This window comes from Acipenser ruthenus, chromosome 2 (genome assembly GCF_902713425.1).
Source record: "Acipenser ruthenus chromosome 2, fAciRut3.2 maternal haplotype, whole genome shotgun sequence".
NCBI classification, from domain to species: Eukaryota; Metazoa; Chordata; class Actinopteri; order Acipenseriformes; family Acipenseridae; genus Acipenser; species Acipenser ruthenus.
Genome location: NC_081190.1, coordinates 99,946,324 through 100,018,412, shown reverse-complemented (window position 1 = coordinate 100,018,412; position 72,089 = coordinate 99,946,324).

The window sequence follows — 72,089 nt, the reverse complement described above, 5'->3', positions numbered from 1 at the left end:
TTTGCAAACCTCAATCTTAAATCGTGAGCTTATAGGTGTAGTCAATTAAAGTAAGCACTGTGAACAACAGGAGAGTCAAGCTCATTAAAGTGAAATGGGGAATTTTCAGTTTACTCTAATTCATGGTGCATCAAATGGACAAAAAAAGACACTCGCTGTTGCTTTTCTCTGGTTTCCTAGCATTTACTTTAAGACGAACCTGAAACACATAACCATGTTATTTAGTCGGGTAAACAGTGCCTTCCTCATAAATTATAGCATCAGTCATCCAATCAAGGACTTGGTTGTGCTGAGTTGTTTATTTTAGCTGGGGGCCCACAAGGAACTCTGCATTGGCCTTTACGTGGGTTGTAGAGGAAAATTGGCTTGGGGATTTCCGTTACACGAGAGTAGATGTTGCTATTACTTGTATTGTAACGCTTGAAATGTTTTTGCTTACGATTGTAAGTTGATTTGAACTCGGCTCTCGCCAAGATAAGCACCAACTAAGAGGTAGCTTTACAGTAAACTAATGTGATCCATATGTGTCTCCATCCATTTACGTTTCCTTCCATATGATGATGTTGATATCCTTCTGTCTGTTGTTAATGGCTGAAGTGTAAATGCTGGTGTAACTGGTATATAGTGCACTATTAATCCTACACCAAAGATCCTGATCCAGTGCCGCGTTTTCACTGCAGCCACTATTGTTTAGAGTGTGCGAATATGTAATCTTATATTGGAATGCGCGCCAATTCTGAGTTAATACATTACTGGACTCTAGAGGGGAGATGAATGGTGAACCGAGCCATCTTTTACTTATTTTCTTTTATTTTCTGTTATGCAGAGAGAAATAAACGTCGCTGTCTTCCAGCATTTGATCTCCAGTGGTATACTTCTTAACAAAACATCCAGTAACACCAACACAACGCAGATATAGGATAGCCGGAGTGTGAGCGCAGGCAGGGAAACAGAGATGCAGGTTTCAGCGCTTGCTAGCCAAGGAGAGACACACATAGACTGGTTACACTGGCTCCAGGGATCGGCTTATTTTGCCTCCCTGGCGCATCAGCACACACAACGTCTGCGATGCTGGCTCCGGGGATCAACCACAGTGCGGCCTCCCCAGCGCATCAGCATGACAACCGTCTGGATTGAGCGAAGTAGGGTACATCTCTGGGGTCTTCAAGTGGGCGCCTTCCATCCTCAGTGTTTCGTCGACTAGCCCACGACACCTCAAGAGGGCTCGACGGCGATTCTGGCATCCCAGCATCACCCCCTCCATCCCCCACTCAACTCAGCCCAGCTTACTTACCTGTACATCAGCATTTCTTTATTGTGCTTGAGATCCCCAGCCAGAATCTTTCCGTCTCAACCACAGCCAATTGCTGCTCCTCTCTGCTGCTTCAGATAAGTTCTTCACTGTTCGACGCAACTCTTGGCCACTGAATCCGACGTCTGAGAAACCGGGTTGTAGATTGTGCCACAAATCCTCGACAACCCACTTCCACTGGGTAAACCCGGACTCTCCATCCTCGCTGTTCCGCTTCAGTGGCTAGTTGAGCATACTGCAGTTTCTTCCTCTCATACGCCTCATCTACAGCATCCTCCCATGGCACTGTTAACCCTACCAGGTGAACAAGGCGTGCTGATCCAGACCACAAGACAATATCTGGTCGAAGGTTAGTGGTGGCAATCTCAGGTGGAAAAATAAGCCGTTGACCAACAGCTTCCAGTTGTCCTGGGCGAGGCTTGGTTTTAACACCTTTTCTTGGCGGTTGCTCTCCTGGGTGGAGGAATGTTGTCTTTTGTGTGTAATGTTTTGATGGAACTCGTGGCAACTTATTGGTCATGTTACGCTTGTCTTCCAATGCTAAGGCCAAACAATGCAGCACCTGGTCATGATGCCAAGTAAACAGTCCTTGGCTAAGAGTCACCTTACATCCTGTCAAAATGTGTCTTCACGTTGCAGGTGATGAACACAAAGGACATAAGGGATCCTCTTCTACCTAGAGGTTTAGGTTCTGTGGTGATGGGAGAACATCATATGTTGACCTGATGAGGAAACTGATCCTGCTCTGTTCCATTGACCATAGGTCTTGCCAGCCAATCTTGCGTTGTTCCACACTCTCCCATCTCATCCATTCTCCCTGCTTGGCCTGGGAAATGGCCTATAAACACCTCATCCTCTCCTCCTGCTTTTGCACCTCTTTGACTACCAGCTTCCTCCTTTGAGCTGTGGCTGCTTTGTGCCATGTAGGAGGAGCTGAACTGAGACCAAGACCCCCTCTTCCATGCTGAACTTGCCCCATGATATCACCAATTCGAAGGGCAGCCTTTGCATCTTCCACAGCTTTCTTTGCCGCCCACTTTCTTCCAGTTTTCAACACAGGTGCTGCCTCCCTTACGCATTTGTCGCGTGACTCTACTAATGTCATTTCCAGTCTGACCTTGGTGCACTTAAACTCCTCAGTTGGAGCGGAGACTGGTAGCTGCAGTATTCCTTTACCATAAAGTCCCACTCTGCTGAGGCAGCGTGGAACTCCCAACCATTTCCTGATGTATGAACTGATTAAAGCTTCCAGCTTCTCTACTGTTGTCAAAGAAACCTCGTACACAGTCAGTGGCCACAGCAACCTCGGCAGTAGACCAAACTGAAAGCACCAGAGTTTTAGTTTACCTGGTAGAGCGCAGCTGTCTATGCTCTTCAACCCTTCCACTGCTTGTTGTCTAACTTCTCCCACACAAACTGTGTCCTTTAGATCCCCATCGTACCATCTCCCAAGACTCTTCACTCGCTTCTCAGACACTGTTGGTATTGCCTCACCATTAATGAAGAATGTTTTATCTACTACTTTGCCTTTAATTATAGAGATGCTCCTTGATTTAGTGGGCTTGAATTGCATTCGTGCCCATTCAATGTTATTGGTTAATTTGCCCAATAACAGATTAGTGCAGGCTACTGTTGTAGTCATGGTTGTCATGTCATCCATGTTTGCTCGAATTGGTGGTAGTCCAGAAGCCAAGCGCTCTCCTCCTACTACCCATTTTGATGCCCTAATGATTACTTCCATTGCCATGGTAAAAGCCAGTGGAGAAATGGTGCATCCTGCCATTATTCCAACCTCTAGGCATTGCCATGTAGTGCTGAATTCTGAAGTTGAAAAACTAAATTGCAAATCTCCAAAGTAGGCTTTCACTAAATTTGTTATTGTCATCGGTACACTGAAAAAATCAAATGCTGCCCAAAGTAGTTCATGTGGCACTGAACCATATGCATTAGCCAAATCCAGGATAATTCACTTCATTGTACTTCAGTGACCCCTATGTGTCACATTCCCCATGAGTCAAGGCAGAGATTTTCCAGTCTGGACCCTTGCCTCCAGGGTTCAAAAGCTTGGTTACATCCATTCTGTAGGTTTGGCAGGTGAAAAGAGGTTTGGCTTGACAGGTTGCCCATTGATCATAGGTTAATGTTTCAACTGGTGTCTTGTCCATACAAGTTGTCGAGTCTGTGTTTGAGAGTGGACAAGCCCAGGATCTCCTGGTTCACACACTTAGTCCAGCCACTTGACCAAACCAACTCTCTCCTTGGGTACTCTCAGAAGTTTCCATTGGTCAGACTGCTAATAAATACAGATATTTTGAAGGTTATTTTTCAGTCGTAACTTTATAGAGGCTTAGAGATACCTGAATTCAAAGTCAAACGGCTTGGAAAGAGCACTTGTCACTGGTCCTTAACCCTTTGCGGTCCATTTATTCAGCGCGTCACAGGCGCGCCAGGTCCAATTTATTTTCACATGCGCAGTTTATTTTAGACGCGCTGTTTAAAAGTTTTTTTTTCACAGTAAAACTGGTTTAAAAGGCACTGCATATCAACAGGACACTCAGTACTGCATCTCCAGCCCCGCCCCACCCCACCCCTTGTTCGCTGTATTTTTCACATACCTCTTCATAGTCATGCATACCGATAAATCATCTCCTGATCACTCGTTTTATCACCAAACTCCACAATAATGCGATCCAAGTCATTATTTTATTACTATAACATCTCAAAAAGCTCTGCAAATGTCTGTGATATTCTTCGAGTGCTAGATGCAGAAGCAGCTATCTTGTTTGTTTATGTCCGTGTTATCTCTGTGGTGCCGGGGCTATGTGTATTGCTCAGATGTCGGACAGGGTCTGACATCGGACCGGAAAGGGAAAATTGTAATGTTGGACCTGGTCTAACATAGGACCGCAAAAGTTTAAAGGATTAATATAACAAAAGAGCAAAGTGACATTACAGTTTATGCAAAAATGCTATGCATATTCAACTGTTTATTATTCAATTGTATAGAAATGCATAATTAGGGTTACCATGTGACTCCAGATTAACCGGACGCTGTGAGACAAAACGGGATTTCAAACTTGCCCCTAAATTGAAATGAATGAATGTGTAAATGAACCATCCTTAGCTACAATTAATAATGGTGCTTAAATACTCGCATGTGTGTCAAATAATTGTATTATACTAAGAATGAATTGCAGCCAGTCGCTATTTTTTTCTGTTTGTTAAAATTCAATCGCCCATATTATTCTGCAAATACAATCAAAGCATCATCATCTCGTTGCTCTATCGATAGATTAGCTATTCGTTCATTAAGATCTGATCAGAAGCAGCTGATCAGTGTGACTTGTTTGCTGCGCCCAAGCAATTCCACCACAGCAGGATTAATCTCAGCAAAGGTGGAGCTCATTTATACGTGAATTACTTTGTTTAGGGGGAATTTTGAAATCCCGGTCTGTCTCAAAGCGTCCGGTTAATCTGGAGCCATATGGTAACCCTAGCATAATATGGCAGGCCTTAGATCTTTCATTTTGGTTCTCCAAATGAGTTTACACTACGGTACCTCTGATTGTTTTATTTTAGTGTACCACATCAGGATTAAAATATGCACTATTTTGTTTAATAAAGCTCAATCAACTGACTGCTACAATTATGAATAAATAATGAGTTACTTTGAAGATATAGAGGGACTGGATGCTTTTTTTGTCTGTAAATAAATTAATCTATTCTTCCTACTAATTTAATTTTCACAGCTTGTGGGTAAACCTTTTGCAACGCTGTATTTACCAGACTATTTCAACAGGGTCTAACAGTTTTAGGATTAATAAATTACACACAATTGTCATTCTCCGACCTTCAAATTAATGATGAGACAGCAGATAATAAACATGTGGATGCCTGCCTCAATATTTTCTATTAAAAGGAAAATAAAGGCCTGTCACCAGGCTGAGTGACTGGGTCTGACTTGCCAAAAGGATGATAAACACACCAGAACTAAAAAGTTCAAAAGAAAGATTTATAGGAAACAAAAGAAAAACAAAGCAAAAAAGGCTACAGAAAGAATATGCCTGTGATAGAGAGAGAAAGGATCAATATTGTAAATTGCCCTCCCAATTAGAAAGGGCGCTGTGTAAGGGGGAAGGTAAGCTGCCTCCTAGATCTGCCACCTCGGTGGTAGGTGGAAACCGGAAGGTGACCATATTAGGAGGGGCGCGTAGCTGCAGATACTCAGGACGATTCCATTGCAGTCAGCTGCGGGGCAGCCCTCTATTGGAGAAACCATGGCGACACGTTGACTGCAGGGAGGAGTTTGCTGGGTACAAAGGGGAAACAGCTACGTCAGTTTCTTAACTTGTGCTGAGAAACTGAGCCACCAGCCGGAGCTCTGTGTTTTTTGGATTACGTGTTGTTTGTTGTGTGTTTTCAGAGGCGGAGTAGGAGCGCGGGACTGCAGCCACGGAGCCAGTTCCAGACCACAGAGCACTACCTTCCCTTCACCAACATCAGCACACCCCGTGTGGATTACAGAGCACTTTCATGCACAGGACACTCGGGATTTCATTGTGGACACTTTCTGTTTGTTTTTCATATTTTTGTTTGTCAGCCAGCTGTGTTCCCCCCAATACCCTCGCTGGTAAAGGGGAGGTTTATTTTAATAAACACAGTCATTTTTGGGAGAAATACTGTTTCGGACTGTTATTTATTCAACACACCACTCGCATCTGTCACAATGCCATATGAGTCTCTCCAGCACCCACCTTCAAGGTTAGCGTTCAGCTCAACCCTGAGCATTTTCAGGCCCTTATATATAGAATATATTTCCCAAAGGCAACTCTCATTTAAAGATACAACTCTCATTTAAAAAAAAAAAAGAAAAATAAACACATATAGCATCAAAAAATATTTTGGCAAGATTCACACATTTAAGGTTTACCATATAGATATGTATATATAATACAACATACAAGTCCACAAAATAAAGAAAAGTGCACTTTTAAATATCAGATATGACCTTTAACCTGTGATGTCAGCAACCATTTTGTTTCTGCTGATGTGGTACTATCAGCAATCTTTATATGCTGAGGTGTCACTGGCGGCCATCTTTTATACACAGCTGACCAGCTACTACTAATAACAAGGAGAAACAAACTTGTACTTTGCGTTATTGTTTCTCTTTGCTTTATATTGTTCTCCAAGAATGGTCATACATTGCAGTGATTTAGGAAAATTGGGGAAAAGGTAAGAATTTATTCCTCATGCATATCACACACACACACACATTCATACATGAAGGAAGTGGGAAAGGTTTTTGGAGTAAATAAAGTAAATACAGGCCACCCTGTCACATACCCCTCCCCTTAAGAGGGAACCATAGTTTCCGACATTCCTTTTCCCTGACCCATCTCAAAGCCATACCTTGAGAGGTGGTCTGCATTCTGATGCTTACTTCCCGCTCTGTGGTTCACTTGGAAGTGATATGGCTGTAGTACTAGATACCACCTAGCTATGCGGGCATTTTTGTCTTTCATCCTATTGATCCAGGTAAGTGGATGGTGATCAGTAACCAATGTGAATGTGCTGCCTAAGAGGTAGTACCTTAAAGTCTCTAAGGCCCATTTAATGGCCAGGCACTCCTTCTCAATGGTACTGTATCAGGTTTCTCTGGGGAACAGTTTCCGACTAATGTAAAGGATTGGATGTTCCTCCCCTCCAGTTCCTTGACATAGTACTGCTCCTAAACCCACCTCAGATGCATCTGTTTGCACAATGAAGAGTTTGGTAAAATCAAGACTAGTTAACACGGGTTCAGAACATAGTGACTTTTTCAGTGTCTCAAACCTCACTTGTCATTCATATGTCCAATTTAACTGGTTCTTTCTGGGCCTCTTGATTAACTCAGTAAAAGGTGCTGCAATTTGTGAAAAATTGGGGACGAATCTACGGTAGTAGCCAGCTAACCCAAGGAAAGACCTCTGCTACTGATTCCACCATTGACACCTCCAGCTCCACCTGTCCATTCCCCACTATGTATCCCACGTACTTTGTCTCATAGCTGCCCAATACACACTTTTAGAACATAAGAAAGGTTTAAAACTAGAGGAGGTCATTCAGCCCATCTTGCTCATTTGGTTGTTAGTAGCTTATTGATCCCAGAATCTCCTCAAGTAGCTTCTTGAAGGATTCCAGAGTGTCAGCTTCAACAACATTATTGGACAGTTGGTTCCAGACTCCCACAATTCTCTGTGTAAAAAAGTGCCTCCTATTTTCTGTTCTGAATGCCCCTTTATCTTTACTTGCTCGGTTTCACTTTCAAATTAGCACTTCCTAGCTTGACCAACACCTCTTCCAGCCAGGAGAGGTGTTCTTCAAAAGTCTGGCCAAAGACAACGATGTCGTCAAGATACACCAGACAGGTAGTCCACACTAGGTCGACCAACACCAGCTCCATCAAACGCTGGAAGGTCCCTGGGGCGTTGCAGAGCCCAAATGGCAATACATTAAACTCGAATAAGCCCTGCCTGGTCATAAAAGCAGTCTTATCTCTGTCATCAGAGTGGACCTCCACCTGCCAGTACCCACTAGCCAGGTCAAGCATAGAAAATCAGATCACTGTGAAGGATGCATCTTCCCTTCCTCGATGCGAGGGAGGGAATACACATCCTTCACAGTGATCTCATTCAGTCTCCGGTAATCTATACAAAATCGCAAGCTTCCATCCTTCTTACAGACCAGCACGACAGGGGCAGCCCAAGGACTGTGGGACGGTTGAACAACACCACCCTCCAGCATTTCATTGAGCTGTGTATCCTTTTGACCTTGATAGTGGACAGGAACTCGTCGCGGAGCCACCTTAATGGGCCGGGAAGATCCAACATCTATAGAATGATAACACAGGTGAGTTCTCCCCAGATCACTACTGCCAAAGCTAAACACAGAGAGATTTTTAAAAAGAACATCTTTGACTGACCTCAGCTCCTCACATGTCAGACCCTGGTTATGTAAATCAAGTTCTTCAAAAAGCTGTTCAGCCAGCTGGCCATTTCCAGTCATAAAGTTAGCTCGAGACCTTGGGCTTGGGCTCACCCCTTGAGAGATCTCTTGAACTACAGCTACTGTACTACTCCCAATACAAATCCCCCTATTACCACGCCCTTCTTAAGTAATTGGGATTCAACAGTCATATTGATAGCTCGAACTGCCACCTGTCCTTGTTCTACCCTGCATATAGACCGGGCTACTAAAAGGGCATGGTTTTCCATGAAACTTGCATTGGTTTCCATCACTCCCTCTATTTCTATAGCCTGGCACCCTTCTACCTTGCCTCTAATTAAAATCTCAGTGCGTGGGGCTACAACAATATCTTCCCCCACTCGGACTTTCCTCATCTCAGTCTCATCAAGGACACCAACCAGGGAAAACTTTCTCCCTATTAAAACACAGGACCGTTCCTTTACATCAATGATTGACCCAAACTTGGTTAAAAAATCCAACCCTAAAAGTGCCATCTGTGTTTCATTTGTCGCAATTAAAAACTAATGTTGCAGCTTAAATCCATTGAAATCACATGTAGCTTTCCAAACACCCTGTATCTCTAGGAGGCTACCATTAGCCGTGCGCACACTGCCCAAACAAGGCTGCAATGAAACCTCACCATCCTTTCTAATATCTAGAAAAAGCTTTTCACTAAAAAGAGAAACTTGAGCACCAGTATCAACTAGAAGTTGGCAAGGACTGTCATAACACTACCATCTAAATAAAGACCCACTGCAGGGGGTACCGTGCAGTGTACCAACAGTGGCCAATTAACAGACTCAGAGAGGACGGTAGTGTGGAATTCCATTTCCGCCCACTCTAGTTTTCCGACAGCCGCTGTCTACAATGTCTGTATGTGTTCCCAACTACCACAGTTCTAACACTGTCTATCCAAACCACTATTGCTAACGGGATCTCCATCTAGGTCTTTGCCTGTCCTGATATAGAGGGGGGTGAACAGATTGCCTTCCTTCAGATCCCTGAAAGGAAGAATCTTTAAGCTGTTTCATTTCTTTCTGTAAATTCTCTACCACTCTCAGAATCTTATCAAGAGCACCATTTTCTGACACAGAAACACTAGCTGGTCTATCAACTACCCTTACCCAAGCAGTCAATGCCGGGGCAGACTCCTTCTCCAGATCCCTAATCATCTCCAGCTCAACAGCCAAACCAATAGACTCCTCCAAGCCTGTCGGTTTTGCACTGTGGAGCTGCATTCTTAAATCCCCACTCCCCACATTCATAATGAAATGATCTCTAGCAAGCATGTCCTGGGTTTTTAAGTCTACATTGGGGTACGCCTCATTAACCAAACACCTGATTACATTACCAAACTCCCTCAACTTTTCCTTTTCCTGTCTCCTCCTACTATTAAAACTCACTCTGTTCCATTCCTCACTGGCTTCGGGGGTCAAATACTTTTTCATAGCTAGTTTTAAGGAGATTATAATCACCCTGAGCACTCTTAGGTAGCCCTTCATAAACCTCACGAGCCTGCCCAGTAAACAGCATTTTCATAAACTAATTTAATTTCCTCATCCCAGTTATTAATTTCAGCTGCAGATTCACACTGCTCTGACCAATCTGACCACTTTCGCCCTGCCCCATTAAAGGAGTCAGGCATAAACACTGGATGTGGAATACAGCCCCCACTGCCATTAGAACTAGTGGAACTTTCACCCCTTCCCTCCATATCTATACTACCAACAGAAACAATATTTAGCCAAGGTCAATCTCCAATAATAACTGCACAAGCACACATGCAAATGCAATAACCAAATTGAGGTGTAATCCCACCGCCGGCCACCAGTGTAACAAACCCACCTAAGTCAGTGTGAATGCCACGTTGGGGTCCGAGTAGTGTGACTGCTGCCACCACCTTTTTTATCCGGTAAGGTCCGAAATAAAGTTAGGTGCGCTTGTGCAACTATTAACAATCAATAGTGTCCTGTGGCTAAAATGAACAGCAGTCTGGGAGCAGAAGTAATAGTTCAAAGCTTTTATTAAATTACAATAAATAGTTAAAAACCCAATAAATAAGGAAAATACCACAGGCTAAATTCCATCAAGAAATGTTATCACGACCTGCCGACAGGAATGGACGCTTAAGTCTGCTACTCCCTCCCGCCCGACAGTTTTTTTTTTCCTTTAAAACTTTATCCGGGCATTTTTCAGCCACTTAATTCGATAAAAGTTATAAAATATTGGAGATGGCAACGAAACGTGATAAAGACATGAGTTCCTCACCATCAAAGAAAAAGTTAAAGGATTTGACTACTGACCTCCCCGAGTCACAGCTGCGTGCTACCGTTGCGGAGTTGCTGAAACAACAGCTCAGGGATTTGCAGCCCCTAATGAGACAAGTGATTCGGGAAGAACTTCACGGTTTAACGGAGAGGCTTGGTTCCTTGGAAAAGGATTTGAAAGCATTTACTTCTAAGTTTGACAATATGCAGGTAACTGTTCGGGCGGTCAAGCAGGAGTCGGCCGAAACCAGGCTCTCTGTTGATAAATTACAGGAGAAGCTGATCCAGTACGAGGACAAACAGCGCCAAAATAATCTAAGGCTTGTGGGGTTAGACGAGGGCGAAGAGAGGGATGATACTATCAAATTCCTCCAACGTAATCTTCCTAAATGGATTCCGGCTTTAGAGGGCAGATCTATTGAGATCGAAAGAGCCCACCGCATTTACAGCGGAAAGGAAGGCCATAGAAATAGGCCGCGCACCCTGATTTTCTAGCTGCTGCTTTACAACGACCGCCAGGCCATTCTCGCTGGAGCTCGGACCAGCTCCACTCTGCAACACGGTGGCTGTTCACTTCGCTTTTTCCCAGATTACAGCAATATCACAGCTCAGAAGAGACGGGACATGTCGCAAGCCAGGAAACATCTGACTCAGAAGGGGATCAAGTCTTTCCTGATTTATCCAGCTCTGGTTAAGGTGCTTCATGGGGGGAAACACTGGTTATTTAAAACACCTATGGAAGTTGAAGATTTCGCGGTCTCTTTGGAGCCTGCGGGTTCTATTTTGGCAATGGACGCAACTCAGCAAGGGATCTGAACTGTTAAATGATGTCCGAAGTTAACCGGGACTTAAGGTTTGACAACACTGTCATTACAGTTTGCTCAGTTTATTGACAAATTTGTTATTGTAGCTGCATTTCTGCGGGGTTAGGTTATAAGGTTAAAAAATAATAAGCCGATATACATACATATTTTGTCTTGTGGTTGACTTGGAGTCGGGGCGGGGGGTTTAGAGATCAGAGCGTTACCTTGCTGTGTTGGGCGGTCACGGATCAGTGAAGTTTTATGTTTTTGGCAGATAGAGTTATTTTTACCTCTCTGCTGACTGCCTTGTGCTTATTGTTAATATGTCTCAGTGAGGTCTTTCTACGGATCGGTTCTTTATTGTTGTTCTATTTGCCAATGCTTGCCTACAATTATATTGTACTGTTTTGCATACCATATATGTCCGATTTCTATTTTAACTGGTATGTTATCTTTTCACACAATGTGCTGGCTGCTGCAACTAGTAGAATGTACCCTGTATCTGTCTTTATTATGTTTGTTTTCTTGAGAGAGAGGTCTTCGTTTGTTTACTTTGATCCACCATGATGGCTGATATTAATGTTGTATCTTGGAACGTCCGTGGCTTAAACAATCCTGTTAAACGCACAAAGTGTCTAGATTTTTTGCACCGTAAAAGGATATCGATTGCACTAATACAGGAATCTCATCTTAAATCTGATGACATTCACCGCTTTCAAAATAAACACTTTTGTGTTGCAGCATACTCTTCTGCAAATAATAAAACAAAGGGGGTTCTTATATTGGTAAATAGGAAACTAAAACTTTCTGCTGAAGGATCTGGGGGTGACAACTCAGGGCGTTTTGTTTACTTACTAGGTTCCTTGAACAATGTTAAATTTGCTTTTGTTTCAATTTACGCCCCTAATGTCTACGATATTAACTTTCTTCCTGGTATAGCGAATGCTTTTCTAGATTTCTCCGAGTACCAGTTAATAATAGGAGGAGATTTCAATGCAGTAAGTAATCCGGTTCTAGATCGATCTACTCCCAATTCAGCTGATAACTGTTTGAATTCGTCAGTGGTTTTTAATAATTTTATTAGAGATACTAACTCGTGGGATATTTGGCGTTTGAAGAATGAAAATGCAAGGGACTACACATTCTTTTCTGCTCGATACAAAACCTATCGGATTGACTATATTCTTACCTCATCTACACTTATTGAATATGTGACAAAAATTGACATACTGCCAATATTAATTTCGGATCATTCCCCTGTACTGTGTAATATATTACCTACAATACGCCCTCCACGTGCAAAGAGATGGCGCTTTAATACTTCTCTTTTACAAAATTCAGAGTTTATTACGCAACTTAATAATAAACTACAAGAATTTATTAAATTTAATCTCAGTTCTGCTAAGAATCCTCAGGTTCTTTGGGAAGTTACTAAGTGTTTTCTGAGAGGTAACTGCACTGCATTTTCTTCCCATATACACACTTCTAGAAACAAACAAATTATTAACCTTGAAACCCAAATTCAAATTTTAGAGAAAGGACAGAAGCAGGCTTTTTCTGATGATAGAGCAAAACAATTAAATATTCTCAAAACCGAATTTAAAGCCCTGACGTTGTCGCGAGCAGAATTCCTCATTCATCGCACCAAGCAAAATTATTATTATCACGGGGAAAGACCGAGTAGATTACTAGCTCTGAGACTAAAGCATAATGAATGTTTGGCAGCAATTAGTGCAATTAAAACTGTAAATAATGTATTGGTTACAAAACCTAAAGAAATTAATAAAATATTTCAAAAATACTATTCCAAACTATATACTTCAGAGACCACTACAGATCACACTGCTTGTACAAAATTTCTAAGCGAACTAAATTTACCTAAATTGGATCCTGATCAAAGTAAACATCTTGATGCACCTATTACGTTAGAAGAATTAAAACAGGGAATCAAATCTATGCAAAAGAATAAGTCTCCAGGCTTAGACGGCCTCCCCCCTGAGTTCTTGCTAGCAATATGGGATATAGCTGGTCCTCTAATATTGAACTCTATAAACTACGCTATTGAAACAGGCTCTTTTCATAGGGACCAAAATACAGCTTTAATCTCACTATTATTGAAAAAAAATAAAGATCCAAATGAATGTTCCAGTTATCGTCCAATTTCCCTTATATGCACGGATGCAAAGCTTTATGCTAAGGTCATGGCTTCTAGATTAGAACTATATATTGGTAGTTTGATTCACTTTGATCAAACAGGCTTCATGAGAGGGCGTCTAGCTTCTAACAATATTTGTCGACTACTACATGTCATTTGTGATGCTGACTCCCACTCTGAATCTTGTGCAGTTTTTTCCCTGGACGCGGAAAAGGCATTCAATCGAATGGAGTGGCACTATCTCTGGTTGGTCTTGGAAAGCTTTGGATTTGGTCCAGGTTTTATTCATATGGTGCAAGTACTATATAATAATTCCTTGGCGTCTGTGATGACTGGTAGCTGTCAATCTCCCCCTTTTAAACTTCAACGGGGAACGCGTCAAGGGTGTCCTCTCTCTCCATTGCTATTTGCTCCATCGTTGGAACCGCCAGCTCAAGCTGTTAGACAAAGTACAGATATTTCTCCAATAACAACCGCAGGTTCAAAACATTACATTTCTCTTTACGCAGATGACATTCTGTTATATCTTTCAAATATTTCAGAATCAACTCCTCGTTGGCTAGCACTATTTACTAAATTTGGCAGTATGTCTGGTTATAAAATTAATTGGGCTAAATCAATTTTAATGCCTCTGAATCTACCTGCAAAGAATGCACAAAATTAAACAAGACCTGCAGAGATGGTCTCCCTTGCATTTATCTTTACAAGGTAGGATAGCTACGATTAAAATGAACATATTACCAAGATTCAGCTTTTTATTTTCTATGTTACCCCTATCCCCATATCCTACTTTTTTTAAGGAAGCCAACTCTATTATATCTAAATTTATTTGGAATGGAAAACGTCCCCGCATTCGCTTAACAGTACTACAACGCACAAAGGTCAATGGTGGATTGTCTCTTCCTGATCTTAAACATGGACCAATATAGACTCAAAAGTTGCCTGGCGCAATTTGGAAGCAGTTATAGTTCGCCCACATAGACTACAGGACTTATTATTTACTGGCATCCCCAAGAAAAACTTAAATTTTAAATTTGGCCCTATTGTTGCAAATTCTTTGAAAACTTGGCACGATGTGGAAAAATTTATGGGAGGTCCATTTAAGTTTTCTCATTCGTCTCCTATTTGGAATAATAATCATTTACTGACAGGAGGTAAGCCTTTTATATACCCTCCCTTGTCAAATAGCGGTGTGTATAGTTTTAAAGATATTTTTAACAATAAAGGCCTTCGAACGTTCCAAGAACTCAAGGAAGACTTCTCTCTCCCAGGGTTTTCTTATTTTCTATATTTAACCCTAAGGTCTGCTTTACGTGCCATGGGGTTCCTTGGGACTCAGATGTATATCCTCATCCTTTGATAGACTGGTTGGTCACAGACACCTGTTCACGAGGGACAGTCTCAACTATCTATGGACACTTGCTAAAACAAGCATGTAATACTCTACCAGTTACAAAAATTTGGGAGCGTGAAATGGAAAAGCTGTTTTTTTCTCCTGATTGGGACAATGTATAGAACAATACATTTTTAGCTTCCAAGAACCCAGCTCACCAATTAATACACTTTAAACTTATCCATAAAGCATATGCTACTCCATACATGCTTTTTAAAATGAAAAGGTCCCCTAGTCCGCTCTGTACAGTTTGTCAGGCTGGTGCAGTGGGCTCATACCTACATATGTTTTGGGAATGTCCGATTGTGGCTGCGTTCTGGGACAGTGTAGCTCAAACTATTACTGAGCTGATGGAGGTTCAGATCATAAAAAATCTGGTTGTATTTCTATTGAATGATGACTCCTCCCTGGGCCTTTCTCAACACCAGAGCAGGATACTTCTTGCAGGGTTAACTGCAGCCAAGAAATCCATTTTACGGCTTTGGATAGACCCTACTCCTCCTATGATTGCTACCTGGCTCTCGGACTTTAGAAGCATTGTTTTTTTGGAATGCTCCACAGCCAGGATTAATAAGGCACGTCTGACAACCATACAGGCATGGAATGCAACTGCTGCCGATTTGGCTACGCTGATGTCTAAATGATTTGGGCCTCCTTTCCATTACCTTCATACTAGCTTCTATTTTTGGTATGTAATTTTATTTTTAGATAACATTGTAGTAACTTTTTCTTATTTATTTTTTGTTATTATTTTAATGTGCAAGCATTGGTAATATTGTAAATAGTTTATATTATTTTAGTTTTTTTTTATGCATTGTCTCTGTTATTAAAAAAAAAAAAAAAAACAATTGATCACAAAAAAAAGAAATGTTATCACAATTACAGTCAGTAGAGGGGTGGGCACTCGAGCTCAGCCAGACTTCCCTACAGTAGGCGTTTTCACTGGGGTGATTAAAGTGACTAGTGCATAAAAGAAAATAAGCGTGACAACAAAACTCATCAAAAAATAACTCAACAAACAAAACTCAATTAAATCAAAGGCAAAAATCAAACATGGCAAATCAGCAATCAAATAGTAAAGCATAAAGCCTCCCACTGAAACACGTAGTGTAGGGTTATACTGCAGTACAGGTTATCCCTCCCCCAGTCAGAAAGCATGCAATAATATAGAACAGGATACAGTATACAAGATATTGCAAAACGGTTGTTTAAGGACACTGCTGGTAGAGTGATAAGGAAGTTCAACGTTTCCAATCCGGTGTATAGAACATAAAGAAATTCAGCAAGCTTTCAGTTTAGCAGCAATAGAGTTCATCAAATCAGAGTCGGCATACCACGATTTCAACTCCAGCAGAGATTCCCCTTTCAGACTTCCTTGCGTTACAATCACACAACTTCTCAGTCCACTTCAAATGCAATATTCCGTGGTTTCATAAAGTTCAGACATCAGTTCTTTCATTACACGCATAGCACATATACAGCACCCGTCCTGCATCTCCCCTCAACCATTGTCAGTCCCTTTTTATCTACCCCGACAGTCCATTAACAGTTATTAGCAGCAGGTACTGTTAATCAAATGAAAGGGTGCAATTGACAGCATCCATTAACAAAGTCATACTGATGTCAGATGAAGGTGGTCAATTGAGACACCAATTGATACACCCATTAGTAAAGTCACTACAAGTCTTTCATCACCAAAGATATCTGTGAAATTTGATTTCCAATGTTTATAATTTTACTGTGGAAATAGTCAATGAAGTCGTTGCAAGAGACTGTGGCAGCAGAAGGATTACACGGAGGATGAACTACTTTATTCAGAATAAAAAAAAAAATATCTAGGGTTGTCTTTGTTAGTTTCAATTAAGTTTGAGTAGTATGTTGATCTGGCTACTACCAAAGTCTCTCTATGCTTTACTTGATGGTCCTTCCATATAAGATCATTCACATGTAGTTTAGTACCTCTCCATTTACATTCTAATTTTCGACCATCCCGTTTACGTTTTCGAGTGGCGTCAGTGAACCATGGCAAGTGTTTTTTTAGCGAAACATTTCGAACCTTAGCTGGAGCAATAGCATCAAGGTTACTAGATAGAAAGCCAAGTGCCTCTGAAAACTTTAAATTAGTTGAAGGGTTAAATTCCCGAGTTGTAAAAGTGTGTATCACTTTATTTGTAAGTACTGGCACATTAACCTCAAAAATAACAGCAAAATTATCTGAAATGGTAAGATCAGTACCAGGGCTTTGGTGCACGATATACAGTACAATACCAATGTACACAGAAACTTCATTATGTAAAATTAATGATAATAGTTCAAACGATGAATAATCATCCATAGTTCCTTGTTTAATATTAAGATCAGAGTTTTAAATTGTAGCAAGTCCACCTCATCTCTCACTGGTACGAGCCTTCTGGATAAAGGAGTAGTCTGGAGGGAAAGCCTCAATCAATGAGACATTATCATCTACCCTAAGCCAGGTTTCAGTGAGAGCCAACATATTAAGATTTTGATCTATAATAAAATCATGAATTAAAAGGTGCTTTATTGGACAGTGATTAACTTAGATTAAATAATGCCAAACGAAGATTATTAGACTGATGTAGTTTTATTTGCCCAGTAATAATTGGGATATTTATAAGGTTATTATAACAAACTCCACAGGGTATATTAAAAGGTAATACTGTGATATGAGAAGCTGACACAACTTCAATGGGGTGAGCCTTTTTTAGGTTTTCTGGAGATTAATTAATTGGGATTGTCTTTGCTGAATAATGTTTCTCACTAGTACCTTGCCCTTCCCTAGATCTTAATCTAAAAAATCTTTTAGGTAGTTTTCAAAATGTGCAGCAAGCCTACTTGTCCCAGTATTGTTCAAATGAAGCCCATCTTTACGATATAGTTTTTTTTTTTTTTTTTAAATAGTCCCAGTTGTTAATGTGTCCTATCTGTTGTTGAACACACCACCCATGCTAACCAATTATTTATTGACGAAATTCTACCATATTGTTCATCACCTCTGCCAAAAACAGACAGTAGGCGAGAAAGAATGGCTTTGCAATTTAGCTCTTTCAGTTTCTTAGAGATTTACATATTTGTTTCATCACTTCTGATTTTCTATCTTTTATGTCTTTAGTATCTACATTCATAATTACTACCTGCCTCTTTTGTGTTTTATTGGAACCATTTACCAGTTTGTGTATTCTAATATCAATGTCCTGAATGTTTGCTCTTGGAAGGTAGGTTACAGGCCTGTTAAATGGATCTTTACGAGTGAAATCACGATCAACATAGCGAATTATAGAGTCACCTACCAATAAAACATCCACATTGCTTTCTGTATTGTCACATTTTTTGGTACTTAAGACTTGATATTTGTTAGATAATACAATATCCTCCAGTTGTTTATTTTTAGGTGTTCTATGGCTTTTCCTAGCTGTCACCCATGGTCTATTCAAGTTAACATCCATTCTATGTAACCCTTCCATAATAGGACATGCAGTGTTCGATAATGAGTTTGGTTCCTCATGAGCATTTGAGACCAATAAGTTAGAGGTCTCACCTACAATATCTGAAGTTAACCAGGTGTTGTTTATCTCATGAACACTGTTTTCTATAAACTGCTTACTTGTATATATCTCTCTGAGTGTTCAAATTTGATTTTCAAGTTCAGCGACTTTCTGCATTAATGTATTTATAAGAGAACATTTCTGACAATAAAAGACTTCCAAAAATTGTGATGCATCAACAACTATATACATTTCACATGAGTTGCACTCCATAGCATGCATTGCAGATTCCATATTTATTATAATACTTGCCTGATAATCATAAAATTTTAGTTCTCTCCTCAGTTGATCCCCAAATCTGGGCGTCTTCTGAATGCTTCCAAGTCGCGGACAAGCACAGACAAGCTCTACACTTGTCGCGCCGCGGATGCGCACAATAGTTGTTATGAAGCCGTCAATCCCCAACTTTCCCGCGAGGTCTCCGCTGTCACCAGAGGTTGCAAGTAGTGTAGAGAGATGGAGTTGATTCTAGCTGTATTTTCAGCGAGCAGTATAGATGAATAAAAAGTGTGTGAGGTACACAGGTACACTAAACACAACACCTAATTTGAATTAGTCCAGCACAGGAGTACACACAACAGTCAAGTCCAGCACAGAATCGAAAAGAAAGAACAACTGATTGACTTTAGAAGTGCATATGTCTACATTTTCTTTAGTTTTCATATGAGACACTTAGTATTTTTAGAACAAATTAGCAGTGTGGCCACCAGTAAGTGTGGTGGTGGCCAAAATCTGAGGCCACCATAAAATGTCTTTGAGAACCACCACACTAAGGGAAGAGTGTTGCAGGGGAACAAGTTAAAGGTTGCTCTCTGGTATACAAGCTGTGCCTAGAGACTAGACATGCTTGAGGCCATGAGGGGATTTAAACCTGGATGTGATGACTGAAACAGAGGCTGCTATGCCTTTTATTGTAAATCTCCTACATTTTGGAAGGGAAACTGGGACTGTTTTTAAATGAAAAAAAATAGCTTTTTCTATCCTTTTTTGTCCTTTTATAATTCCAATGATATTCTTGTTCTTTTAGATGGTTTACAATCTTAGTTTTTCCAATTGTACATTTAAACACACAAACACACACGCACATATATATATATATATATATATATATATATATATATATATATATATATATTCCAATTTTATAGAATTTTTGCTTTAGAATTTTTAATTGCTCCATTTTTACAAACTAGCTTTTTAAAATATTTTTTTGTCTCTTTTTAATTTCAATTTTATTACATTTTGTATTAGACTGGTTTTTAATTTAATGGCTCATTTTTTGTGTGAAGCGTTTGGGCTTCTTGTGATGAAGGTGCAATAGAAATGTGAATTGTATTGTATTGTGTTGTACAGAGTGAATCTAAAGAGGAAGAATACATTTGGTAAAATAACTGATTAATTACTACTCAGAATGATTGCTAACATTGTAAAAAGGAAAGGGAACAGTATGTACTTTAATTAAAAAGCTGGTTCAAATATAAAATATTATATATCTTAGGACCCCAACCCGAAATACGACCCCATCTAGATCGGGTCGACCACATCGGGGTTAATTAAAATTTTTAGAACCCTGAAATATTTTCTTGGTCGGGGTGGGGTTGTCTTGTAACTGACCCATACCATATTAGTTGCACAACAGAGTGTCATCATTGTTGCTGTATTCAGAATAAAATAACACATCAAATAGCAACCTAAATATTCTACATTTGTTTAATTCTAACAAATAATATCATTATTAACTAAATAAACATGATCTATGGGTAGAATTGTACCAAAGATTTAAAACTGAGTATTTAAAGTTGTGGGTGAACATTTTCTAAATACAATCGAGTGCATTCCTTTCTTAAAGTAAATTAGTTTTTATTTTTCTTCATACACGAGCGTCTTCATTTTCATATAATAATACTAAATAAATAAGTCAGATAGTTTGATAATTGTATTTGAAAATGTAGTTCTGCAATTTATGTATTTAGTTTGTTTCCAAAGTAGCATAGTTTGACACATTTGGGGCTATTCCGAGAATGCATTTTCTATTGTTATGGCCAGGTTACAATATTTAAATCAATGAATGTATTTTTATATACTGTAGTACCTTTCATGGCAATGCAAAAAACATGATTACAAACATACAAGGCTGTGTGGTCCAGTGGTTAAAGAAAAGGGCTTGTAACCAGGAGGTCCCCGGTTCAAATCCCACCTCAGCCACTGATTCATTGTGTGACCCTGAGCAAGTCACTTAACCTCCTTGTGCTCCGTCTTTCGGGAGAGACGTAATTGTAAGTGACTCTGCAGCTGATGCATAGTTCACACACCCTAGTCTCTGTAAGTCGCCTTGGATAAAGGCGTCTGCTAAATAAACAAATAATAATAAAAATAATAATTGCAAAACAATTTACATTAAAACACATTTTTTTTAAATCTCCCTATTACCAAAAGCTAGGAAAAACAAATGTGTTTTTAGCAGTGCTTTACATTTCTCAAGAGAATGAGAGCCTCTCACAACTAATGGCAACGAATTCCAAAGTTTAGAAACACTAGTGGAGAAACTCTGACCTCTGACACACCCGGTCAAGGGAACAGCCAGCAGCTCTGAGCTTGAAGAGCGCAGCTGCGCCTAGGGATGTAGGGATGCAGCAAGTCCGATAAATATTTAGGACCAGTTCGCCGGACAGCCTTGAAGGTCAATAGAAAAATCTTAAAAATAACCTGATATGTGAAAGGTATGCAATGTAAATTTTCCAAGACAATGTAATATGTTCAGTTCGTTTAGGACCAGTAGCACTATTCAGATTATTGTATTAATGTTATTATTTGTTAGAATTAAACAAATGTAGAATATTTAGGTTGCTATTTAATGTGTTATTTTATTCTTAACACAGTACACATTATGGTACTCTGTTGTGTACTGCGCAGCTAATATGGTACGGTAGTTTCATTGGATGACTGACGCGCACTGTGATGTTGCTGCTCACTGCTTGAGTTAGGGTGTGTCTTCGGATGATCTTCTTCAGATCGGGTTCGGGTTAAGTGAATTTTTTGCATCGCGATGGGTTCATTCGCAAGACAATCCCACCCTGAACACAAAAAGATTTGGAGGTTCTAAAAATTTTAATTAACCCCATATTTTGTAAGCCGTATTGCAGGTTGGGGTCCTAACATATACATCATTCTCTAAGTCATAAAGTGCTGAATATTATACAACACGTGTGGTTTAGTAACTATAGCCAGGATAACTCGCTATGGAATAACTTTGTTAACCAGTAAATAGCTCTGTCTGGGTGGAACTAAACCATCAGCTGTCTGACCCGTTTCAAACCCTAAAACACAAAACACCTCAAACGAGTCGTTACCATCTGCCTAAATTAAAAAAAATAAAAACATGAAAAAGGTTAACATGAACATTTTGAACCCCTTTGAGGTCTTGTGTGTTATTTGGCCTCCCTGACTCATGCAATTAAACATGGTGTTGCATGAACGTCATGGAGTATCCTCTATTTACCCAAATAACAAAAAAAAAAATAATTACATGGTGCAGTTTGTTGACTATGTATAGTAACTCTTGACACTGATCATTTTTTCATGTATAATATATGAACCATTTCATTTTTATTATCATGTGGACTGAAGGGGCACCAAGTTTAAATTCCAATTACCATGGTGTAGACTTATTGCTCTTTAAAGAAATGTGCTGTTCTGCTCTGCAGTCATCAAGTACTGAAACCAAAAAAAAAAAAAGTATGTGTTATGTTTTAAATATATCCCTTTTTGACGTAATGGCTGCTCAATGCTTGTTTTGTACCTGTTGTAAAGCACTGACAGGCTGAATCATTTTTATCACAGAGCTGTCGATACACAGATCCATGGTTCTCCTCACCTTTGGGGAGCAGATTATTTCAGTCAAAAAGACAATTCAACTTGTGTATGTGGTGACCTTTTTATATCTTATTTTAAAGAAACCTGAAATTAAAACATCATTCACTTGCAGCTTTTTTCTGACAATGAATCTGTTATCGTATATCATTGCCTACACTATTGTATAGCAAACATGGGGGCAAACATTGTAGGATTATATGCGTCTTTCTGTAGGTATGACTTCATTCAACTGTCCCAATTTGCAGGAGATGTGTGAAGCCATTTCTTTGCATAATTTAAATCTAGCTTAATTCCATATCCCTTTGCTGCAAGCTTTGAAGCTTTAGCTAAAAGGTGGTAAAATCCTTTATTTGAGTGACTGAGGGAGTGATTAACACAACACGATAGCAGAAACATAAGACGGGTTACATATGCTTCTCGGTAGGGAAAGGGTCTGATCCACAATATTCTTGTATGATTTACATAGTAATAATTTAAGCAATTCTGCTAGCTACAAGAATAAAAGCAGCATAACGCTGTATAAATTAGCTGTTGCTTGATAGTCTTGGCTGAGAACAAAAATAATCAAACTGCCAGTCAGGTTATTTTCAGTTTGTAATTTCTCTCCAGTTTTAGCAAGGCTGTAGCAAGGCGGAGACTGCGTGCGAAGCAGTCAGGCTCATCTGCAATCGTGGTTATAGAGCTTTTATCTCACCTCGCCAACAGGGGTCAGATCCATAATGATAGTGCATCACAAAACGCTGTCTGTTACATAACCTTAATGTAAATTATGTAACTGCTTTCTGAAAACTTCTGTCATCTTGAAGAAATCAATATGGTAGAGAAGAAAGATGCAGTAATCTCATAATTACAATATCTCATAAGCTAGCACATATGAAGACTATGAAAACAGAGTAAACATGAAATATTAAACATTGCAAAAGAACATATAAAACCAGACGTGAGTCTGATACTGTTTAAAAAGTGTACAAATTTAGTTTTCAAATGCATAATGTTCCCACTATCTGTTTGGTATGTTCAGTTGTTCCTGAGAAAGCCCTTTTGATGTTGATTACAATTTTCAAGTTGACCACCTCAGTTGAGCTGAAACTACCTCACAGAAATACTGATTAACACTGAACCATTTACTAACAAAGGGAGTGTGTCACAATGTGTGGAATGCTCTTCTGGTTGCTATAGACACAGTAATATGCCAATATGTTTGTTTTTTTTTTTTTTAATAAATTGTATGATGCTATATTAAAGTGATACCACAATTGTCCCATATTTTGAGCCACATCAATCATAAACCTTTATATTATTCAATATTCAATCTTTATTTAAATCAGGAAGTTTCACACATGCATGTCTTTTATGCCTGGACCACAAAGCTCTTTATTGGGCCGGGGCAAAAAGGACATACGTGAGTAGAAATATACTCTTGCATTAATTTGGCATCTTTTTAATTCTAGTTGATTGGCAATCTACTGTGGCAGTGTTAATCCCTTAGAAAATACTTTCAATTTAAGGGCTATGAAATTAACGATGACTCCTGTGAAATGTTAATTGTTTTAAATACCTTGGCAAGAGGGCACTTGTGACACAAGAACGAGTAATATTAATCTCCTGGATTTACCACTGGTGTTTTTAAAAAGGTTTACCTACTGAACTGCAGAGTCAATTCAGCGGCTTAGGGAAATGGTGCTCAGTGGAGCACTCAATAATTAAAACACAACGGTCCATATATCTCAGTTTGACCACTGCTGCTCCAATGTAAAGGCCTTAGCTGTGATCATTAAACTTAAATTATTGCCAGAAAACATTTCCTGAGATTTGTTTATAATATATACAGAAAACATTAAATAAGGATTTTGTGTTTTACGTGGAGTGATACATCATTCTGCTTCCGGTAATCTCTTTATATTTATAAATTCAGTTTAAAACAAATAAAAGGGGTGACTACAAAAGCCAAGACCTTCAATTGACGTGCGTGTAAGTACAAATTGAATGAGGAAATGTGACTTACTGGTACTGATTGTTTACTTCAGGTGCCTGCAGGGGCATCATCTGCGGTGGCTTTTAAATCAGTCGTTTGTTTCAATTTAAGAGCTCCAGTACAGATCCATTATCCACACTATATATCTTCACGGTCAAGGGAAAGGCAGCTGTGAAGGTAGGTGTGTGGGTGTATCATAAAGCATATTGTCCATAATAATGGAAAACAAACTGCCCAGTCACAGGTCTTTAAAAAAAAAAACCCCACAGTAGGGACCTACTGAACAGTAAATAAAGTGCAGATTCTGTGCTCAGGAGTGTCACCGATTTATAGAGGTAGAGGTAGAGACTAGGTAAGTCACAGCGTGCAACAGTAGTCAAACGTAATGTCTATGTTTAAATGCAAGAAGTATTAAAAACAAACTACTAGAGTTAGAAGCTACAGTAACCACTGACAACTATAATGTAATTGTGATTTCTGAAACTTAGGTGGACATAGGTGGAACACAAGACCTGTCCATCTGGGTCAAGGTAACTGACAAGAAAAGAAAAAGACAAGCTAGGAGTGTGCTACAGATGGCCAGATATGGATACCAATGACAAGTACCCCTTTATACAACAGCATTAGACTTCCCAGGTATCAAATGGAAAAACCCCACAGATTGTGGAGTGACAGAGCTTGAAAAGGTGGAAGAGGCAAATGACTGCTTCTTAATACAATTTGTGTTACCAGGGAGAGCGCTTGCCTCAACCTAGTATTCTCAAATAACCAAGACAGGGTGAACAAAATAGAAATCATGAACCCACTCAGAACAAAAAAACACAACATGATCAGAGTTGAAGTCTACTGGAAATGCAAAGCAGCAATATCCAAATAAATGGATCCAGAGAGCCAGCTTTGAATGACACAAAGCCTGTACAGCATTATTATTATTATTATTTATTTCTTAGCAGACGCCCTTATCCAGGGCGACTTACAATTGTTACAAGATATCACATTGTACATTATTTCACATTATACAGATATCACATCATTTATACATACAATTACCCATTTATACAGTTGGGTTTTTACTGGAGCAATCTAGGTAAAGTACCTTGCTCAAGGGTACAACAGCAGTGTCCCCCACTGGGGATTGAACCCACAACCCTCCGTCAAGAGTCAAGAGCCCTAACCACTACTCCACACTGCTGCATAGGCTGGGAGAAGACACTGGAAGGGCACTTTCCATCCTGGAAATACAAAACCTATTCATCCCAAAAACTAAGAAGGTCAATGTAAACAGTCGACATAATGATCCATTAAGCAAAGCATAAAAACAAAAAAAGCAGAGAGTATGAGGGGCAATGTACTCAGTGGGGTGCTGCAGGGCTCTGTGCTTGGACCACTGATATTTCTTATCTACATCAATAATTTCAGGGGATAATTAGCAAATTTGTAAAATTTGCTGATGTCACAAAGCTTGAGGGACTGGCTGACATGCCTACAGTCATCCAAGAACTCCAAAAAGATTTAGACCACATACAGAACTTGGCAGAAATGTGGCATATGAAATGCAATGTCAATGAATGTAAAGTGTTATATACCAATCACTAAAATATAAGATCTATATATCTAATGGAACTACAAAGACACAGCTGGAAATTCTGTGGAGACAGACTTGGGACAGAGTGAAGGAAACACTTCTTCACACAGTGAATGGTGAGGGTATGACATTGGCTACCTAGTCATGTTGTTGAGGCAGAATCACTTGGATCAGTACAAGCTTAGATGGGCTGAATTGCCTCCTCTCATCGGTAAATGTTCTTATCTTTTTTTATATCCCAGGAGATTGAGTCAAGATCTTGAACACTTCTTTTGGCTGTTTCAGCACCATGGAGAGTGGATAGAATAAAACTTGCTTTCAGTTTCAGCAAAACTTGCTGTGAACTAACTGAGACAGGAGAAGTTAAATAGGGAGCCTTTATAAGACAATGGTCGTGCTCCATTCCGTCTGCACGTGGAATGCTGCAAAGCCAACTCGTTTCAAGGATCCCTTATTAAATAGGCCTGTCACAGCATCCCATAAAATGCCCCACTAATTACCACAGAGATCTCGAGAAACTGTCTGATCATAGTGGGCTTTTTGGATTCTTTCATAATGTACAGAAAGACTGATAGGCATAAAAAATTTGGAAATGAAAATAGCAGAGACGATACGATACGAAGGCTAAATGTCAAGGTACTATTTTACTTGTATTAATACACAAACTGAACGCATTACCACCAACCATTTACCAGCAGAAGATGCTTGTAACAAGGTTTAATGTATTGAATGCCCTTCTCGTAACTTTAAAGACATAAAGCGTTGCCAATATTGAGTTTTTTCAGATGTTAAGGGTTAAAGAAATTATATTTATGATGCTTTGTTGTACAGAGCAATGATAGTGCAACTTTAAAATATTGTCTGCCCCTTCTGGAGGAACATATTAGATTGCTCCAGCATTGGTTCTCCAGCACCTCTCATGTCATAGCAACTCTTAGAAATGTTTATCAAAGACATATGGTACAGGATTTTTGAATTGGTATTGATAGTCAGTGCCTGGCTGGAGAGCTGTTGGATAAATGCTATCTGAACTTGCTCTCACGGGTGTGAATGGTCAGAGTGTCCCATGCAGGTTTAGACTCCTACAGAAAATAGTAAGTGGACTCTATGGGTTACGCAATGTGGAGTAACAGTGCATGTTTTCCTATGTGTAAGGGGTTGCAATGTGGAGTAACAGTATTTTTTCCAATGTGTAAGGGGTTGCAATGTGGAGTGACGGTGCATGTTTTGAGATGTGTAAGGGGTTGCAATGTGGAGTAACGGTGCATGTTTTCCGATGTGTAAGGGGTTGCAATGTGGAGTAACGGTGCATGTTTTCCGATGTGTAAGGGGTTGCAATGTGGAGTAACGGTGCATGTTTTCCAATGTGTAAGGGGTTGCAATGTGGAGTAATAGTATGTTTTCCGATGTGTAAGGGGTTTTGGGACCCATCAGGGCCCCAGTGGAGTCCAGGGACTTTGCCCCTGGGGAATTTTTCACATTTACAGTGCCAGTGCAGTCAATTTTACACCTAAAAAGATGAAGCAATTGATCTATAGATATTATTTGGGAGCCTGGGTCCATGAAAAATCATACTATTAGTTGGGAAAATGTTTATTTGCATTTAAATCATTGCATTATGTGAAGATTGGAATTAAGTTTTAAATTACCAATAATCAGGATAATAATTAGAATTAATAGGAGAACATGCTGAACTGGAAAATGTCACTGTTGGGTTGATTTTCAATGAAAGATGTGCAGCACAGAATAAAGAAAAGGAGTCTCTCACTCTCTAAACTAGGAGGGCTATCCTTGCCTGTTCTTGAGAAAAATGATCTGGCTGCTAGGCTATATTCAGTGCAATACTGGATTTTCAAAAATGTTAATGCCGGATGTACCCACATGAAACCATCTGGAAAACAATCTGACTATTCACTTCTCCTAACTGGTCACAAAAAAATTGTTTAAGCATTTAAAATAATAATTTTAAAAAAAGTATTTTACATACACTAAATGTCTGGTATAATGTTTAAATTTCTTTAGGATTAGACAATGATTATTTAAAACTGGAGGAGAACAAAGGTATTTCTTTCACAAAATAGAAAAAGCTTGGTCACAACACTGCAGGACATCTCTCAAAATGGCACACTGTTATCCTTTTACACAGCACAGTCAGTCACAATATAATATAGCAAAGGAACTCCTTCAGTTCTTTCAAATAAGACAAGTCCTCAAAATGACCACAATATAGCCTACACACTAATAGCATGAGTCCAATTGAAAAAATATGATTGCTGCATGCTAAGCCGTAAAACAAAAGACCATGAAACTGCAGGGCACAAATAAAAACGAAAGCAAAGAAAAACTGACAATATTAGCCTAACACTTGTAGCGGATATTTACTTAATTTAGTTATCTAGGGAATGAATCCCAACTACTAATTGTGTTCTCTTTTAAATCGATGACGACCAACAAACATACTTTTGGGGATGTACCTGCCACTGGTCAGGTATTTACTGAGCATCTACTGAGGTATTTACTGAGCATCTACTGAGGGAATAAGTAGTCACTCCGCAGAGCTCACTTTCTCTTTTGCTTCTAACAACCAGGTGAGCAGCTAGGACCTCGCGAGAGTGGCAGAGAATATTTTACATCGGAACAGGCAAGCACTCTTAATGCGCGGATATATAGTGAAAAGTGTTGAATTTAAATCAAAGGAATTAATGTTAAAACTTTACAATGCATTAGTAATTATTATCATTATTTATTTCTTAGCAGACACCCTTATCCAGGGCGACTTACAATTGTTATATCACATTTTTTTTACATACAATTCCATTATTAGTATTTTTTATTTAATTTTTTTAAACATTTTTACATACAATTACCCATTTATACAGCTGGGTTTTTACTGGAGCAATCTAGGTAAAGTATCTTGCTCAAGGGTACAGCAACAGTGTCCCCCACCAGGGTTTAAACCCATAACCCTTCGGTCAAGAGTCCAGAGCCCTAACCACTACTCCACACTACTGCCCTATAGAACATTCATCTAGAAAGGGTGCAAAGAAGAGCGACCAGAATTATTTAAAAGGCATGTCATATGCAGACAGGCTTAAAGAATTGAATCTATTCAGTCTTGAACAAAGAAGACGTGGCGATCTGATTCAAGCATTCAGAATTCAAAAAGGTATTGAAAATGTTGACCCAAGGGACTTTTTTGATCTGAAAAAAGAAACAAGGACCAGGGGTCACAAATGGAGATTAGATAAAGGGGCATTCAGAACAGAAAATAGGATGCTCTTTTTTACACAGAGAATTGTGAGGTTCCGGAACCAACTCCCCTGTAATGCTGTTGAAGCTGACACCCTGGGATCCGTCAATAATCTCCTTGATGAGTTTCTTGGATCAATAAGCTACTAACAACCAAACAAGCAAGATGGGCCGAATGGCCTCCTCTCGTTTGTAAACTTTCTTATGTTCTTATGTATTGGCGCACCTGCACCTCAGACACTGGGTGCTCTCCACTGTACACACCTGCTACGCACTACAGTTATGCTCAGGACCTCCTCCCTTTCGAGGGATCACGGTCATGTCCATGAGCGACCCTCTCCAAGTCTTGGCCCTCAGGCAGGAAGTAAATACATTAATTTTGAAACAAGCCATTTGTCTCGTAGAACCCATCTCTCAAAAAGAAAGATTCTACTCAAGGTATTTTCTAGTGCCAAAAAAGGACGGTGGCCTTCGCCCCATCCTAGACCTGAGACACCTCAGCGGGTTCTTAAGTGAGAGGAGGTTCCAGATGGTAACACTTCGTAACAACACAAAATAGAGAATTCATAAATACTTGTGGTCAAACTAGCTTAATGTGAGAAGAAAGGAGATTTAACAGCCAGTATTGCATATCATACCTGAATTCATACCATACGTTTAAGTCAGAAATGCTTGCACATAACCTTTGAATTCAGAATATGTAATAGCTTGGATTAATATACATTTCAACAAACATTATTTAAATAAGGAATCCTATGTTTAATCTATGCACCAATTGAAGTAATATGAAAAGTAGAGTTTATATGTAATAGTTTCGCGACAAGTTTCCCAGTGTTGCAAACAGCAAGGATCCGATCTCCGTAGTTAGTTGCAGCTGGATGTCTTGTGGTGACGTCAGCAGCGGGAAGTTCAAACAGAACCGCAATATTTATTTTGGAGATGGACAGCTTTAATGGTGTTGACCAGCAGGCAGGCAGGCAGGCAGGCAGGCAAGCAGGCACGTTGCTTGGAACATCGTATCCAATGGTTTCCATATTATTATTATTATTATTATTTATTTCTTAGCAGACGCCCTTATCCAGGGCGACTTACAATCGTAAGCAAAAACATTTCAAGCGTTACAATACAAGTAATACAATAAGAGCAAGCAATACAATAACTTTTGTTCAAGTAAAGTACAAGTTTGACAAACCACAATTCAATAATACAGCAGGTAATAGTGACAGTTACATCAGGATATGATTAAATAGTGATAGTTACATCAGGATGTGAGTAAAGTACAAAGTACTACAGGTTAAAAACTTGGCAGATTACAGTATTCTGAAGTACAGGATTAAATGCAGTAAAATAGGGGCTGATAAGAGCAAAATAAAGCACATTTACATGAAGGGTGATAGTGTCCCAGGATACAAACAGAGGAGTTCTACAGGTGCTCTTTGAAGAGGTGAGTCTTAAGGAGGCGCCGGAATGTGGTCAGGGACTGGGCAGTCCATAGCAACGGGTACTTCACAGACTGACATAGATTTCTTCGTAGGATGTTGGCAGTGAGTACCTTTGATGAAGGGACAGCACATTCCTTGAAGTGATCACATCTTGGATGGATGAGAGAGAACGGCCTGGATGAGCACCTCTTAGATGGAAGAGGGCCCTCTTAAAATAAAACAAACACAAGCTTAAATGCATTTAGGATAACCAATCAGAGAAGCTCTTGGCAACCTCTTAGGATTTGGTTAATTCAAAAAGAGGACGAATGTACCTCCATCGGACTCTGTGATAGGCGGATTTCAAATAAGATAGTATTTATGCATACTATACAACCACACCTCAATTAGCATTCTTAGAAGCATTGAGGAAAGCATGTTTAAAACCAAAACTCTCATAGTAAGATAACTCTTTCTGAGTATCTTGAAATTAACTAAAGATTTTAGTTTAATCTTCACCATGAAATACGCGTTCGGTACATACTAAACATGTGAGTGTTTATAGTAAAATAACTGTATAAAACATGTATATGACTGTTGACCAATATCTACAATACTCCCAGTGTAATGGTTTTACATACAAAAACATGTCATGCCTATGTACATTTATATCATATTAGATTTAATACAAAATAAAAACAAATATCTTTTTTAGACATAACAAGTTTCTTTTCTATCTATCCATTGACACTATTACCAACGTGTACTGTCAGTTTTATCCACTAGATGTCACTGTTGCCCATTAACCCTTAAAATGCCAGGCCTTTCAAATTCCTGGTTCCAGGAAGTCTCTTTCCAGTGAAATAAATTAATCAAGTTCTTCTGAAGCTTGGAGAGGGTGACATTTTCTACTGTTCTGTCAAATAAGAAGTTAGATCTGTTTCTTTCTTTACATAAACAAATGCAAGTTACGTGTTTTAAGTGGGAGGGAAGATTTTGGTCTATACAATCAGTATTACGTTTCATTAACCTCAATTCCCGATTAAAGGCAAAGCTCCAAAATATCATTACATTATGCCCTTTTCACATACAATATAGCCCGGGAGGGGACATGAGAGAAAAAAAAAAAAAACATATCTTAATCATGTGGCCATGAGATTATATATATATATATATATATATATATATATATATATATATATATATATATATATATATATATATATATACACAGTGCCTATAGTAAGTATTCACCCCCCTTGGACATTTTCACAGTTTGTTGTGTTTCAACCTGAAATCTTGATGCATTTAAATGGAATTTTTGTTCCTTTGATTTACACAACCTACTCAAGACTTTCAATGTGTGAAAAGTATTCACCCCCTTTGCTATGACACTCCTAAATAAGCTCAGGTGCAACCAGTTGCCTTCAGAATTCACATAATAAGTTAAATGGAGTCCATCTGTCTGCAATAAAAGTGGTTCACATGATTTCAGATTAAATACACCTGTCTCTGTAAGGTCACACAGTTGGGTAGTGCATTCAAAGCAAAGATACTACCATGAAGACCAAGGAGCTTTCAAAACAACTCCGGGATAAAGTTGTGGAAAGGCGCAGATCAGGAGAGGGGTATAAAAAGATTTCAAAGGCATTGAATATCCCTTGGAGCACAGTCAAGTCGATCATTAAGAAGTGGAAGGTATACGACACCACCCAGAATCTGCTTAGAGCAGGCCATCCTCCCAAACTGAGCAGCCGGGTAAGAAGGGCATTGGTCAGAGAAGCCAGCAAGAGGCCAATGACAACTCTGAAAGAACTACAGCGTTCCATGGCTGAGATGGAAGAAACTGTCCATGTGTCAAAAATAGCTGAGGTACTCCACAAATCTGGTGTGTATGGAAGAGTGGCAAGAAGGAAGCCATTTCTGAAAAAAAGCCCATGTAAAATCCTGCTTGGAATTTGCAAAAAGGCATGTGGGAGATTCTGAAAAGATGTGGCAAAAGACCATGTGGTCAAATGAATCAAAAATTGAACTATTTGGCCTAAATGCAAAGCATTATGTCCAGCGCAAACCCAACACAGCACATCACCCAGGTAACACCATCCCTACTGTGAAGCATGGTGGTGGCAGCATCATGCTATGGGGATGCTTTTCATCGTCAGGGACTGGGAAGCTTGTCAGGGTAGAGAGCAAAATGGATGGAGCTAAATACAAGCAAATCCTTGAAGAAAACCTGCTTCACTCTGCAAAAGACCTAAGACTGGGACGGAGATTCACCTTTCAGCAGGACAATGACCCCAAGCACACAGCCAAAGCGACACTGGAGTGGCTTAAAAACAAGAAAGTGAATGTCCTAGCGTGGCCCAGTCAAAGCCCGGACTTGAATCCAATTGAGAATCTGTGGCAAGACTTGAAGATTGCTGTCCACCAACGATCCCCATCCAATTTGACAGAGCTTGAACAATTTTGCCAAGAAGAATGGGCGAATATTGCATGATCCAGATGTGCAAACTTGGTAGAGACTTACCCCAAAAGACTCACAGCTGTAATTGCTGCCACAGGTGGTTCTACCAAGTATTGACTCAGGGGGATGAATACTTATCTAACCAAGACATTTCAGTTTTTTTATTTTTCAATAACTGTTGTTTCACAATAAAAAATCTTTTTTTTACCCTCTGAAAAACAGTTGTCACGTCAATTTCAGTTCCCGAATCTGCTTGTCAATTTCATTACTGTTTAGCCAGAGAGCACACGCAGACACAATAAAAGGAAAACTTGCTTCCGGAACATTAAACGATGAAGTACTGGGGAGAAATAAAATAGGCTACTATTTAAGAATAATAATGGCAAAAGTCGACCCCATCCAACATATATATTATAACACAGCCTCACTCACGGTCGTGCGTTTGGAACCTATAAATCAGACACAGCACAAAGGAACTTTTAGTTTTAGCGCTTTCGCACACTTTTAATAGAACAAAATAAATAAACAAAAACCTAACTCCCACTCTGAGTACTAACCGAACACTGATGCAGGTCCCTGACTAGCTCGCAGGATATCTACGCCGTTTACCTGACATAAAAGCATCAATTTAACAAAAAAAGGCTCCACACAGTACCTTTACATTATTACGATTGAGCACACTATCAATCGGGCTCTCCACACAGCAGCAGCCCCAAAGAGACTGGCTGCTCTCTTTAAGAAACATATAAAAAGGTTGTTAAAATTCAATTTGGCAAACTTTAGGTTTATTAGACAAAACGTATCTGTTACTGCTGCTAAATTGTATTTACATTCTATGATTTTATCTCATGTGTCCTATTATGTAATTGCCTGGTCACAAGCTGGGATGACTGCAATTAAGACTCTGAATTCTTTGTATAAACAAAGTCTTAAAATTCTAGATAAAAAGCCGACAAGATATCACCACTGTTATATACTCATGAAATATAACATAAGTTTCGATAATTGTGTAAATTACTCATATGTATGTTTGGTTTTTAAGTCTTTGCAGGATAGCTCCCCCACCATTAAAGGAGTTTATAAAACTCTGCTCAGATGGTAATGATAGAATTACTACAGCACCTATAAGAGGTGATTGCATAGCTCCAAGACGACGTACTAAGTTTGCACAGACAGTTCTCTCAATTAAGGGTACCATGTTTTGGAATTTACTATTGGATGATATAAAAGGTTCTTATAACTAGAACAGTTTTACAACTAAATAAAAAATGTGGTTAAAACAAAGACAAGTCTGTAGTTATGTATTTTTATTTTTAATACAATGGTATTTATAGCTTTGTAATATATTATGCATTGTAATGAAAATTATTCGTTTTAATATCTCTAAGATAATGATTTTATTATATTATAAGGGTTGGGTGGGTATTTATTAAGGGAATTAATTTAAGTTTTATTTATTATGCTGACAAAAGTACTGGTATTTGGTAGCTGATATTTTTATAATTATAATACAGTATATGGGATTTTGGTTTACATGAACTAATCTTGTTGTATTTATTGTAATGCTGTTTGTATGTGTATATATATAATTTTTTTATTATATATTTTTTTTTTGGTTTCTTATGAGCCCAGGGACTTCTGATGTAAATTAGCTTATAACTAAGTCTGGCAACAATAGCTCTTGTGACTTGTCATGAATGTTAAAAATTGTACACTGTCCCTGTTAAATATATGTTTGATTATATATATATATATATATATATATATATGTGTGTGTGTGTGTGTGTGTGTGTGTGTGTGTGTGTGTTAGTTGTAGCCCACACCATTCAAGTTCATCTCTTTGTTCTTCTGTATGATTTGGGACTGAACAGATTCAAGATTAATCTAAGCTTCCTGTCGCCTGCTGATAAGTGCGTTTACAATCGACAATTGTAATGCATGAGATCAGATAATTTTATTAATTGCTATTCATGCAGAATACTTCACACAGGTTTACATTAAAAACTGACAGGCTGTAAAGTTTAAGTGTATTTATTTTAAAATGCTGGGATGGCAATATTTCCATATTCTGGCTTCTTAAATGCTAAGAACAAGAGACGTTCCGCAAGGAGTGATGACGGTTGCTCAATGTGATTTTAAAACAGTGCCTGCCTTATAACAATAAAGAAAAGCTTTAGATTACAACTGCTCTTTGAAGTTGATTTTACTGATATAGTGAGGTGATACCAAGGATGTTTCCCAATGTTAGGCATCTGTTGTCACTTACAGTACATGGTGTTAAAAAATAAGAAGTGCATACAATAACCTAGATCCTCTCGTAGCCAACCTTGTAACCTTGTAACACAAGGTTGTAACACCAAAATAATATACTTTTATATATCTCAATTAAATAACATACATGTATATTTTAGATCTGGTTACATTTTATTTATTTTCTGACCAGGCTCTTTTAGAATTCTAGGGGATATAATCCGCAATATATTATTTGCACTTATCCATACGGTAATATATATTTTAGGACATGGAGATATTGTAACAACCTGTGTTTCATGAGATGTGTTGCAGGACAAAACCCTGATTTATTTCACAAAGCCCTCATACAATAGTGGAAATGTAAGTACTGACCCTGTTCTAGCATACAATGATGTAGCTAAATCCTGCTTGCGCTTATTGTTGACGCTCTCTTTCTTATATACTGTAACTAAGTGTTACTTGCTTATAGTGGCACCTAACATAAAAAGCTTCCCAATGATGCCAGTCTGATTTGCAGACATATGTCAAGTGTTTCAACGCACCAAACTGGCTGGTAAAGAGCTGACCAGGTGACAATAAACCAAACACTGTTAACTATGTGTACAAAAGTTAACCCTCCCGTTTTCCCACTCTCTACAGGTTCTTTTGGGATTCTGTAACACCAACCCCGACCCCCCCAGAGGAACATTCAAGGACCACAACACAGGTAAGTAAGCTTCAATTTTTATTGCAATGAATGGTCACAATAATCTTTATCAAAATAACAATTTAATAAAGCACAATCCCAACTAAAACTATGAATACAACATTGATCTAAAATAGCAAGTCTTACTAAAACAATTGGCTTAGGTTAACACTATCTAAAAGCAAGTTAAATTGTGCAAATAGGCAGGGAGGGTCCCGGTACTTCTTGACGGTGAGAAGACAGGCCTTAGCACAGAAAGATATAACCTTGTATTCCTTGTGTCCCGGCATGTAGCATCACTCCAGGCCGAAACTGGCCCTTGTCCTCTTCACTGTAGATTAGCCCCACAGAGACAGGCTCCCCGTCCAGAATGCTGTCCCGTTGATCACTGTCCAAATAGGGGTCAGCCCAAAACCCCAGGCCCAGGTACCTGCTGTAACAAGCCAAAAGAACAAAACAAAGCCACCGTCAGTGCCGTTCCGTTGCAACGTATTGTATCTCAATTTTAAGTTTCTAACAATAGTCCAGCAGGTTGTCTTATATACAGACCACCACAATAATGATGTACAATCGGTATAATGCTATTTGACACACTTCAGACCTCCTATATAGTAGTAAAGTCAATATACAGTGCCCTCCACAAGTATTGGGACAGTGAAGTCAAAATTGCTATTTTTGCTGTACACTCAAGCAATATGAAAATACGAGTAAAAGATTAATATGAGGCAAAAGTACAGAATGTCACCTTTTATTTCTGGTGGTTTCAAGACATACATGTTTTACCAACTAAGAATAACAGCACTTTTAGAGTTCCATCCCCCCATTGTATGTGAGCATAAGTATTGGGACAATTCAACTTAAAGCAAATATAAAAAGTATAAAAGCTAGTATTTAGTCGCAAATCCCTTGCATGCAATAACAGCAGTGAGTCTGCGACCCATTGACATCACTAAACTCTTGGCATTGTCCTTTGAGATGCTTTGCCAAGCCTTTACTGCAGCCATTTTCAGCTGTTGCTTGTTTTGGGGAGTTTCTGACTTCAGTCTCCTCTTCATCAAGTGAAATGCATGTTCAATCGGATTTAAATCAGGAGGTTGACTTGGCCAGTCTAAAACTTTCCACTTTTTTCCTCTGATGAACTCCTTGGTTGCGTTGCGTGTGTTTTGGGTCACTGTCCTGTTGCATTGTGAAGCGCCGCCCAATGAGTCTGGTGGCATTTTCTTGTACATTGGTAGCCAAGATGCTTCTGTACACTTCTGAACTCATTCTGTTGCTGCCATCATTTGTTACATCATCAATAAAGATGAGTGATCCCGTTCCAGAGGCAGCCATGCATGCCCATGCCATGACACTACCTCCACCATGCTTCACAGATGAGGTGGTATGCTTTGGATCATCTGCAGTTCCTTTTTTTCTCCACACTTTTGCTTTCCCATCACTTTGATAAAGGTTAATCTTTGTCTCATCTGTCCATAAAATTCTGTTCCAAAACTCTACTGGCTCATCTCTGTACTTTTTAGCAAATTCTAATCTGGCCTTTCTGTTTTTGGTGCTGATCAGAGGTTTGCATCTTGCAGTGCAGCCTTTGTAATTCTGCTGCCGAAGTCTGCTGTGAACAGTAGATTGTGACACTTTCACCCCAGCATTCTGGAGGTTCTTGGTGATTTCACTGACACTTATTTTAGGGTTGTTTTTCACAGCTCCGGTCATTTTTCTTTCATCAACTGCTGTTGTTTTCCTTGGTCGACCTAGTCATTGCCAATTGCTGAAGACACCAGTGGTTTCTTTCTTTTTCAGGACATTCCAAACTGTTGATTTGGCTATGCCCAACTTTTGTGCTATGGTTCTAATTGAGTTCCTCTTTTCTTTTAGCATCCAAATCGCTTGCTTTTCTTTCAGACAGCTCCCTAGTCTTCATGTTGGATTATGCCTACTGACACCAAATGCAGACTCCAAAGGCAAAAGCAAAGGATAGAACTGAGACTACACATTCACAGCTCTTTTATGTGTGAACAATCAATGCAACAGGAAACACCTGAGCAATTAGAAACACCTGTCCCAATACTTATGCTCACATAAAATGGGGGGATGGAACTCTGAAAGTGCTTTTATTCTTAGTTGGTAAAACATATAAAAGGTGACATTGTGTACTTGATGGCTCATATTCATCTTTTAATTGTATTTTCATATTGCTTGAGTGTAAAGCAAAAATAGAAATTTTGACTTCACTGTCCCAATCCTTATGGAGGGCACTGTATGTGTTGTACTGTCAAATAAAATGGTTTCCAATCGCACACTGAACAAACTTATTCTAGCCCTGTGAACTTATCTGCAAGCTAGAAAGGGTTCACCGCTCAAACAAAAGTACTACTACTTGGTTGTAACTTCCCTTTATCTCTTCGTCCAACTTTTCCAGGTTCTTCCTGCAGTCTGTTCCTCCAGCAATTTCTCTCATCCACTTCCTGGTCTGGGTCCTCCGGCAACACAGTCTGCCCTGCTCTCTGCCTGCACTGTGCAGGCAGCAGAGAGTGACATGAAGACAGGATTCCCGCGGTACAAGAAAGAATGGTGTTAAATTTTGCGGGATGGGATAGTACAGGAGTGAAGCTCATGGGAACAGGCAGGACCAGGAAATAAAAAAAAATAAACCTCTCAGGACGGGCAAAAATTGGATTTTTTGCTCTTTAAAGTTGTAAAAGGCCTATGATATGGAACTTGACTGTTACCATAAACATATAAAATAATATTAACAGGTCTCACTTGAACATATAATCACATTAATTTTACCAAATTATGTTTAATCGTGCTACAATGAATCAAATAATACCTGGAAATACACAGAGGGCAATCTCCATTTCCTGGTTTGGGGCCAGGAGACAGAGGGTGATACCCGCAGGCTCCTTGCATCTGCCAGTATGGATGACAGATACAGTGAAAGTGAGAGTAGCCTAATTTTATCAGTTTCAGACACCTCTTATGAATGTGAATCATGAAGTGATGGATCTGATGTAGAGAGAGAAAACAAGGATTGTCTCCCGTATCAATTCGAGCCATATGCTTTCGAATCAGAAGGGTCAAACTCTGAGAGAGACTGACAACACCAACGCTGAGGGACAGAAGGTGTGCGCGGAGAAACAGCGTCTTGGCAACACGGAATGGTGAATAAAAATCCTTACGTTTAACATAGACTGATACTTAGAATATTTTATATTAACCAAAATTGTATAGTTATGTCAGTCCTTTAGTTAACAATATTGATACATGAATTATTGATACTAGCAGAATAACCGAACGCTGTGGATTGCTACTGGCATGTATTTAACATATCTCTCTCTATATATATTGTATGTACAGTATATTAAGGATGTGCACAGTTTCGTTTTTTTGTGATTAATACCCCTAATCATAATGCAGAGATGTCAAACATGTCGGCTATGTAATTGGTACAGACTCATTTATAAAACCCTAATCGGGAAATCACCCCTCTATTAAAGAGAATTGTTGACTATATCGGTCTCCTATTACAACCTTTGATTCTGCAGTTTGATTAGTTTAATTGTCCCTCGTGTTTTTACTGCTGTTGGGCATAACTCATTCCAATATGCAGCTGCTCACGATTGGAATGAGTTACAATCAAGGCTTAAACTCCCTGGTTTTATCTCAGAGGGTGTTTTCTTTTCTAGACTTGAAGCTCTTTCCCCTATTTCATGTGCTTGTCAGAGCAGACACTGATTTTATTAGTTTTTTTTTTTTTTTTTTTTTTTTTTTTTTAATTGATTTCGTATTGCTGTAATGTCTCTAACTGTCTATGTATTGTTGTTTGTTGTATTTATGTTGCCTCTTGGCCAGGTCAGCATTTTAAATGAGAACTTGTTCTCAATGTCTTTACCTGATTAAATAAAGGTTTGAATTGAATGAATGAAAGGCTACGATTTGGCCGTAGCTATGAGGGGCCAAACAGGCCATAATTCATATACTCTGTGTATGTAGTACATTGCTTTGTGTGTGTACTATATTATTATTATTATTATTAGTTTATTTAGCAGACACCTTTATCCAAGGCGACTTACAGAGACTAGGGTGTGTGAACTATGCATCAGCTGCAGAGTCACTTACAACTACGTCTCACCCGAAAGACGGAGCACAAGGAGGTTAAGTGACTTGCTCAGGGTCACACAGTGAGTCAGTGGCTGAGGTGGGATTTGAACCAGGGACCTCCTGGTTACAAGCCCTTTTCTTTAACCACTGGACCTTTAACACTGTGTGTACTATATCGGTTTGCGTGCATACTATATTGGTTTGTGTGTGTACTATATCGGTTTGCGTGCATACTATATTGGTTTGTGTGTGTACTATATCGGTTGTTCATGTGACCTAAGTGGGCGGGGCAGTAGTAAAATGAAAACACCGTGTAACAAAATTTTTTTTTTTTTTGGTTCCTGGGTAGTAAGTGTTATTTCCTAATTGCTTATGCCTCAAAAGTATAGAAAATGGCTATTATTCCCCACAAACTTTGCTTTTGTGACCAGGACAGTGATATTTTGAAATTTACCTATTTCCAATGAGAAAACGGGTGAATTTGTGTCTTTTCGTTCACATAAAGTCAGAAAAAAACAACATATGAATCCAAATTAACATGTATTTATACTAAAGTAATACAAAAATGACTACAAAAGATTTAGAAGTGAGTAGTTTTTCGAGATTTACGATTATACTGTAAATCACTTTCACAAATCAGCCCCCAAATGTAGTCTCCCATCATGTTCTCGTTATACTGTCCTTGGTAGCGGCGTTCAAAGTCCAGTATATCCTGGATGAAAGTGTGCAAGTCACAGATCAGAGGAAGCGTCAACAACCTTTTTCCAGCTTCTTCATCCGTCAAGATGGGCTCTGCTTCTGCCACAATGTGACCAGTCTGTTCGAGGCAATCGGAATCGCCTGTAACCAGAATGAGTGGCGCCTCTTCATTGAAAGCTCATCCAGGAGCCTCAAAGCCGTGCTGCTCCTTAATGGTAACAAGTACCCGTCTCTTCCCCTGGCTCACTCGGTGCACCTCAAAGAGGATTACAACAGCATCAAGACCTTGCTGGACGCCTTCAAGCATGATAAGTACGGCTGGGAGGTCATAGGAGACTTCAAAATGGTGGCATTCCTGATGGGTCTCCAAGGCGGTTTTACCAAGTTTCCCTGCTATCTTTGCCTTTGGGATAGCAGGGACACCAAGGCGCACTACCACAGGCGGGACTGGCCACAGCGGACCGAGTTCTCTGTGGGGAGGAACAACGTCAAGTGGGAGCCACTGGTGGACCCCCGGAAGGTTCTGATGCCACCACTGCACATCAAATTGGGCCTTATGAAACAATTTGTCAGAGCTCTAGATAAGGAGTCGTCAGCCTTCAAGTACCTTCAAGACTTCTTCCGTAAGCTGTCTGAGGCAAAGGTCAAAGCCGGTGTCTTCGTCGGACCACAGATAAAGAAGATCCTGGAGTGCAATGAATTCCCCAAGAAGCTCACTAGTAAGGAGAAAGCGGCTTGGAACAGCTTTGTCGCAGTGGTTCGGGGCTTCCTGGGCAATCACAAGGCCGAAAACTATGTGGAGCTGGTTGAGACTCTGGTGAAGAACTACGGCACAGTGGGCTGTAGGATGTCCCTCAAAGTCCATATCCTTGATGCTCATCTTGATAAATTCAAGGAGAACATGGGAGCATACTCGGAGGAGCAAGGCGAGCGCTTCCACCAGGATATACTGGACTTTGAACGCCGCTACCAAGGACAGTGTAACGAGAACATGATGGGAGATACATGTTAATTTGGATTCATATGTTGTTTTTTTCTGACTTTATGTGAACGAAAAGACACAAATTCACCCGTTTTCTCATTGGAAATAGGTAAATTTCAAAATATCACTGTCCTGGTCACAAAAGCAAAGTTTGTGGGGAATAATAGCCATTTTCTATACTTTTGAGGCATAAGCAATTAGGAAATAACACTTACTACCCAGGAACAAAAATTGTGTTACATAGTGAAATCAATGCGGCAACAGTATTGGACTGGTGCTGTCCACGTGGAGACTGAACGAGGGAGAGGTAGGTGTATTATTTGATCAATGTAGTTTAGAATTTTGTAAACCGTTTCCGTAATTAATATACCCTACTATCAGTAGTTAATAAAGGACCGTATACTCCTGACATGTATTTTCAGTTTGTAAAATAATAATGCGATTTGAAATGCTGAGGTTTAAACGATTTTGGTCACAAAGTGAAATTAATATTAATTTGAACCAAAATTAAATCGTCAAATTAATGAACGACGATTTATACATAAACAGCATCTATAACCCGTATGCACCGTGACTTATTTTAGTATTTGTATTCCTTTAAAAAAGAAAAGTGGCCGTAGGCCTAATAACGATTTGTACATCCTTTGAGTACGAGCCCGGCCCCTATTTACCATTTTCTCTATGAGAAAAATAATAAACTTTCAAAGAATTGGTCGAAGTCGCAGTTATTTGTTTCAGGTTCTGTGTCATGGAGGATCGGCGGAACATAAGTATTTGCAGAAATCTTATTTCGTCAGTTCTTAGCAGCCCTACTGTCCTCAGAGCTGTGGACGAGGCACTACACCAGACAAACTCGCCATCAGACAGCGTAGCTCAACTAAATCAAAACACAGAATCTGACCACCACGTGGAGTCCCCAGTTGACAGTGAAGTTAGGAGAATTTTTCGGAGCAGAATTCTTGCTAACGCATTTCGTTTTACTGCGAGATTAAACATGTCGCAGAATTCACGGAGTTCCTCAAGACTGTCTGCAAAAAGGTACGTTTTTACGCCCAATTCATCAAAATTAACGGATGAAAAATGTATATATATAGATAAAACCCTGTTTGATGGTATATTCATTAATTGATGGCAGTAGCACAATTCATAGTTTAATCAATCATCAAGGATGGCTTTTGAGTAACAATATGTTTGAGTGAAAGGTTTGTCTTATTAATAATAATAGTAATAATAATGATAATAATAATAAATGTTATTGAATGAATTAGTGACTCTGCTTTTGAGTATAATTCTAATAATTTATCCCTGCCATAGGACATACATTATCAACTTAAAATGTAGGTCTTTTGTACAGTTAGTAGTAGTACAGATCCATGACATATTGACATGGAGTTTTTATTATGGTATGAATATTAACCTTTGGCATCACCATCAAACAACATGTTTAGTTCTTGGCGTTTTGTCACAGTTGTCCCCTTGTATTCAAAGATCTAATAAAGCCTCCAAAGTTATTTTTGTTATATCTACTATAAGTAAGAATACTAACAATTTTATTATAAATAAAATATGATATGTATGTAACCATAGTCATAATATTGTTAATTTAGATGTACAACATATCGAAACATTGGGCAGCTGGCTCTCTATATATATTTCCCCAAATTTTTCCTATCATAGAAACTTAAAAAGAGGGATATGTGGTCCTAACACTTTCACAAAGGAGGTAGTGTTACTCCCAGATCCTACTGCTGAATTGGTTCCTCGACGGGGAACGAAGCAATGGCTGTTTGATAATGGTCATGTCAAGAACGCAGTGGAGTTTCAAAAAGACTGGGATGCCAAGACCGTAATGGAACATCTCCAAATGGTTTTTCAAGATAAAATTGATTCCACCACACAGTGAGTGTGTATATGTTTGCATAAAGTCTTTGTTTTCATTGAATGTTAAGTGTGTATTTTCTTTTAAAAAAAAAATAGGAACATGGAGTTACTGTAGATATTTCAGAATACATTTATAGATTTATTAGAAGAACAATATGTTGCAGTGCTATACAATGAAGGGATTATTACATTGAAAACCTTACTGTTTTCAGCATATATGTACACTTTGTTATTAATGTCTTAAAATATGTTTCTACAAATATAAATTGTATTTGTTTCTAATATAGCTTTGTATCTTAAATGCAGATTTGAAATTCTAATGGGACTTCATAATAAAGTGGTAAAGCCTAACCTGGTTGCTGGCCAAACTCTTGAGTGGATTTTTAATTCACAAAATATTTGCATCTAAAGCCTTGTATCTTAGACCAAACAAGATGCTGCTTCAGATGCCACATGATGACACAAACAAGGTATGTTTAGATATTGCATTCATTAAAGTAATTAGAGTCTGTCAAAGTAATTCACTAATTTTTTTATATGTTTCAGATCACAAATGCATATGCCAATGACCTTCAAGATGAATCACAGAAGCCTTTAAATGACAAGTCACATTGTGAAGTACACCAATAAGTTTCCTTACAAAATATGAAATGTAATTTTAATAAAGGCTTGTTAAAACACATTTTGAAATATACATTTATGTGGAATGTAATATTTGCATTTTAGTGATTTCCTTTTTTTGTTTTTTTATTAATTACTATTTGCTTTACATGTCAAGTCAGAATCAATGTAAAAATCACATTAAAGTTCTATTAAGATACATTTGTTTTTTTATTGTGAGCAGAACGGGTGAAGAACTGCACCAAGAGATACCAACCCTTCAGCTGACAAACACTGATGTTATATGCAGCACACCGTTCTCTGATTTAGGGAATTACGAAGTCTGTTCTGTTTCACCACTTCAGTTGACACAAACTCGGACACCTCCAAACCTACATTCCAGCTGCACAGCCACTGCAGAAGAAAGTAAATCCAGTGACCCATATCAGTACGTATTGCTGTTTGCAGCATTTAAATAAAACTGCTTAAATTGAAAAAGTATTTTAAGGTGCTTCAAGTGAAATTGTTGAAAAATGTATTTAACAATGCAGAAGGTTAAAATGAAGACCCTTCTGATAAATGTAGCAAAAAACATGTCAGCATAGCTACTATAGAAAGAAACTTATAAAATCCATTTCTGCTTAATTTAAAATTTTCTGCGCCATAATTCATAAAAATAGGTTAACTTGACCCATGACTTGCTATGAAATTATATAAATATATTGTTTAATATTCTGATTGTTTGACATTTGTAGTATTACATCGTGTTTAGTTTCAATGCTTCTCTTGTTGTGCAGTCAGTATATCAACATATTGGATTTAACTCAAGATGACAACTCTGAAGCTGCCATTCTTTTTGGATGACAATCTTATTGAACCATCACATGATGGGTAAGGGTGGTTCTGAAGGTTTCAGTAAGAGTTTCACTATCTTATTGAATTATTATTTTTTTTAGTTGGAAGGATTTTACTTTATTTTCTCTATGTGAACATTTATCTTTTCAGTTTCCTTCTTGAAGACATCCTCGGTAATCTAGCTAAAGCAATAAATGACGAGGAAATCAGTATTTTTAATATTAACAGATCTACTGTGTGGGAAGGTGCACTGCATGGATTCCAAAGAAATACATATTCCCCAACCAAAAGAATATCTGTGAAATTTACTGATGATGTGGGCCATTCTGAAGGTGCAATTGACATTGGTGGACCTCGCAGAGTTCTTACGACTTCTAATGAAGCACCTGCAGACCAGCTGTCTATTTATAGGACCAGAGAATCAAAAACATCTATGTTTAAATAGTTCAGGTATTTGTATTTTATTTATGAAACAAACAGTAACAACGGAAATGTATATTGTTTTGTACATGTAATGTAAAAAAGCCTATAAGATACTAAACTATTAACTACTACAGGACAGGTGATACACAGTGCCCTAACAACATATTAGAATGGTATGTTCACTAATATTTAGTTTGGTACCTGTATTATACATTACAGAAGTATTAGCATGTACAGAAATCATGTAGCAAGTTAGTATGTTACTTGTTAATCAAACTTTTTTTTTTTTCCAATTCTACATATGTGTACTTGAAGTAATAAATTTGCTTTTCTGCTTCATCAGTGCAATATGTCCTAGACCCGAAGCTTGAGAAACCTGGATTCCTGAGCAGAATCATTTCATCATTGAAATTGTTTGGGGTAAATATGTATTTTTAAGTCTGAACAAACAACATTTGACAAAAGCTAATCTTTTCCCAGCTGTGAGATCAGATGACTACTTCATTGCCGGAGGAGCTATTGCTGTGAGCCTTGTACATGGTGGACCACCTCCCCGATTTCTGGCAACTGAATTATATGATGCACTAGTGAGAGGACCAGAAAATGTGACCTCTGATTTCCAGAAAATTCCAGATGAAGATTTAAAGTCAAAACTGGAGAAAGTAAGTGTTTATTAAAATGTAGGTGTTCTTTTAAAAATGATGATTCTGATTGATTCTATCAATTAAAATGTTATATTTTTATATTCTTTAACACAATGAAGTTCAAAAAGGTTCCTACATATTGAGCAAAACCTGCAAACTTAGTTTCAAGCCATGGATTAGTCATGGAAAACTGATGACAACATAGCAGAATGACTGGTATACAGTAGTGTGTTATCTACTTCACAGCTGGAGAAAATTGTTCATATTTACCTTAAACAAAAAAATACATTAAAGTTAATTAAATCAATGAAACTAAAAAGTTGTGATAGGTGATAAGTCTTACAGTTTAGAAATCCCTTGCATATACAGCACACCCTCGCTATAACACCCTTCATTATAATGAACCTTTGGCTATAACGAACCTGGCCCCTGGACCAAAAATAAAAAATTAAAAAAAAGATCATATAAACACATACTGTCAACATACCGGTTTGTACGCACAGGATGCCACCTCTTTTATCTTAATAAAAAGCGCGCTGTGTAACTATAGATCCAAAATCTTGAATCGTATTTTGTTATACTTGTACTTGCTAGAATAAAAGTCATTGTATTTTTATCTTGCTCTTAATTGTATTATTACTTGTACTGTGATTCTTGAAATGTATTTTTGTTTACGACTGTAAATCGCCCTGGATAAGGGCGTCTGCTAAGAAATAAATAATAATAATAATAATAATAATAATAATAATAATAATAATAATAATAATAATAATAATAAAATGAAAATCATTTTATGTTGCAACAAAGCTGGAAACTATATTGATTGTTAAAAAAAAGTAGTAACATAGTCAATCTTTTCATGTCGGGATGATTTGGAATAAAAGCTCAGTTTGGGATTCTTGCATGTTGGATTAAGATTTGATGCACTTTGAAACGATTCATGTCAGATTGATTTTGAATAAATGTTAAGCTTTAATTCAGGATTTGTGCTTTCTGTACTGCGTTTCAATTCTTTAACAAACAGAATAAAGCAAAGGCAGAATACTGCATACTTGAGACGAATAGGTACGTGTAATTCTACTTGTATTCATAATTTCATCTCATTAATTTACTCCAACAGTTTATCATTCATTTTGATTGTCCTTTCGCTATAACAAACCCCTCGATATAACGAACAAAAGGCTTTGACCCCAACAGGTTTGTTATAGCGAGGGCGTACTGTATTATCAAATCCAGACTAGTATCAGTATAACACAAATTGAGAAATGATAAATTTGTATTTCAGATTGCTGATGCGCAAAGTTTAGAAGCAGCAGTGGATGCTGTCTTGATGTCACAGGATTTCTTCAGTTTAGCAGGGTGTTTGCCTCATGTGACTTCTCTAGAAGGTCATAAACAGCTTGTAAAAGAAGCTACAAACTGGTATTTCTTTGGGCAAACAAGCAGTGCAATGTAAAGTGTTCTATTTTGAATGTGGTTTTGTTGCACTGCAGTTATTAGTTGATTCTACATCAATCTTTGAAAGTGTTTTTAAACTATGCTATTTTTCAATTTTGAGGAAAGTTAAACATTAAACCTACATTCCAAACTGCACTGGTTTTAAAGCTGGACTTTTAAAGAGATTTAGATTAAATATAAAGAGGTACATTAATTGAATTTATATATATCATATAAGGGTCAATTATATGAAGTCTTTCTCTTATTCGCCACCGTTGCACTCTGATGTTGCGGGAACGTATGCTGCCAGAAATATATGTCTCTCCTGCATTTGGAGTTGAACGCCTTATTTCAAGGATCAGATTATCAAGCTCAGAATCAGGGATGCTGCTGAAGCTGGAGTATGTAAGAAGCCCCAAACGTTGACGGAGTCGGTATATGGTGCGCGTTCCAACAGACAGAAGTCTTGAAATGGAAGTCCAGGAAAATCCAAGATCACTAAGGTTTTCCAAAAGGTTCCTAGTTATCTGATACCTGAAAGTATTAATATATTTTATTTTAAACTGATTTCTTTGTATTTGGTGAAATATTTTGCTTACAACCTAAAACAAGGGTGGCCAACTCCAGTCCTTGTGGGCCACAATGTCTTCTGTTTTTTGTAACAACCAAGCTGTCAGTTTATTGGCCGAATTATTTGATAAACTAGAAAGAATAATACTTTTGCTCTGGCCTAATTTTGTTGTACAGATACTGAACCTTCAATCAAGTACATATTTTAAATCATCAGTATGTAAAATATCCTGGAAAATGTCTCATAAAACCTTAAATATTTTCCAGTAGCCAAATAATTAGATCTATAAAGCAAGACCTGAAGTTGGAATAAAAACCAGAAGGCACTGCAGCCCACGAGGCCTGGAGTTAGCCATCCCTGACCTAAGGTATGAGAAATGATTGGCAAGATTGCATGCTAAAATGTTAATAAAGCACTAAAATGCTTTAACATCATTTTCTTTTACGTTTCCTTACAACAGCTTCCTGTAATAAGCCTAAGCTTGATAAAACGTAATCGTATTCCAATAAAACTCCAACCTATTACATTAACCTTTCATTGTGTAAGTATACATGTAACTATACCCATCTGTAGTTCTTTACAGTAGCTAGTGAATTTATTAATGTTCTCAGTAGTCATTTGCTGAAAGTTAAAATGTAAATTGAAAATCTTAAAATAACTAATAGGCTAAACAAGTAAGCAATCAGTAAGCAATGCAATAACAGAATCACTTAATGTGTGATAGACAGTTAATAACCTTTATGTACAATATACAGTTAATAAACAAGCAGTGTGCTTAAAGAAGCAGGGATATCTAATCCCAAGCCAAGAAATAGACAGCAGAGTTTTTAAAATCACTATATCACTTTAGATGTTAAAATATTTACTTTTTAAAATATTGTTTTTGGAGTTAAGATGTAAGTAATATAACTTAGTACTAAAAGGATAAGTGTAATAAATATTGTGTTTGGAGTTAAGATGTAACTAATATAACTTAGTGCAAAAAGGGTAAGTGTAATAAATATTGGCTTACCTTGGTCTTCCAGGGTTTTCACTGAAAAAACGACCAGGAATCAGTCCTCTCTGGTTTGTGGAAGGGGCAAAACTGAGAAATTCTTCATTTCTTTCTAGCCACATATTCTTTCTTCAAGTTGTTCATACAGGCAAATTAATGCACAAAGTAGTTGATTAAGAATAATGAAAGCTTGATTTTGAATGGAAAAAGAGGCAAGGATACTAACAATTGCAAAAATCAACTGAAGATGATCTCCAAGATGACGATGAATTCGCTCAAGTTGAGTAGCATCATTCTGCACAGTTTCAATACTGGACACTGTGTGATCAATACTTAAAAAATAATCTGTTATATCTTGCTCAGATGACATCTTTCAAAAATGTGTTTCTCTCCAAATCTTCCCATGAGGTATTTGGCTGTTAGTGATTGTCTGTTGACTAATCTCCACCCACTAAAGGTCACAGAAGTCAGTAATGAATATGCATAAACCAATATTTTATGCAGGCAAACCAATATATTCTGACAAAATTAATACTACACATGCTAACCAATATAGTATGCACACAAACCGATGTAGTATGCACACAAACCAATATAGTACACACACAAATCAATATATTATACAGGCAAACCAATACAGTACACACACAAACCAATACAGTACACACACAAACCGATATAGTACACACACAAACCAATATAGTACACACACAAACCAATATAGTACACAAGCAAATCAATATAGTATGCACACAAACCGATATAGTACACACACAAACCAATATAGTACACACACAAACCAATATAGTACACAAGCAAATCAATATAGTATGCACACAAACCGATATAGTACACACACAAACCAATATAGTATGCACGCAAACCGATATAGTACACACACAAACCAATATAGTACACATACAAACCAATATAGTACACACACGCAATGTACTACATACACAGAGTATATGAATTATGGCCTGTTTGGCCCCTCATACGTAGCAGCTACTATTTTTTGGAGGTACTGCTTCGGTGCTACGTTGAAGGGGTATGTATAATACTACGATTTTTAATAAATAAATACATGATGGATACTCCCTGAACATTTATGAAATATTATTTCAATACCATGGTTTTTTTTGTTGTTGTTTATCTTTTTAATGAATTAATGGTTTGTAATACTGTATTTCACTGACAGTTTATTGTGGCATTGACATACTAAAACTCTGAACAGTTGTTTTTATATTACCGAATTTATATATTACATCATTATATTGCACATTGTGCTTATAAAGACCCTCTGCTTGCACTGTATTTTTTTCTGAAAAAACAAATTACTAGTAGTATACCAGTAGTGTTTAATGCAAAACCCTATAACCTAATTTTATACATGAATACGAAAATATCTGTACCTCCAAATAATAGTTGATCTCTGTTTATCACGGGATGGGATGGGGCAGATTTTTTTTGACAGGACAGGATGGGACAAGAATTTAAAAAAAAAAAAAAGTTACAGGACTGGAAGGGATGGGGAAAATTTGGACAGGACAGGATTGGAAATTATTACTCTTTCATGGGACGGGACAGTTTTTGACAGGACTGAAGTTTCATTCCTGTGTCACTCTCTAGCAGGCAGCACACCTTTTATTGGGCAGTTAGTAATCAAATGAGGTAATGGGTAACGGGTGATGCAATTAGGTTCCTCAGAATGTCAATCAGTTCTACCATTTGGTCACCAGTGTACTAATAATAAATACAACAAAATAATAAACACACCAAGCAAAAACTGAACATACTAATTAATATAAAATAGAAACAACCAAATAATCACAGCAAAATTATAACAAACAGTGCAAATCAATCAATCAATGAAAAGTAAAAAAGTGCAGTCCTCAATTTGGTCACTTATGACACATACTTGTGTGGATAAAGTATTTTGGGATTTTTCATGATAGGTTTCCATGCATGTATAATTCTCTGTAATAAAGTGCTCTGTACCTTCAGTTTTACTTAGCTTCAATTAATACCATCTCATCATACTCTTTGTGCTAAGTTTGATGTTTGAGGGTGCCACATTGAAAAAGAGACCTTTATAAAGGTTTCTTTGGAGAATAAAAGGACACATTTCATATTTTGATAGAGGAATTTCTTGTGGTTCCTAGGATGAGGTACAGTGTCATTCTTGGATCACCTACATTTCTGCAAGTAGTTTGTGTGACCCTGTGAGTATATGTATTTGTAACATAATAGAATGACATACTTGGAACATAAGAAAGTTTACAAACGAGAGGAGGCCATTCAGCCCATCTTGCTCGTTTGGTTGTTAGTAGCTTATTGATCCCAGAATCTCATCAAGCAGCTTCTTGAAGGATCCCAGGGTGTCAGCTTCAACAACATTACTGGGGAGTTGGTTCCAGACCCTCACAATTCTCTGTGTAAAAAGTGTCTCCTATTTTCTGTTCTGAATGCCCCTTTATCTAATCTCCATTTGTGACCCCTTGTTTCTTTTTTCAGGTCAAAAAAGTCCCCTGGGTCGACATTGTCTATACCTTTTAGGATTTTGAATGTTTGAATCAGATCGCCGCGTAGTCTTCTTCGTTCAAGACTGAATAGATTCAATTCTTTTAGCCTGTCTGCATACAACATGCCTTTTAAACCCGGGATAATTCTGGTTGCTCTTCTTTGCATTCTTTCTAGTGCAGCAATATCATTTTTGTAACGAGGTGACCAGAACTGAACACAATATTCAACACTGAGGTCTTACTAATTGTAAAGTTTTAACATTACTTCCCTTGATTTAAATTCAACACTTCTCACAATATATCCAAGCATCTTGTTGGCCTTTTTTTATAACTTCCCCACATTGTCTAGATGAAGACATTTCTGAGACAACATAAACGTTTGCAATTATCCATTGCCAACGTTGCCTCCTCAAAAAAGTCAAGCAGATTAGTTAGACACAATCTCCCTTTCCTAAAACCGTGCTGACTGTCTCCCAGGATATTGTTACCATATAGGTAATTTTCCATTTTGGATCTTATTATAGTTTCCATAAGTTTACATATAATAGAAGTCAGGCTTATTGGTCTGTAGTTACCTGGTTTGGTTGTGTCTCCCTTTTTGTGGATTGGTATTACATTTGCAATTTTCGAGTCTGTCGGTACAACCCCTGTGTCAAGAGACTGTTGCATGATCTTGGTTAGCGGTTTGTAAATATCCTTTCATTTCTTTGAGTACTATTGGGAGGATCTCATCCGGCCCAGGGGATTTGTTTATTTTAAGAGCTCCTAGTCCCTTTAACACTTCTGCCTCTGTTATGCTAAAGTTATTTAAAATTGGAAAGGAACAGGTCGACATGTCGGGCATGTTGTCCGTGTCCTCCTTTGTAAAAACCTGTGAAAAGTAATCATTTAATATATTTGCTATTTTTTTTCTTCACCTATGATTTTGCCATTTGTGTCTCTTAGACATTTAACCTCCTCTTTGAATGTTCTCTTGCTGTTATAATATTGGAAAAACATTTTGGAATTGATTTTAGCCCCCTTAGCAATGTTGATTGTGCTTCTTTCTTTATAGGGCTATGTTGGACTGTTTTTCTTTAGTTTGTGAATACTGCAGTTCCATTTTACAGGTACTTCTTCAACATTCTGTTGGCTGTGGTATCCTATTGCATTATTCAGAAAAAGAAGTGTGGAACACGCTATTTTTGCTCAAAGGGTTTGTTAAAAAACACCTGACACCGTAATTGATAGCAAAAGCATAATATAAGCAAATAAAAAGGCTTGACTAACACCAGATTAGTTTTTTCCTGAAACCACAGTGTCACCTTGAGGTATCTCTGGTCCACTCTTTCCATGAAATCAATTATCATGTGTTGAATTGTTTCTAAATGTCGGTGCATTAATCTGCCTCCAGAACTCGGGTCCATTTGCAACTGATCTATAAAAAGTTCTAGAACTTGTAATATACCATAGGGTTAAAGGACAGAAACTTATGTGTATGAACAATATGTAGTTCTTGCAATTATTTTTATACTGCTGCTGTCTTCTCAACCTAGTTAAACAAAAAAGAGTTTAACTGAATTGAGCAGATAGACAGCATTAGCCATTGTATGAGTTTCCTGGTGTAAGTCCTCTTTGAGCAATATGTGTTTTAACAATGTTGTATGACTGAACTGATTTTCTTCAGACTTTAATAAATATTTAACAAGGGGCATGCTGTCGAGCCATGTTAAGGGAAATGCCAGAAGGCTAATACTGAATAATACATTTAAAGATGCTTGCTATTGATTAGAGCTCCACAGGCTTTTTAGTGTTCGACCCGCGAACAGGCTTGAGTCTTAACCTCAAAAGCTCTATACCATTTACAAACAGGCTCCTTTCAAGCTCAATGATAGTCAATGGGGATTCGAGCTCCAGTTTAAAAATAAACCACAAAAAAACAATGACACCCCTCTTTTCCACTTCAGCATTTCAAACTATGTGGGGTCGGAACATTTAAAAAATTGATTCCAACCCCTCTGGCAACATTCTGATTACTTTTCTTACTGTATAACACATGATATTTCTCAGACAGAAATTTAGAGAATTTTAGAGAATGTTCAGGGGTACTACTCAATAAAAATTAAAAAAACGCTGCTTATGTTGATAATTTCTCAGATATCGTGGCAACAAGCTCGAATGCATCTCAAATTTCCTGAATGCAGAGAAGCTGAGGATGCAGGGAAACATAGCTGAGCTCCACAGTTTATAGAGCTTCAGGTTTGAATTTGACGTGTGCGCTCAGGATGTGAGTGCTGCAGGTAATGATCCAATGTCCACAACAACGGGTGTATTTACAAAAGTCCTGGGTTTTTTAATAAGCAAAACACTCCCCTCTACCAGCAATGGTATTATGGAATTAACAGTGGGCTTGGGGTCCCAAAAACAATAAACAATAAATACAGTCCCAGGGTACAGTGCCCGTGCTCTGTGGTGCTGTACCAGGTTGAGGTGTGGTGGTTGTGCTGGCTCCATAGCTTCAGCCCCTGTAGTGTCCATCTGCACAAAATACAAAAAACAACAACACCACCACTCCGGCGTCTTTACTGTATCAGCATAAGGGACCGCACTCACGTAGCTACATCCCTTTGTACTGCTAAGCTCCTCCCTGTGATCAGTATGGCGCCACGCTCTATCCAATCGCAGCCCATACAGGTCGGGAGGTAGATTTACAGTTCAGATTCATTCTCTTTCCATACAAGCCTTTTTTACAGACCGTGCCAAAAGTTCAAAAACTTTGTACAAGCACCAAAGGGCTTGTTCGAGCCTGTTCCAATTCCAGACAAACATGTTCACTGCAGCTCTATTATTGATACCTATTAGAGCTGATGTGAATACTATTAACTGCGGCAACAGATAAAATGCAGTGGCAACTAATTATATATCCGATCTGTGAGAAGAAAATTGGGGCTTAGATGTGACATGAGGTGAAGAGTTTCCATGTTTAATGAATAAGAAGACTGATATTACTGGGTTTTATTATAAGCAATGTACTTAGGCTGAGGATGAACAGAAAACCACAGCGATGACTCACTAAACAAACGTTAAAGGTCTGTGCTGGAGTGAAATGACCATGAAACATGGCAACTGACATCACAATGAATTGAAAACCTATTTTCTTCTGCTCTCCATGCAATGGCCGGTAGAGAAGGAGAGCTCTTCTGAAAGAGGTGGAGAGGACAATGGAGTCAGAAGGCAGACTCTACCGCTATTACTGAATGCACTCAAATAAAAAAATAAAAATTTTTAGTATTCATGGTTTGCTTAAAATCTGACATGTGCTGCTCACACGAGACAGCAAAGCAGTTTATGTTGTACGTGTTGCCTTGCTTCCTGACACAGACCAGAACAATGGGCAATGAGTAAAGAATGCAAAGGGAAGGCAAGCCCCTTTACACACTGTGTGATGCTTGGCTAAGATACACACTGTTTTGTACTGTCTTACAGATATGGATTCAGTCGTCATGCTGCTTAAATAAGAAAGTAACACCTTAATTAGGTTCAGTGTACAGTGTGCTGCTTTACAGCCAGTGGTACAGCTATAGCTGAGCAGTGTAGTGCTACTCAGACTGAGTGCAGCCTACTAAGTGCAGTCTCCAGTTTCTTTCTTGGTTCTCTTAGTCCCGCTTCTCTCGGGCTCTCTTTGACTGTTTCTTCTCCAGTTCCCTCTCACTGTTCTTCAGTTCTCTTTCGTCTCAGCAGCATCTTGCCACTGTCCTCACTCCTACTTAGCCCCCCATCCAGACCACGCCCCTGATGTACCAGCCACCAATTTCAAGCATGCACGGCTTTCCTGCTCTTGGCCCCTGGTTTCCCGCTCTTGATCCCTCGCCACATTGTTGTAACAGAAAACCATCTGTAAGGAGCTTGTTTTTTGCTATTAGTGTGCTGAGGAAGCAGGGAGAAAAAGTCCTGAAAAATAACTAATTGTAAAGGACATGCCTTTTATTCTAATTTCTGTCTTTTGGACTTGTAAATTATAGATTAGTTTCTGATCATGTAGAACTACAGCGAACAGGAACGTTGACACAGGATAATAATTTATTTGGAGGAAAAACATAAATGTAGGTAATGTTTGCATTATTTAAGACCTTTAGGCCTTTTCTCAGTAAAGGCTTCCATGCACATAATCCTAGCTACTGATAAGAGTTTGTAGCATCTCTCAATGTTACATTTTCCCTTTAAAAATAAGCACACAGGTTATTTTATTATTGAGCTAGCATCTTAGGCAGGTCACGTTCATGTATTGGTTTTAAAAAGAAGTAGATACAAAAGTGGTTAAAAGGTACGTCACATCAAGCTACAATTCCAAATTCTGCACAGAACCAGTTCAATGATCTATATCTATAGATATGGAAAGAAGTGCTCAGATGCTATACATTCTATTACAGTGGGACAACAATACAATTACAACAATGTCCGACTCAGAACAAGAAACAGACTGTAATGCAGGCGGTGCGAGCATCCCCCCCAAGAATTAACTTTACCAAGTAGAATTCAGGATGATTCATACGATCAGGGGTTTGCTGGTTTGAATCCTGGTTGTGCTGAGTGTTGATCTTGGCTTGGAGCCCCATGTAGCGCTCATGTGGGATGGGGAGGAAAATCTGCTGAAATAGTTCACCTCATTGAGCGTCAGTGACCCCCGTGCTGGTCAGAACACCCACACTGAGATTTCCACGGATAGGCTTTGTCTCAAGGGTTCAGGAGGTTGGTATGCAATCTTATATATGTCGTGCTTGGGCACGTGATCTATTGTTTGTCCCACGGGTGTGGGGTTATGCTGGGAGCCGGGGGTCCAACCTTTGGGGGTAAGTGAGGCTCACTTCCCCGACCTCTAAGGACGCCGCCATCTGCGCCTCCACTGAGGAGGGGTTCTCACCGCGTGAGTCAGAGGGGACCCCCGGCCACACACTCTATTCTTTAGCAGCTCCTGCACTAGCTCTATCTGCAGCTCCCTCTTCTGCCACTCCTTCTCTAGGTCCTTCAGCGCAAGAACCTATTCCTCCTACATGACTGCTGCTCCACAAAGCCTGTCGTGGGCTCAGCGAGCCTATCTTATGTGTATTCAGGTTCCTAGGGTTGCTGTACAGCTGGCCGAGGGCTCCTACCGGTCAGGAATCTCTTTATCCTTTATGCTCCATTCTTTATTCTCACTTCTCAAACTACCTCTCACTCTCATATATATATTAGGGATGCACTGAATCCAAGTTTTTAGGATTCAGCGGAATACCGAATCCATATCAAAAGATTCGGCTGAATACCAAACAGAATACCGAATCTACAAAAACTGTCAAGAAAACTGAAGGAAACTGTTGAATGAAAAACAGACTGGCAGCTACTAACAAGGGACACGCAAAATCTATAGTTTTGAGCCTTTTAGTTAAAAGTATTTTTATTACCGAATGGAAATATATCCCTGAATAAGATTTCAGTTTGAAACGTACACAATTTACAAAGAGTGCAGGTGAGTGCAAAGTTATCTATAATAATATTGTTGCGCAATTTTGATAGATATTGTTTACTGTATAAAAAAATTCAAGCAATACGATTAATCGTTGTTACAAGGCTTTCCGGTTAGAATTGCCGCCACAATTAAACAATTAAATACATTTACTAAACTGCTGAAGCAATTCACACTCACTTTACATGTTGAATACACTGCAGTTTAGAGAGGTGAGTTGAAAAACCTGACCTGCCTTATGAAATAGTTTTAAAAATATTTTAATGAAACACAGCAGTTTCCAAATGGTTTAACTTGTATTGGCACATTGCAGTAATGTAAAATTTTATTTACTAAAGCATATTGTTCCACATCCGACAGTTGTAATGTTACAACAAATATATATTTCTGTGCACCGATTTTACAGGTTTACTGCATAAATTTACTCCATGAAAAGTGATGTGAATGTGCTGTTGCATACGGGGGTATGTTTGCATTCAGCAGCTGCGTGTGTTTAGTGCGTGTGCCACCAGTAATTTATGAGTTCAAATGTTTTCTTGTTATTAAATACAAAAGTTATGTTCAATACAAGATTTGTGTCTTTTATTTAAAGAACTGCACACATTGGAGGGATGTATTAAAATGGATGTGCGTCTGGGCGGATATATAGGATATAACCCTGCTCAAAAAGTAGGTATCCGGGCCGAATCCTAGATTCAGTGCATCCCTAATATATATATATATATACAGTCACTTGTAATAAAATGTTTTCTCAAAAAGATAGGTGTCAGAATTATTGGCACCCCTAAAGATTCTTATAAATAAAATCAAACAAAATTAAATCTGCATTAACATTCTACTTTAAGTTCATCTCAGTCTTAAGGAACTGTATTGTGGCCTTCCATGGCTTCCTGTTTCACTGGGGTATAAAAATGAGGTAACGCATATGAAATCCATTTGTCATCCATCAACATGGGGAAAGGCAAAGAAGTCACAAATGAAAAGAGACAAATGGTTGTTGACCTTCATCAATCACTTACCACTATTAGGGCAATAATTAAGAAGTTCAAAACCACTGGAACAGTGGTAAACTTGCCTGGTCGAGGACGCAAGTGTATCTTGCCCCCACGCAAAGTCAGGCAGATGGTTCGGGAGGCAAAGGGAACTCCAAGGGCCACAGTTGGAGAATTACAGAACTTGGTTGCATCTTGGGGTCACCAAGTCTCCATATCTACAATTAGATGCCACCTCCATGCCAATAGGCTATTTGGAAGGGTTGCCAGAAAAAAAGCCTTTATTGAGAGCAACCAACAAACGTAAGCGCCTGGAGTTTGCTAAACGGCATTGGCACTTTGACTGGAACCGGGTGCTATGGTCAGATGAAATGAAAATAGAGCTCTTTGGCCATGCACACCAGCGGTGGGTTTGGTGTCAAAAGAAGGATGTGTGTGCCGAAAAGAACCTCATACCTACTGTAAAATATGGTGGTGGATCTTTGATGTTATGGGGCTGTTTTGCTTCCACTGGTCCTGGGGCCCTTGTTAAGGTCAACGGCATCATGAACTCTACCCAGTACCAGGACATTTTGGCCAAAAACCTGGTTGCCTCTGCCAGGAGGCTGAAACTTGGCCGCAAGTGGATCTTCCAGCAAGACAATGACCCCAAGCACACATCAAAATCCACAAAGAAATGGTTAATTGACAACAAAATCAACATTTTGCAATGGCCATCTTAGTCTCCGGACTTGAACCCCATTGAAAACCTGTGGTTTCAATTGAAGAGAGCAGTCCATAAGCTCGGACCGAAGGATATCAAGGATCTGGAAAGATTCTGTATGGCGTAATGGTCTAAGTTCCCTCCCAATGTGTTCTCCAATCTCATTAAACATTATAGAAAAAGAGTCAGTGCCGTTATCCTTGCAAGGGGTGGGTGCAAAAAGTACTGAAAACAAGGGTGCCAATAATTGTGACACATTTTTTTTGGAAATAAATTTATAATTTGAGAAATGTGTAATTTTGGTTGATTCTATTGAATCATTAATAAAGTCTCTTTCTGAGCAGTCGAGAGGTAAAGAGTGTGCAATTTGAACCTGTTGGATTTTGTTTGTAGTGTTGTGTTTGGTGGGGAAACGGCTTAGCCGTCCCACTTATAGTCAGGGTGTTCCAGAAAGTTTAGTCAGTGCTCAGAAAGAGCTAGGTGTTGATTTTGTGTTTGTTTTTGGTTTTGTTAATTAAAAAAATAGCACGTCAGCGCTTGAAAAAAGATCCATTCTTGTGTGTTGGGTCGTATTTTTAAAGGGGCACAAACCCGTGTGGCAGCAGTTTCATCCACTATATATATATATTAGAGAGAGAGTTCTTGAAGGAACCATAAACTTTATTATCGAAAGCACTGCCTAAATGAAATAATCAAGCAGACTCACCTGGTAACCTCAGGCATGATTTCAGTCGACCAGTTCAAATGCTGGCCTTATGTCAATATTGTTCTATAACACCGTGTAACAAATTTTTTATTTTTTTTTTGGTTCCAGGGTAGTAAGTGTTATTTACTAATTGCTTATGCCTCAAAAGTATAGAAAATGGCTATTATTCCCCACAAACTTTGCTTTTAACATGTATTTATACTAAAGTAATACAAAAATGACTACAAAAGATTTAGAAGTGAGTAGTTTTTCGAGATTTACGATTATACTGTAAATCACTTTCACGAATCAGCCCCCAAATGTAGTCTCCCATCATGTTCTCGTTATACTGTCCTTGGTAGCGGTGTTCAAAGTCCAGTATATCCTGGTGGAAGCGCTCGCCTTGCTCCTCCGAGTATGCTCCCATGTTCTCCTTGAATTTATCAAGATGAGCATCAAGGACTTTGAGGGACATCCTACAGCCCATTGTGCCGTAGTTCTTCACCCGTCTCAACCAGCTCCACATAGTTTTCGGCCTTGTGATTGCCCAAGAAGCCCCGAATCACTGCGACAAAGCTGTTCCAAGCCGCTTTCTCCTTACTAGTGAGCTTCTTGGGGAATTCATTGCACTCCAGGATCTTCTTTATCTGTGGTCCGACGAAGACACCGGCTTTGACCTTTGCCTCAGACAGCTTAGGGAAGAAGTCTTGAAGGTACTTGAAGGCTGCCGACTCCTTATCTAGAGCTCTGACAAATTGTTTCATAAGGCCCAATTTGATGTGCAGTGGTGGCATCAGCACCTTCCTGGGGTCCCAGCCGTACTCATCATACTTCAAGGCGTCCAGCAAGGTCTTGATGCTGTTGTAATCCTCTTTGAGGTGCACCGAGTGAGCCAGGGGAAGAGACGGGTACTTGTTACCATTATGGAGCAGCACGGCTTTGAGGCTCCTGGATGAGCTGTCAATGAAGGACAGTATAACGAGAACATGATGGGAGACTACATTTGGGGGCTGATTCGTGAAAGTGATTTACAGTATAATCGTAAATCTCGAAAAACTACTCACTTCTAAATCTTTTTTATATCATTTTAAATCATTTTTGTATTACTTTAGTATAAATACATGTTAATTTGGATTCATAAGTTGTTTTTTTCTGACTTTATGTGAACGAAAAAACACAAATTCGCCCGTTTTCTCATTGGAAATAGGTAAATTTCAAAATATCACTGTCCTGGTCACAAAAGCAAAGTTTGTGGGGAATAATAGCCATTTTCTATACTTTTGAGGCATAAGCAATTAGGAAATAACACTTACTAACCAGGAACAAAAATTGTGTTGCATAGTGTAATCACACCTACGTGATAATTCCATTAGTCAGAATATAAAACCTGTAACTGTGCTGATGCTGTGATAATGATCTGGAAATCTCCTGGCTGGTTTCCTTAAGTGAATAGCGAGCAGCACCCATTATTATTGATGCAGAAGTGTGAAAGTGTGGGAAGCAAGGACATATTATTATTATTTATTTATTAGCAGGCACCCTTATCCAGGGCAACTTGCAATTGTTACAAGATATCACATTATTTTTACATTTATACAGCTGGGTTTTGCTCAAGGGTACAGCAGCAGTGTCCCCCACCTGGAATCAGACCCACGACCCTCCGGTCAAATGAAAGGAATCACACAATGTAAAATCAAGTGTGTAAATTGAGCAGGCTGAATACATTTTATTGTACACAGCCGGTGCAACACAGTGCCTAACTCTGAAATCCAACACATTTTCAAATCCCTGGGCACCTATCACAAAAAAGGGGTGAGTCATGGAAAACCGAGGCAACTCCTCATGAGAGTTCCAAGAATCTTACCCACACAAGCTCTTATCTCTGAGTTGTTTATGCTGGAGGGTGTCATCCTATGTAACTGCAACATACAGACAAAATTACAGCCAGGATCCACCAGAAAGAAGAGGTTAAATGACTACTTTAATAATCTACATTTTCATATTATTTAATTTCTTATCATTTTTTACCTGTCGAATGCCCTATTAACTAATGTTCTCGTTCAACCACTGGGTCTGCGTCTGAAAAGACTAGTAAAAACGGAATTTCTGAAGTAAGGTGGTTTGAAAAATGTTTCACTTACTAACTCACAGTTGTCAAAGAGGGAGCAGAAATTTGTAAAAAAAAATAAATAAATAAATAAAAAAAAACATTCTTGAGTAAGAAGTATGGACATTACTCAGTAAGTCTGATAAATAATGTTCTTAGTAAAACAATGAATAGAAAATTATGCAAAAAACACAATCGGATATTAAGCAGGTAAAATATTTAACACTTTTTAAAAATAGATTATGATAACCCACACCTAGCACAGGGCAGGGACACAACTGAGAACTTTGCCTCCCTGGTTTAAGGAGGCGGATTGGTTTTAATTTACCAGAAGGAGTATCCATACTATCCAAACACGAGTTATCTTTTACAGTGCATTGTTTTTGACACCATGGTGTTCAGGCACAAATGGCACTGATTTACAGTGTTTTTGAGGTCAACAGATCTTTAGAAAAGCTGACTTCAGTGCCAAAATAATAAGTTAGTGGTAGCTGGGAGGTGTAGTACGTGGGCAAGTAGCTTTTAAGATGACACAAAACAATCCTTGATCTCTTTGTTTATTAAATTAATTTCAGTCATGTAATTTCCCCACTAGCACTTGGCAGCCAGTTGCGCTAAGACTGTCTGATTATTACAGATCAAACAATACATTGGCACCAAACCACATATCTGGAATGCTGACAAGGTCCCAGTACTGGCCAAATAGTTTTGTCATTAATGTCACTATACACACCTGTATAATTGCTGTATTCCCTTTGAAGAGTAGTGGAGTACAAAAGCAACAAACAAAAAAGAATCAATGCAAGATCAAAATTGCTGAAGGCTCTGTAAATTGTTTGTTTGCAAAGAGCTAGTCTGACACAGCTTTGATCTTTGCTTTTTAAAAGAGAATATCTGTGTCACTGCCAGAAAATATGTTTAACTCACCAGACACCTACATGCAGCAATTTTCCCCTGACTGCACAAAAAGGCTAAGGAAAGGCGAGAAGAAAGGAGGGGGGAAACAGATCCGGTGCCATGTTTGTGAAAATTGTGAAAACAGCTTCAGTACCATCTGCTTGGGATTTTTTAGGATGAAAATATGTATCCCTCAGCAGTAGAGCAACCCACACACACAAGAAGATCTGTTAAAAAAAAAAAAAAAAAACATTTAAATTTGTACCTTTGGGAGAGAAATCTGAAATCTGAAATCCTTTGAGGGAAGAAAATGGATAAACACTAAAGCTAAAACAGCAGGCGAGAACATGAGGGGCAGGAAAATAATGACTATTTTGCTGTATTACAAATAAAACATATACGCTGTGTGGGCTGGTATGAGGTTGCTGCACCTGTACAGAAGGATTGATTGACTTTTTTGTGGATAAGTAATGTAGAATGCAGTCCTGGTTGATTGGGAGAGTCGGTTGAGGGTGGTGAAGGAGGGCCAGCCATACATGGAGGAGAGGGGAAAAGAGCGAGGGCAGCGGTTGTGTAGTCTTGGGTGGAGGCAAGGAGATGAATTTAATTGAATAACGGATCGCTGAACTGAGGATAGCAGGGGAACAAATGAGCTGAAGGCACCAGCATCTTAACCAGGGAGTTTTCAATAATATTACGCCATAGCAGTGGAGAGATAGAGAGTGCAAGCAGAGGAGGCAGATCTGGAAGCAGTAGTAGGATGAAGATTGGCAGCTTGGCGGCAGGGCGGGTGCAACGGGAACAGCTGAAGTGATGGGAATGGCTGGAGCGGCTGGAACAGCTGGTGGGGGGGGGGGGGGGGGTGGAGACTGATGGTTCCAGGCAAGATGATCAAGCACATCCAGACGATCAGTGATTTCAGTGATTTTGAGGAGCATGTCAGAGAAAGAAGCAGATGGATTGGGTAAAACAGCACCTGGGGGTGAGACACAGAAATTACGCTCGACACGCCACACAGGCGCGCAGGCTTTATTGAATGTGCTGTTCTTGTTGCAGTGGTAGGTGGCCGACACTAAGGTACTAGGATTGGAAGTCCTGGTGCAGCAGAACATACACAAAGACAGTGCAATGAAAATAATAAATAAAAAAGGCAAAACACTGTTTAAACTAGACTAGAAAATAACTAGAAAATAAAATTTGACCAAACAGTGCTATCTCCACTAAAAGGAGGGTCCTGCTATTAGAGTATGCTGCCCAACACACCCTCGCTATACTGGTGGGGGATCGTTCCCTGATCCTGTAAACTAATCCTGATCCACAAGCAATAACAAATCCTGGATACACACACAGTGACTCTTCATTTGCACAGATGAACAGGGTAACAGACGCTTACTGGTTCATTGTTTCATTCTCATGAAGTTTTTGTGGTTGCTTTCAGCCGGTTCCTTCTTTCTCTCTCGAGCAGACGTTCACCTTTCAGCTGAACATAGAAAAAAAGAAGGTTGTGTAGGATAGCCTCTTTTTAAATGGTCGGTTTTTAGTTTGGTAAGGTAAATAAAGATAGTGAGATTTGAGATAGTGAGATTTATTTGTCTGAAAAATGAAAGTAAAAATGATTTATTGTTATGATTTATTTATTAGCAGACGCTCTTATCCAGGGCAACAGATGTCACTTTTTTTTTTCTTTTTTACACATTATTTTTTACATATAATTACCCATTTATACAGTTGGGTTTTTACTGGAGCAATCTAGGTAAAGTACCTTGCTCAAGGGTACAGCAGTAGTGTCCCCCACCTGGGATTGAACCCACAACCCTCCGGTCAAGAGTCCAGAGCCCTAACCACTACTCCACGCTGCTGCCCCATTGATGTACTGTATTAAGCTTAAGTTTTAAGTATGTTTAAGTATTGTATTACGTTTGAAGTTTGTCTCAGTACTCGGAGGATAATGAAACGCCAAGACCAAAACGAAAAAGTAAGAGAATAAGGGCAAGACTATACTGCCCGATATTTTGGCGGGAAGGAACGGGGGAGGAGTCCTGGCTCCTGCCCCCGAACCACACATAAAGGTTACAATTATAATGGACTTTTATGCTTTCAATACAATTAATTCATTAAATGTATTTAAAAAGAACATTTTGCCTAATAAAAACATATATCACCCAGCAGATAACATATTTGTCCCCACCCCAAACACTGTCACAAACACATTTTTTATTATTTTACCATTTGTGCCATATTATATTGCTTAAAATAAATAACTCATTAGTATATATGTTTAAATTATTTATACACTATGCTATATTGTATAAATAAGATATTATTTGCTTAAAAATATATAGTGCAACAGCAAAATTATCTTGTTTTATTGTTAGCATATAGCAAGTTTAGAATTTAGACAGTGTCTACTACAAAAGAAACACTTGCAGACAGCATCAAGCAGTTTGATTCCTTTTTGTTACCGCTGGTTTTGGCATGTCTCCAAAACAATGTTTTTGATTAACAGTATGGTGCCAAGGCTTTAAGACTAGACACTGAATAACATTTAATACAGCAGGAGAACCATTATGTTCCCTTCCAACTTCCTGCTCTGTCAACACAAACTGTTTGCTCCCCATGCTCACACCACTGATTATAGGACAACTATGTTTCCATTTATTTGCAGGGGGAAATTGCTGTGAGAGAACATCAGACTTTGTTCCTACATTATAAACTAGATTTTTTTCTTAACCTGGTCATAATTTTTTTTTTCTTCTTTACATGCCATGTCGTAATTGTCATATGCAGGGTCATACAGCACAATGTATTTGGCCATTACTAAGAAAATACTTGAAAAAGAAAATAACTACATATAAATACATAAATAATAAAAACAAGTGCCATAAGCTCAAGCATCACATGATATTATTTTTTATTATTATTTATTTCTTAGGAGACGCCCTTATCCAGGGCAACTTACAGTTGTTACAAAATATCACAATGCAAAGTATCACATTACAAAATATCGCATTACAAAATATCACATTATAGATAACAGCAGTTACAGTGGCTCTCAAAAGTATTCACCCACCTTGGACTTTTCCACATTTTATTGTGTTACAACATGGAATCAAAATTGATTTAATTAGACTATATGGCACACAATTGTATCAGTACTTGCATCATCTTATGCTTGCACTTAACTGCTCCACACTGTATTCTACTACTGCTCTTAATTATAAACATATGGACTTTTTTGTGTTGATCAGTGTTGATCAAAAACTCCTAATAAATCCATTTTGATTCCATGTTGTAACACAATAAAATGTAGAAAAGTCCAAGGGGGGTGAATACTTTTGAGAGCCACTGTATAAAATACATTAAAATCAGAAGGAAATGAGGGCAAATGAGCAAAATAAAGAGTACAGTAAATAATTACGTTTAAGAGTGAATTTGAATAAGAGCAGTTAAAATTCTAGTAAAGAATAAATTCCATTAAGAGCAAGTAGTAAGTACAATAAATGGATAAGTACGATTTAAAATAGATTAAAATAGAATATGGTTACCTTTTCAGGAGTAAAATCAACCATAGGATACAGAAAATATAGTTATAATTAACTATATTTTCAGGTAGCCAGTGGAGGGTGCAGAGCAGCGTAGGAGAAACAAGGAAGGGAAAAGACAAGCCGAGCAGCAGAGGCTTGGATGGCATCAATGAAGACTTGGACCTCTTTTTCAAGCTCAACATCGTCAGCTGAAGGGTCACTCTGTACTGGAGCTCTGGAGAGCGTGTCAGCAGTGACAAGATTCTTTCCCAGAACATGCACAATGTCATAGGCATACTTGAGCATGCGTAGGTGGAAACAAAGTATCCTGGGTGGAAGTTCATCTAGCCCTCTTGAGCCCAAAAGTGCTAGCAATGGCTTATTATCCATCTCCAAGGTAAACTTTAGACCAAGAAGATAAGATGAAAGACTCCCACAGGCCCAGGTCAAAGCCAATGCCTTCTTTTCAATTTGGGCATAGTGTTTCTCTGCCGCAGTCAGTCCTCTTGAAATGAAAACAACTCAAAACAGTCTTTGAGTTAACACATCACCTAAGCCATATGAAGATGCATCTGCAGAGACACATGTCTCTGCCTTGTGTGAGTACTGAGCGAGGACCCTGGGCGAGCTCATTACTTCCTTCAGCTGCTGAAATGCTTGATGCTGTGGTTCACCCCAACACCACTCATTCTTCTAACGCAAGAGCTCCTTGGGGCTGTGTGAAGGAAGCCAGGTTGGGCAAGAATTTTCCCAAATAATTAGCCATTCCCATGATCCTGCATATATCAGCCACATATGGAGGCTCTGGCATCTCAAGTATAGCTCTAACTTTATTTGGGTCTGGCTCGATTGCTTGAGCAGTGATTTTGTGTCTCACAAAAAGCATGCTGTCCTTTGCAAACTCGCATTTCTCGTTAAGTGTAAGTCCTTCTTGCTCAATCCTCTTCAAAATTTTGTGTAGCCTCTTATCGTGCTCCTCTCTGTCACGCCCATAGACCAGCACTCCCCCGCATCCTTCAAGCATCTGTGACATTCGCCTCTGAAAATGCTCTGGTGCAGAGGAGATGCCAAAAGGCAGCTGATTAAAGCAGTACCGACCAAAAGGTGTAATGAAAGTTGTGAGGTGAGCAGATGTTTTTGCTAATGGAATCCACCAGAATCCACATTGGGCATCCAATTTGGTAAATATTTTTGCATCTGACAGCATCGCCAGCATCTGATCCACTCATCTTGGAGTGGAACTCATCTTGGTGTTGCGAGTGCATATGAAACTGTTCCCGGTTCAAGCTCAATCTTATACGGCTCAGCTAGCTTCCTCAGTCCTTTAAACACAGCTGGATAACTAGTAAGAAAGTTCTCATGCACGTCCTGCACTGCATGTATGCGCTGAACAAGGTGCTACAAGGTGCAATAAAATAAATACTGGACAGCTAGGCTGCTTACCAGTGGCAAAACATGTAACCCCCCCCCCCCCACTTGCACTTTCAACCCAAACTTAATCCAAATATAACGAATACCTTCTAGTTCACAGAGTCTCAGTCCCTTCCACCATGAGGCCTTAGATCTAAGCACAAAAAAACCCTAACATCAGGGTTTCCCTTGCTTTTATCCAGGGGCTCATCAGACCCAGGTGCTTCATCTGCCTCTTGGTGCAGTGCATGCTGGTTAATGTAGTCCTGGTCTTTAAGTAGGTCCACAGGACTACATTTCCCTCTGCCTCCAGTTAAAGGGAAAAAGTAACATCCTGGAATCTTGCACTAATATATCTCCCCTCTAATATTTTAACACACATCCTCCCCCTCAGCTCAGACCTAACGGGGCGAGCGACCTCCAAAAAAAACTGTGTGTTCGGGACAGCCCATCTGCATTCCCATGTTTCTTACCAGCTCAATGTTCAATGATAAAATCAAAAGGTTGTAACGCTAAAAACCACCAGGTCACCCTGGCATTTCTTTCCTTATTTTGCTTCATCCAGGTTAGGGGGGCATTGTCTGTAACTGGTTTAAACTGTCTTCCTAGCAAGTAGTACTTGAATGTTTCGAGTGCCCATTTAATTGCCAGGCACTCTTTCTCAACTGTGGCATAGTTTTTCTCGCTAGGGTTCAGTTTCCTACTCAAAGACTATGGGATGTTCCTCACCCCGGACCTCTTGGGAGAGCACAGCTCCCAAACCAACCTCAGATGCATCAGTCTGTAAAATAAAGACCTTTGAAAAATCAGGTGTCATTAGAATTGGCTGTGCACACAGGGCAGTTTTCAAATTCTGAAAGGCCCCATCTGCTTCCTCGGACCATTTTACCATAAATGGTCCTTTGGCTCCTGTCAAGTTAGTCAGAGGTGCTGCAATTTTTGCAAAATCTGCAATAAACCGCCTATAATACCCAGCTATGCCACGAAATGCCCTTACCTGTTTTTTTTATTAATTGGTTGGGGCCAATTCTGAATAGCCTCTAATTTGCTGATCTGAGGTTTAATAATTCCTCTACCAATATAGCCCAAATATTTGGCTTCCTCTAGCCCAATAGTGCACTTAGCCGGATTAGCAGTTAAGCCTGCAGCCTTGATATCACTTAGTACTGCCTGAACTGGGTAGGTGGGTATCCCAGTCTTCGCTATGGACCACCACATCGTCTAAGTAGGCAGCCACATACTCCTTGTGAGGTTTTAGGATTCAGTCCATCATTCTTTGGAACGTTGCCGGTGCTCCATGTAGGCCAAAAGGCAATACAATGTATTGAAATAGCCCTTCCAGTGTGGAAAAGGTTGTTTTCCCCTTGGCTTGATTTGTAAGGGAGATCTGCCAGTAGCCTTTCGTTAAATCAAGGGTCGTTATATACCGGGCAGTCCCCAACCTATCTATTAGTTCATCTACCCAAGGCATCGGGTAGGCGTCAAATTTTGAAATCCCATTTAGTTTACGGTAGTCATTGCAAAACCGGATTGTCCCATCAGGCTTATCTACTAAAACTATGGGGCTTGACCATTCACTATAGGATTCTTCGATAACGCCCAGCTCTAACATTGTCTTTACTTCTGAGCTAGTGGCACTCCTCTTTGCTTCAGGCACCCGGTAGGGTTTTAGGTTGACCTTTTCCCCCGGTGGGGTTATGATATCATGTACAGCCATATTGGTTCTCCCTGGTAGGGATGAGAATACTGCTTTATTTTGACTAATAAATTTGCGTAACTCCTGTTTCTGTGCCTCTGACAGCGTGTCTGCTATATTAACCTGTGGTTGTACTTTCCCTTTCCTAGGGGCCCCAGGCATTTGTAGTGTGGCTAGGGCCTCTCTATCTTTCCATGCCTTCAATAAATTCACATGGTAGATTTGTATTGGTTTATGTCTACCTGGTTGCCGTATTTTATAATTTACTTCCCCCACTCTTTCAATGACTTCATAGGGTCCATGCCAAGTGGCTAAAAATTTGCTCTCTACTGTGTGAATGAGCACTAGTACCCTGTCTCCTGGCTGAAACACTTTGACAGAGGCAGACCGGTTGTATGAATTCTTTTGTGCCTGCTGAGCTTGTCGCATATGTTCCCTAACAATTGGCATAACTGTCTCAATGCGGTCCTGCATTTGAGTTATATGCTCTACCACACTATGGTAAGGAGTAGTTTCCTGTTCCCAGGTTTCTTTGGCAATGTCAAGTAAACCCCAAGGGTATCTCCCATATAGCAGCTCAAAAGAAGAAAACCCAGTAGATGCCTGTGGTACCTCCCTAATACCGAACATTAGGTATGGAAGCAAATAATCCCAATTCCTCCCATCCTTGTCTATCACCTAGCGTAGCATACTTTTGACAGTTTTGTTAAACCTCTCAATTAAGCCATCAGTTTGAGGGTGGTAAATGGAGGTTCTTAAATGTTTTATCTTAAGGAATTTACATAGGTCCCTGGTAACCTTTGACATGAATGGGGTACCCTGATCTGTTAATATCTCATTTGGTATCCCAACTCACCCTCCTTCTCCACCTTCTCTCCCCTCTCAGACTCTGACGTCTCCTCTCTTCTCCAGGGTCACAAACCCACCACATGTGCCCTGGACCCCCTCCCCACTCACCTCTTTCAAGCTGCTGCTCCTGCTCGACTTCCCTTCATCTCCTCCCTTCTCAACACCTCTCTCCTTTCTGGTCTCTTTCCCTCTGCCTGCAAACAAGCCTCTATCACTCTCCTCCTCAAAATACCTACCCTCGACCCCACCTCCCTCCAGAAGTACCATCCTGTCTCCTACCCTTCCTCTCCAAAACCCTCAAGCGGGCTGTACACCTCCAGCTCTCTGCTTTCCTTTCCAACCACTCTCTGCTCGACCCTCTCCAATCTGGCTTCCGCTCTGCTCACTCCACTGAAACCGCCCTCCTGTCTGTCACTAACTCACTAAACTCTGCCCAAGCTGCCTTTCTCTCCTCTGTCCTAATTCTCCTCGACTTCTCTGCTGCTTTTGACACTGTCGATCACTCTATTCTACTATCCTCTCTCGCTGACCTGGGAATCTCTGGCACTCCTCTGGCCTGGTTCTCCTCCTACCTCTCCAACTGCACTTACCAGGTAACCTGGCGTGGAGCAACTTCCACACCTTGCCCTCTCTCAACAGGAGTCCCCCAGGGGTCAGTCTTGGGTCCCCTCCTGTTCTCTCTCTACACCCGCTCCCTGGGCCCCCTCATCGCATTCCATGGTTTCTCATACCATTTCTATGCTGATGATGCTCAGATTTTTCTCTCCTTCCCCACCTCTGACTCCACCATCACCTCCTGTATCTATACCTGTCTGTCTGCTATCTCCTCCTGGATGCACTCGCATCACCTCAAACTCAACCTTTCTAAATCTGACCTCCTTGTCTTCCCCCTCCTCTGATCTCTCGATCTCCATTCCTCTGGAATCTACCACGCTCTCTCCCTCCTCCTCAGCCAAGAACCTCTGAGTAACCCTGAACCCCTGCCTCCTCTCCTACTCCTAGCACATCTCCACTCTAGCACGCACCTGCCGATTCTTCCTGAGCAACATACTAAGAATCCGACCCTTCCTCACCAACTACTCCACGCAACTCCTCATCCAGGCCCTGGTACTCTCCCGCCTAGACAAGTGCAACTTCCTCCTGGCCGGCCTCCCTGCGCCCGCTACCAATCCACTCCAGCTCATGCAGATCTCTGCTGCTCGCCTGGTGTTCTCTCTGCCTTGCTCCACTGCTCCGCTCACTCCACTGGCTCCTGATCACTGCTCGCATCCAGTTCAAGACTATTGTACTCGCCTACCGATGCTTTGACCAGACTGCACCCAGCTACCTCCAGACCCTCATCTTTCCCTACACCCCCACCCGACCTCTCTGCTCCGCCTGCACTAGAAGACTGGCTGTACCTCCTCTACACTCCTCTACCTCCAGAGCCCGCTCCTTCTCCACTCACACCCCGCAGTGGTGGAACGACCTTCCTACGGATGTCAGGACTGCCCAGTCCCGGACCACCTTCCGGCGTCTCCTCAAGACATACCTCTTCAGACAACACCTGTAAAACTCAACTCTTCCCTTCTGGACTATATATCACTCAACCTTTAATGCACTTTAACTTGCACTTATCTGCTGTCTATTTTACTGTATTTAATCCTGCACTTAACCCAATCTGTAGTATTTTGTATTTCACCTGCACTCCTATCTAACCCTGATGTAACTATCAACAACTGTTACAATTGTTACAAGATATCACATTATTTTTACATACAATTATATCATTTTTTACATACAATTACCCATTTATACAGTTGGGTTTTTACTGGAGCAATCTAGGTAAAGTACCTTGCTCAAGGGTACAGCAGCAGTGTACCCCCACCTGGGATTGAACCCACGACCCTCCGGTCAAGAGTCCAGAGCCCTAACCACTACTCCACACTGCTGCTATCTTGCTCTTAATTGTACTGTAATTCTTGATATGTATTTTTTGTATACAACTGTAAGTCACCCTGAGTAAGGGCATCTGCTAATAAATAAATAA